This window comes from Nicotiana tabacum, chromosome 1, assembly GCF_000715075.1.
Source record: "Nicotiana tabacum cultivar K326 chromosome 1, ASM71507v2, whole genome shotgun sequence".
Classification (NCBI taxonomy): domain Eukaryota; kingdom Viridiplantae; phylum Streptophyta; class Magnoliopsida; order Solanales; family Solanaceae; genus Nicotiana; species Nicotiana tabacum.
In genome coordinates this window covers 66,477,442-66,549,530 of record NC_134080.1, presented here as the reverse complement: position 1 = coordinate 66,549,530, position 72,089 = coordinate 66,477,442, and the positions used below count along the sequence as shown (strand labels likewise).

The following is a 72,089-nucleotide window of genomic DNA, read 5'->3' as shown; positions in this document are numbered from 1 at the left end:
TAAGAAAACAACACAAAAAGAAAAAACATGAACTGATCGAGTTTACGAACTTGTTGGTTATATTGATTCTTCTATTTTGTTTTCTTAATCACACGGATGGATTAGCCCTCCTTGGTTTGGATTATCTTAGATTATGCAATAAGAAAAGGAAAAGAGGAATTTGCACAACTTTTTCCCCTTACATAACTAATCACTACACTTTTTTATACTATTGAATGTAAATAGGTATTTATTCAGTAAAAGTGTTGGCCTTAATTGGCCCAAAGATACTCTTAACATAGTGCGATATTGTCTGTTTTGAACCAAATCTGCACAGTTTTCTTCAAAAACCACACTCCATTAAGATTTCCTACATTTTATAGTCTTACACTATATGCAACTTTCCAACCTTTTCTTCCCTTAACCAGAGGTCTCGGGTTCGAGCCCTGGGTATGATAAATCCTTCATAGGGAGCGCTTCCCCCCGAATGGGGTCCTACGTAGTGCGAATTCGGATATAGTCGGGCTCCAATGTGGGTACCGGACATCAGGTAGGAAACCACTTTCCAGCCTTTTCAATTTTCAATGGAAGACTTTGTTCGCACGTTCAATATAAAATCTATAAAGTTACATGCATGTTTTGCGAACATTTTCCTTTCAATCCCGAATGAAGTGTCCATGAAATTTTTTTCACTTTTTTTTTCAAAATTTTTTCACTTTTTTTGAAATTATTGTTTGGCCATAAAATTTTCACTTTTCATTTGAAGATGAATTTTAGAATTCTTCAAAAATTTGAAAAACTCCAAAAAACTGTTTTTTCAAATTTTTTACTCAGATCAATCACAAAAATTCAAGAACAGTCCAAAATTATATTCATATCCAAACACAACTCTAAGAGCCCGTTTGGACATAAGAATTTTTTCACTTTTTGTTTTGAAAAAAATTCACTTTTTTTGAAATCAATGTTTGACCATAAAATTTTAAATTTTCACTTGAAGATAAATTTTGAAATTTTTCGAAAATTTAAAAAAATTTCAAAAAGTTGTTTTTCAAAATTTTCACCCAGATCAATTACAAAACTTCAAAAATAATCCAAAATTATATTCATGTCCAAACACAACTCTAATTTTCAAATACCATTTTCATTTGAAAAAAATATTTACTTTTTTTAGAATTTTACAATTCTTGTGTCCAAACGCCTACTAATTTTCAACTATCATTTTCACTTAGAAAATAAATTCACCTTTTCTCGGAATTTTACAATTGTTATGTCCAAACGTCCAAATCATGTAAGGTACGTAGAAAGAACGTTGAGGATAAAAGTTATAATTTCCATAATGACAGGATACTTTTCAATTAATGTGCATCCTTTGAATAAATGTTGTCAGTTGTAAACCAATGAATATACGTATGTTTGTGTTCTGGAATTTCGTGTGTCAGATACGGTTTGAATTAGTCCTCATAATAAAGTAATTGGCGACGCACCATCCGAAGGGGCTATGACCTTGTACATATATTTCAGACGCTAACGATAATAAGGGACAGCCTAGATATTAGCTGAATCAAGGGGCACTATGATTCAGCTAGCACAACTGACTACAACTAATTATGGAGAGTTCCCCTCCTCCGCCCATTTAGGGTCATATTATTGAAGTCAACCTAGGCAATAGACCTAGAGCATGGATGGGCTTAAAAGCTGGTCCCTTTTAACTGATGGAGGTATTTGGCAACCAAAAAAATAAGCCAAAATCAAAAAGTTGGGTAAACCTAACTTTTTTGAAATTGGCTTAAAAGTCATATTGCTTTGACCAAGAATATTACTTTCTTGTCCATTCTAAGTTTTCCTAATATCCAAATTACCCTCGGTCAAATAAAAATCTAAAACTTTGTATTTCTCTATCTTCTTTGCACTTTAGAAGACTGCAGTCCACCTTCTTTCCTCTTCCTCTCCGTTTCGTCTTTATTTTTCTGCATTTTTGGTAAGTGTTTCATCTTCATTTTTCTGCATTTTTGGTAAGTACTGTTCATGCTAAAATCCACTCTAAATCTTAAAGTTAACTCAAAAAACAAAGAGAAAGCTTTGGAAAAGAAAGAGCAAGATCTGTAAATTTTAAAAGAGATAAGCAAAAAGAAGAAAAAAAAAACATAGCAAATCCTTTGAACTTGACAACAACGTTGTCACTAGCTGCTGCTAGATTCTCTAAAGAATTTGAGTTATTTAGGTTTTGAGGTTGGCCACCAATCTAGCCTAAACATGAATAAAAATTATCTAAAATAATCAATTAAATTAAAATATAAATTATTTTTTATTTGAATTAACTCATAATTAAGGTTATTTTTGTCTTTTAACCGAAAAAGTACTTGTTAGCACTTGTTTACCAAACACTTCAACAACTTCTTTTAAGTTTCAGCACTTTTATCTAAACATATAACTACTTATTTATAAAATAAGTCTAAGCACTTATAAAATGCTTTTAAGCATTTAACTTAAAAATTATTTTTTTTAAGTCAATCCAAATGGGCTCCTAACAACATGACCAAAATAGTGGAGATGATCAGTTTTGTTTGGAAGGTTGGTGTGCGAAAGTAAATAGGAGTAAAGGTAATTACCTTTTCTATTTAGGAAGTTAACTTACATACACCAGCATTATAAATAAATTTCTCATACTGTTAGATTACTCAAAAGATAAAAAGTGAGATTTATAATTTATTTACCTGCAATTTACTACAACATAAAAAGTGACCTGATAATAAGGAGTACAATTTTTTAAAGTTAAAGTAGTTTTATTTTTGAATCTTTGTGAATACAATTTTGTTCGTTTTCTTGATTCTTTCTCTAGATTATTCTCCGTAATTCGGGGCTGGATCAATGTATTTATGAAACATAGGATGATGCGGGCCTTCTTGAATGTATTTGGTCTTCGTGAAAGTAGCTAGAGTATTGTGTGAATATTCTTCTTGAAAGTATTTGATTATCAAGAAGTATCCAAACGCATTTTGAGTTGATCCTGAGAAATAACGTCTCTTATCACTTCGAGAAAAACAATATTTTATGTTTTGGTCTTATAGTGAATCACGAGAGTTATGAAACTTTCGTGGTAAAGGGAAGGAAGTTATAAGTAGAGATGTTTGTTTGACTATAACATTTTCAATCTCTACCAAACAGGAAAGAAAGAAGGAATATTTAGGTGTTTATTTACTTTCCTTTTTGGCTGCACCAAACAACCAAATATGAAGAATAAATAATACTTGCCTTATGGTAAAAATCAGCTAACCAGCTACTTCCCTTATCTAAGCACCTAACAGTTACTCCATTTAATAATGATCCATACTCCTATAATTAATTTAAATTTCGTGATTATATTGTTGCTTTTGGTACGTTATCTAAGTTGATGACTTTATAAACTATAAAGAGGTTCATGCATGAACAATCAATGATTTCCTCGGAATGGGAAATAATTAAAATGTGTATATATAGCTTAGCTTAATTGAGATATAATGATGTATGTTTGCCTAAGAGGAGACGTTCATGAACGAGGATGAAGTCAAGAAGTTGTAATTATTGGGACATAGAGTGTGGATTTAACCCCTTTCATTGAGATATTACCCAAATGAATTTATTAGCATCCTCGAAAGGAAAAAAATATTCAAATTCCTTTCGAAGAGATTTGTTTGTCATTGTCTCTTTACTAATGATAGTACTAGTAGTATATTAAAATTACCATAACTAGTGACGTACACCTTCCATACCAACTATTAGTCTCTCTTTTTGTATTTGAAACAAGTAATTAACATGGTAGCGATAGGGTAGGTGGTTAAGCCCCAAGGCTAGCTAGAACGATAAAAATATTTCTGTGCACGGGATGTTTACACTAAACAGTGAATATAAAATTAAAATGCACACATTTATCACTTAATTATACATAAATAATATCACTTGTAATTTTGATCTAGGTGCTAAGGTTAAATTATGAACACGGAATACGGATAAATTTTTACAAGTCTAAAACTTATTATTTAAGCAGTAGATTAGGAAAAGAATTCGCTGAAAATCTCTCCCGATATCAATTGTATTGTAAATTATATTCATGAAAGGCTGAGAAACAAGAGCTAACTCCAAGGAGCAGAAGATAAGAAAATTGATAGTCATGGTAAAAACACGACCTATTTAAACTTTGTTTAATTTAATAGTAAATGAAATAAAAACAAATACAGAAAAAATATATCTTGGACAAGGAAAAGTTCGATCACATGAACCATCTTTGTGTCTCTCAAAAACCAAGGGGAAATTTTATTTTGTGTCTCATACAACTGACATTAGTTATATGAGGCTCCTTTTTGTCTTACAGTTTTGTGGATCCAGATTTCTGTGGACCCAGAAGTGTAAGATTGGGGTCCATAGATTTGTGAGACAAAAAAGAGTCTCACACAACTAATATCAGTTGTATGAGACACAAAATAAAACTTCTTCCAGACGAAACATTCTCCTACATCTCTTTTAAACTCACGCATGTTTTACTATATTCAAATGAGTAGGTGAGAGATCAACTCACAATTTTGTCACACTCCTTTTCTACTCCCGAGAGAATAAGATGTGTTAAGGATTGTGAGTTAAAGGGTTTTTCCAATTAATGACAATTTTGAAATAGGGATTATTTTATTGTTCAGAGTCGCCACTTGGAATTGGTTTTCGGTGTTCCAAGTCACCTTTTATTTAAATCCCTAGTCAAAGGAAAGTTGACTTTATTTTTATCAGTCCGCGAAAATAAAGTTCGGGTAAGGAATTCTGTTGACCGGAGAGAAGGTGCAAGGCATTCTCCGAGTCTCGTGGTTCTAGTACGGTCGCTTTATTGACTTAAAATTTGGCTTGAATTAATTTGGACAAATTGATATTTATATGCTTTATATATTTTTACATTGCCGCTTTTATATCCAGATTATTAGGTAAATTAAAGAAAATTTTGAATAATAAGATGTCATAACCACACTACGCAAGCGAATGCATGATCGAGATGAATTTTATTAATTCAGTCATAACGGCGCTACGCAAGCGAATCCGCAGTCATGACAAAGAATTATTAGCACGTTATTACTTTTGAAAAATCACTACAATTGTGCTTTTGAGGAAAAATTAGCTTTTGGAAATTTATTAAATATCGCTACCGCGCTACGCAAGCGAATCCGCGATTTTTAACAAAGGATTAACTAAATTAAAATTAACTAAAACTAATAGGTGTGGTATGAGATTATTAAATTAAATTATTGAATGTTACACGCTATGCAAGCGAATCCGTGAATGAAAAAGTTAACGCGCCTATTAGTTGCTTAGGTCTTAAATTAATTGTTAAGGTGATTAAGTAACCAGGTCACTTTAATTTAAGGGAAATAACTGATTTTATTAACATTGCTCATACTAGTTCTCCTATATTATTTTTTAATTTTTTTTTACCATCTTTATCTTTAACTTGAGAGACGGTATATTTTTTTTTATCTTTAACTTGAGAGATGATATATATATTTTTTAACATGATTGGAAGAAACATCACTAAATAAACACCCCCAGTAGACCTTATTTGAGAATATAGTAAGTACACATGACAATATTTAAGCTATGCAACCAAATTGTCAACGCTGGCATTTTAAGGTTGGCCGAGCATACCAAATTATCGGTTTGATGGTTCCGATATCTTTTAATTTTTAACTTTGCTTGAATCCGAGATATTATTCCAGCAATGGCCCCTTTACATACTACTAACTATGTCATTTAGGATTGATTATATTATTTTCCTTAAGATTTAAAGTGAGAATTAGACTAAAGAAAAAAAACTAATAAAATCATCTTGAAGCCCACAAACATTTAGAAACACACTAGGACTTTTACCACGTATTTATACAAATTTTATATCAACATTTAATGGAATCTATAATTTGCACAAAAAGCTTTCATATACAGTAAAAAGGAAAAGGTTAATTCTCACGCTTAGAACTTTTAACATGAATTTCTACATTGGAGGAGAAACATTTTTTATCAAATGGAAAATAGCACTTTAAGCTATAAAACATTTAGATTAAAATAAATTATTACCTTGAATTTGAAACAGAGTTATACAAACTTCTAAACAAGTTTTCTGTTTCATTCTTTTTTTTCCTAATGCAAGTCTTTAACAATCTTTATAAAGTGAAAAGTAAAACACTTTTACATGCTTACTAACTATGAACAAACATTCTTAAACAGTCCAACAGTTGAGCATATTCAAAACATCACAATTTCAATTCAAAGATTTGCATTACAAAGCTTGAAAATTACCTTATGTTGCTGCATAATATAGAAAAGACAGCAGTGCAAAACTCGGATAAATCCTTAACCAAACGCAGCAAATGACAACAAATAGCAGCACGACCAGCAACAAATTCAACACCAGAAGTGAACTCAAAAGTTAATCCAGAGAATCAACTATGTGTTTTAGACCAAAACAAACAAAGGAAACCAAGACTCTTGATATTTTCCTTGCCTAAAACCTATTGTAAATGCTGAAAACTTAGTAAAATGCTCTCTAATTCTTTTTTTTTAAAGTAAAAGAAAAGACCCTCTCTTTATAGGAGAGGGAAGACCTTGAATTATTATTACCAATCTGTCCTTTGGACAGATTTTCCACCAAAAATATGTCCAAACTATTCAAAGGACGGATTTTTTGGTAAAAAATCTGTCCAAAGGACAAACATTTACCAACTATGAACAATGTTTGGAGTATTGTACTCCAAATAGTCCACAAACAGTAAAAAGTAAACCAAACATGTACCTTACTTTATCATTTACCTTTTACTACCCTTCAGCTCTATTCCTTTATATCACTCTACACTGATTTAGCATTCACAAAAGCAGAAAGTTCAAAAATAAACTTTAACAATTAATTTCACTCTAATACAGAAATTAAACTAGAAGCATCAATTAAACTAAGCCCGACTAAATGCTAACTAAGCACTAAAATCAGAAATAACATTGCACTAAATAATAACACGAAACAAAACCTAAATTAACTAGATGCTAAGTTAATCATAAGCAAAACAGAACAAAAAGGGGCAGAGATTGGGATTTCAGTTATAGTCCGGATATTGAAATTTCAGTTAACATCCAGAGACATCACTCAATTACAACACACGACGACTAAACTAAAACCAATGAGAAGGGACAGAACTTAACGATTAAGGCCAAAAAGAAATGATGTATTAGACAATAAGAACATTAAAACTAACCAGCTTAAACAAGGACAAAATCAGAAACTAAATTAAATTAGACAATCACTAACAAACCTGGAACTATACTAAAATCCTACAAACAATCATAAAGAAAAAAAAACAATGACGAGAAAAATGATTAGGATTTTTACCATTTTATAATCTAAGTGACCGAAACAGTGGTGGGATGCCAACTTGATAACAATGTGAACTTCGAGCGCAATTTTCTAATTGGTGAATCGTAACCATGATTTTCGGCGAGCCAGCAATCAGTCACGATATCAGCAACGAGAAACTCGTGCTTTGAGTCAACGAGATAGGGGAAGACAGAGGCGTGGTGGTGAGGCAGTGGTGGTGGACGACAGCTAGGGTTGCCGGAATTCCGATCGCTAGAATTTCGGGTTAAGACCAACGCCAAATGGTAGCCCTTGCCGAGATCTATCTATGTATGTAAAAATTAAGTGGAGAAAAGGGCTCAATATTTTCGAATTTATGAAAAATGTTGCGGCTAGGGTTTCAGATTTTCTTAGATTTATGGAGATTGGTGGAGTTTTGGAAGATATGAGGCTTGGATCCATATAGAGAAAGAAGAGTAGAAGAAGACGATGTTGGATGGAGGGCGTTTGGCTGCCGGAGGACGGCGGCGCCGCCATGGTGAAGGGCGACGGCGACAGAGAGTGGGGAGAGAAGAAAGGGGGCTAAGGTTTTGGGTTGGGTGTGTAAATGAGGGCCAAAAACCTGATTTTACGTTTTTTATATTTTGGTTAAGGATAAATTTGGACCATTATATTAAGATGAAATGAATGGCCATGATGGATTTTGATTCACTTAACTAAAACGACGTAGTTTTGTCTTGAAAGTATGTCGTTTTAAATTTTCCCATAACATCCCCCTTGTCTTGCACTCTTGGCCACATTTCTCTTTCAAATTTGGCCCAATTTCTTCCTTAATGCTATTTATTAAACTAAATTTACACAAAACAAATAAATTAATTAAATAACTTATTCAAATGATCAATTAACTAGGTTAATTCACCATTTGAATAGTTAGTTAATTCCTAAAATGCACAAATAAAAGAGAACTATTTTTTGATATTTTTATGATAGAAAATATGCAAATAAAGACATAAAAATTAAGAAAAATAATTAAAATAACAAAACACTAATGACTTTAGGATGTGTTAAAATAGTGCAAAAATTAGGTGTTCACAGCTGCCCCTCTTTGCTTGAAAACATGAAGAGTTTTCGTGCAAAGAAAAGTGAATGTCATAGCTAATTTTTCTCACATATTACTCCAATGGAAGCAATATTTTTTGAAAAAAGTGACCGAACCTTGCTTCTGAGGTTGCCTACATATCCTTGGCTATAAAGGAATCAGGTCTGTGTAGATCTGGAAAATTTTTGGTAGCTGGGACTACCAGACACTGAAGTTAAGACTGTTGCTGTTGTTGCTGTTACTGTTACTTGCTGCTTACATCAAAAGGAAAAGAGAAAGAACTATATATGTCTGCAAACTAAAAGTACAAAGTTCCTATCTATGTGTCTTCTGGATCCAAATCTTGATTCTTGACCTGCTCGTTTCTGTTGACCTTAGATTGGATATTGATTCTCTTTGAAGAAAAGATTATGACTCAATCTCGATTGCTTGCTTTCTGGATCAGAATTTGAGAAGATGAATCTTAAGGAGCTGGGTTGCTGACACATTATTAAATCTAACTCCGACTATCTTGTGATCGAAAGACTTCTTTCTTCTGATGAGAAACTGAAACTGCAAGCTTTAATCGTCACTTGTGCTATACGGCAGAGCCTGCAAAGCTATCAAAGACGAACAAAACGAACAAAATTTTTCTGTCACAGTCTGGCACTAGGAAAATATTGTGAGTTATTAGAGAAAGGTATAAACTATTTAATTTACTGAAATAAAGAAAAGACAGTAATATAACCTAGCTATGTGAGGGTAGCACCCTGTGTTACCAAAGGCAGTGGAATTATAACACAATATCCTATATTACTGAAAGGAAACGTAACCAGGGGTAGGCACCTTGTACTACTAGGAAGGAATGTAATTATGGGTTGGTATCCTTGTATTATTGATAAAGTGTTGAATCCCCCTAGGTGAGAAGGTTCTACCTGAGTTAAACTACGTAAAACAACCTGAGCGAAGAGTACTTCCACCCGAAACTATGAGCTGGATCCCCCTAGGTGAAACAGTTCTACTTGATTTAAGCTATATTAAACAACCTTTGCAAAGATCACTTCTACTCGGAACTATGAGCTAGATCCCTCTAGGCAAAATAGTTCTACCTGAGTTAAGTTGCATAAAACAACCCGAGCGAAGAGTACTTCTACTCGGAAATATAAGCTGGATCTCCCTAGGCGAAAGGATTCTACCTGAGTTAAGTTGCCTAAAACACCCTGAGCGAAGAGTACTTCTACCCGGAACTATGATCTAGATCCCCCTAGGCGAAACAGTTCAACCTGAGTTAAGCTATATTAAACAACCTGAGCAAAGAGTACTTCTACTAGGAACCATGAGCTGGATCCTCCTAGGCAAAATGGTTCTACCTGGGTTAAGCTACGTAAAACAACCTGAGCGAAGTGTACTTCTACCCGGAACTATGAGCTGGATCCCCCTAGGCGAAATGGTTCTACCTGAGTTAAGCTACGTAAAATATCCTGAGCGAAGAGTACTTCTACTCGGAACTATGAGCTGGATCCCCCCAGGCGAAACGATTCTACCTGAGTTAAGCTACGTAAAACAACCTGAGCGAAGAGTACTTCTACTCGGAACTATGAGATGGATCCCTCTAGGCGAAATAGTTCTACCTGAGTTAAGCTACGTAAAACACCCTGAGCGAAGAGTACTTCTACTCGGAACTATGAGCTGGATCCCCCTAGACGAAACGGTTCTACCTGAGTTAAGCTACGTAAAATATCCTGAGCGAAGAGGACTTCTACTCGGAACTATGAGCTGGATCCCCCTAGGCGAAACGATTCTACCTGAGTTAAGCTACGTAAAACAACCTGAGCGAAGAGTACTTCTACTCGGAACTATGAGCTGGATCCCCCTAGGCGAAACGGTTCTACCTGAGTTAAGCTATGTAAGACACCCTGAGCGAAGAGTACTTCTACCCGGAACTATGAGCAGGATCCCCTAGGCGAAACGGTTCTATCTGAGTTAAGCTGCGTAAAACACCCTGAGCGAAGAGTAGTTCTACCCGAAAATATGAGTTGGATCCCCCTAGGCGAAAGGTTCTACCTGAGTTAAGCTACGAAAATGGGAGGTGTGAACAATAGTGATGCATGCTGAAAATAAAAGAAAATGGAGATTTTAAGGAGCTTACGTTTGGTGACATTCGTTCTTTTAGAATCGCCATTCTGCAGGGCTTTGTTCCTGCTTCAAACAAAGAAACTTTGTGAGTTTTCAAAGTGGTTGGTTTATGGCCTTGATGCCCTGAGTAGTATGATTCACGACTATTGCTGTCGAAGAACCGATTTGTCATCGTGGTACCGAGATGCTCGGCTGCTCTGTACCATTTTCTAGAGACCTTGGCTTTCCAATGTTGCCCCCAATTGTTTCATACCCAGATGTCCGTGGTACCACTACCCTTGTCTCTAAGGCAACACAATTCTTCTTTAAAATCAAACCCAGTTGTCTTGCACCCAGTATCAGTTTGTGTCCATAGTGCTTATCAACATTTCTCATGAAGCAGGTCCTGCTCATGCGACTTTTCAATTTCTTTGAAACACTTTGTTCGCCTTAATGAATGAGATCACAGATGGATTCATGCCTTCGTCAATGCCATATATGCCCTAAATTGTGCTCGATATTACGGGGAAATTGTAGCTAGTTTTGCAGCCATTTCTTTGCTTCACTTTTGATGCAGGATTAGACTGAAAGGGACTCAAAGAAAAACTATGGGTAAAAACAGAATAATAATTGAAAGTGAAAAAAAAAGATATGTGCTTAAACAAAAAGATGTCCCTTTCGGGGAAAGGAATATGGAGACTTATATGGAGGTATGTGCCGACTTTAATAAATCATGACATGCATTTTGGACTGGACGCCTGATCCGTCTAAGATGTCTAATTTCAAAATCCGCCGCAAACGTTCAACTTGAATTTCTCTTGGTTGTGCTCATACCGGAGAATCAAAGACCCTTATTCGGCTAATAGTGCCTTTTGTAGGTTTTTGCTAACTAAACCCTCTCATTTCTCTACTAACCGTCGCCTTATGGTGCCCATCTAGGTTTTCACCAATAAGACTCTCATTTCTCTGCTCACTGTCGCCTTATAGTGCCCGTACGAGTTTTCACTGATAAGACTTCTCATTTCTTTTTTTTTCTTTTTTTTGACTAAGATACTGCATAAGGGAGGTTACCCAGCACCTTTGGCATGAGGACTTCAAACATTCTCGAAAAACATCGATCAGAAGTTCTTGAAAGGTAAAAGGGCAAAATGAACCTTGAATTGAATTACAAATTTTGGAACCGTTTTTACAGAAAAACCGTGAAATAAAACAAACTTCTGCCCCAGTTTTGGAGTATTGGGAATATTGATTTTTTTAATGGGACCGAACTCAGGGTAAGGCTGCCTACATATCCTTTCGGAATCAGGTCGGATGTAGTTCAATGACTTAGAGATTTGTTATTTGACTTTTTTTTACAAGTACATAGGTTCCAAAAGGTGAGAAACAAGGAAGACAAATACGGCTCAAAAAGATTAATAGAAGGGTGACACCTATTTGGAATAGCAAGCAAATGATAGCCTTCGTCACTTCAATCTGAGGAAATTAATGCGTGAAAATTCTATAGTGGGTATATATCAAACATAATATCTTTTGACTGCATCTGCGTTAATAGTCATGTCTGGTACCCATCCTTCTTCATATACCAAGTGCATGGCCCCTTTTGGTAACACTTTTTTGATGATGTAGGGTCCTTGCCAATTCGGGGCGAACTTTCCTTTAGCTTCTACCTGGTGCGGAAGGATGCATTTCAAAACTAGCTAGCCTACCTCAAACTGCCTTGGGCGCACTTTCTTATTGTAAGCGCGTGCCATTCTTTGCAGGTATAACTGGCCAAAACACACTGCTGCTAGACGTTTTTCATCGATCAACATCAGTTGTTCTAATCGGGTTTTGACCCACTCAATGTCTTCAATCTCTGATTCCACAATAATTCAGAGAGATGGAATTTCGACTTCAACGGGTATTACAACTTCAATTCCATATACAATCAGATACGGAGTTGCACCAACAGATGTGTGAACAGTCATGCGGTATCCCAACAGAGCAAAAGACAACTTTTCATGCCATTGCCTGGAACCTTGTATCATCTTCCTAAGAATCTTCTTGATGTTCTTGTTTGCCGCTTCAACGGCTCCATTAGCTTTTGGCCGGTAAGGGGTAGAATGGCGATACATGATTTTAAATTGTTTGCATACCACCTTCATCAAATGACTATTTAGATTGGCTGCATTGTCAGTGATAATGGTCTTTGGGATACCAAAGCGACAGATGATGTTGGTTTGAACAAAGTCTACCACTGCTTTCTTGGTGACTGCTTTGAAAGTGACGACCTCCACCCACTTGGTGAAGTAATCAATTGCAACCAAAATGAATCTATGCCCATTTGAAGCCTTTGGCTTTATCGGCCCAATTACATCCATTCCCAAGCAACGAAAGGCCAAGGAGAGGACATGGATGCAACTCCGAAGGAGGCGAGTGAATTAGGTCACCATGAATCTGGCATTGGTGACACTTGCGAACAAAACTGAAGCAATTTTGCTCCATAGTAAGCCAATAATACCCTGCCCGCAGAATCTTCTTCGCCAAAACATATCCATTCATGTAAGGTCCGCATACCCCCGGATGCACTTCACTCATGATCTGCTCTACTTTTGTAGCATCTATGTATCTCAACAAATTTAAATCTCGGGTCCTCTTGTACATAATTTCCCTATTCAGAAAGAAACCACTGGCGAGCCGCCTTATAGTTCTTTTTTGATCTCCTTTAGCATGCTCTGGATATTCTATTATTTTTAGGAATCGTTTTATGTCATGATACCATGGTTCACCATTTGGTTCTGTCTCAATTGTATTGCAGTAACCGTGTTGATTCCGAACTTGGATTTCTAGTGGATCAATATGAGTGTTGCCTAGATAAGGGAGCATCGAGGCTAAAGTAGCCAAGGCATCAGCTAGCTCGTTGTGAAACCTGGGAATGTACCTGAAATCGATGGATTTGAATCCTTTGCTCAGTCTTGCACATATTGTCTGTACGGAATAAACTTGATGTCACGAGTCTCCCATTCGCCTTGGGCTTGCCGGATAAGCAAGTCAGAATCTCCCATAACCAATAGTTCATGCACATCCAGATCGATGGCCATTTTCAAACCCATGATACAAGCTTCGTATTCTGCCGTATTATTGGTACAGAAAAACCAAAGTCGGGCCATTGTAGGGTAATGATGTCCAATAGGTGAGATGAGGATTGCCCCGATCCCAACTCCTTTGATATTGACAGCCCCATCAAAATATATTTTCCATACAGGGTGATCGTCTGGAACCACTTTCTCTATTGAGTTGACCTCTTCGTCTAGGAAGTATGTGCTAAGTGGCATATACTGATCATCAACTGGATTCTCTACCAAATGATCTTCCAAAGCCTGTGCTTTCATTGCGGTGTGAGTGACATAGACGATATCGAACTCTGTGAGCAGGATTTGCCATTTTGCGAGCCTGCCAGTGGGCATTGGCTTTTGGAATATGTACTTCAAATGATCCATTCTAGATATGAGGTAAGTAGTGTAGGCCAAAAGATAATGTCTCAGCTTCTGGGCGACCCAAGTCAAGGCACAACATGTCCTTTCTAGAAGGATGTACTTAACCTCATAACTGGTGAACTTCTTGCTCAAATAATAGATTGCTTGTTCCTTTTTGCCTGTTGCATCATGTTGCCTCAGAATGCATCCAAAGGAATTATCCATCACCGATAGATACAAAAATAAAGGCCTACCAGGTTCAGGTGGGACCAGTACAGGGGGTTTTGACAGATAATCTTTGATCCTGTCAAAAGCTTTTTGGCAATCGTCCGTCCACTTGATAGCGACATCCTTTTTCAGCAACTTAAAAATGGGCTCGCACGTGGTTGTGAACTGAGCAATGAACCTACTGATGTAGTTCAACCTACCGAGCAAACTCATGACTTCCTTTTTATTCTTCGGGGGTGGCATATCTCGAATGGACTTTATCTTAGATGGATCCAATTCGATGCCTCTCCGGCTGACTATAGAACTGAGGAGTTTCCCAGATGGAACACCAAATGCACACTTGGCTGGATTAAGCTTAAGGTCATACCTTCGAAGCCATTCGAAGAACTTTTTCAAATCACACACATGATCAGCCTGTGTCTTTGATTTTATGATGACATCATCGACATATACTCCAATCTCTTTGTGCATCATGACGTGAAAAATGGTGGTCATGGCCCTCATGTAAGTTGCCCCTGCATTCTTTAAACTGAATGGCATGACCCTGTAATAATAAGTACCCCTTGGAGTGGTGAAAGCGGTCTTTTCTGCATCATCCTCATCCATTAGAATTTGGTGGTACCGAGCATAACAATCCACGAACGATTGTATCTCATGATTTGCACAATTATCTACAAGAATGTGGATATTTGGTAAAGGAAAATTATCCTTTGGACTTTCTTTGTTCAGGTCTCTGTAGTCAACACAGACTCTGGTCTTTCCATCCTTCTTTGGCCTAGGCACAACATTCGCCACCCAGGTGGTGTATCGGACAGCTCTGACCACATTGGCGCTCAGTTGCTTTATTATTTCCTCTTTGATTTTGTCACTCACGTCTGTTTTAAATTTTCGTTGCTTTTGTTGGACTGGTGGAAAATCAGGATACGTAGGAAGCTTATGAACTACTAGATCAACACTTAAACCCGGCATATCATCGTAAGACCAAGCAAACACATCTCTGTATTCAAATAAAAGTTGAATCTTGCATCTCTGGTTTTTTGTTCAGTATGAATGCTTATCTTCGTTTCTCTAACTTCGTCATGACTTCCGATATTAATCGGCTCAGTTTCATTAAGATTAGGCTTAGGCTTGTTTTCAAATTGTTCCAACTCTCTTTTTATTTCCTCAACAACCTCATCTTCATCATATTCAACCTCTTGTTGCATTATTTCGATATTAGACAGCTTTTTAAGATTTGGGCGTGAATTTTGCATGCATGTCATGTTATTAAAGCCCGCATTAACAAAACTGAAATGGAAATAAAATGACAAGAATTAGGAAAAAGAAAAGAAATGAAACTTAATAGGAAACTGAACTGCATTTCATTGAATTCGAAAGGATAGAAGGATTAACATCAAAACATAACAATCATATTGAAATGTTTGGATTACAACCCTGAAAGTAACCCAAAATACAAAAACAAAATAAAGAAACTGCAAAAGCAAACTACCAAGACTCCTTCCTTGTGGGGAGAGGAGTTGCTTCCCATTGGTGAGCATGGTGTCTGGGTCAATTAGTTGCATATCGGCACGACTAGTGCCTTCACCGACCTAGATCATATTCACTTCAGAAAATATTTGGCTGAGACCATGACAAATTTCATCAATGTTTGCATGCGCCAAGGAATTTTGACCCTCTTGGAGTCGTGGCTTGACAAAAGTGTAGAAAATGTAAGGGATAGGTTGTTGCAAGACCCATCCATGCTTTTTGCGGTGCTTGGCTTTGTTTTTGTCTGCTTGTGTTGGCCTGAAGCCTAAGCCAAAAGTGCCCTGGTTACTGAATGGAGAAATAGGCTCCGCAATTCCTTGCAATGATGCCCCCAAGCCTTTTCCTGGCTCATAACCTTGTCTCAACATAACTGCAGCCACCATTACAGATGTGGCAGAAAGATGAGGATGCAGAATGGACTTTCCTTCCTCAACATGGTCCACAACAACCACTTCAAAAGCCTTATAGACAATGGACTCACACCCTTCCTTGGCCTCAATACAGGGGATTAACGGGTCTTTATAAATGGAAGACTCATCTTCCCCGTGAACAATAATTTCTTGCCTGTCATGTTTGAATTTGAGCATCTGATGCAAGGTGGATGGCACAGCTCGGGCCGTATGGATCCATGGCCTTCCAAGAAGAAAATTATAAGAAGTGGCTATGTCCACTACTTGGAAAACAATCTCAAAGTCAACCGGCCTAATCGTCATGGTAAGGTTGATCTCCCTAATGGTATCTCTTGCTGAGCCATCAAAGGCCCGGATGCGAACATTGTTGGGTCGGATTCTATCTATATTGATCTTCATGCTTTGCAAGGTAGAGAGAGGGCATACATCTACACTTGAGCCTCCATCAACTATGACTCGCTTTACATAATGCCCCTCACATTTGACCATCAAGTTCAAAGCCCTATTGTGCCCGACTCCCTCCTCGGGAAGTTCATCATCAATAAAGGAGATTCTGTTCACCTCAAAAAATCTGTTGGCCATCTTCTCTAACTGATTCACTGTGGTCTTCTCTGAGATATGTGCCTCGTTCAGGACCTTGATTAGAACACGGGCATGCTCTTTGGAATGTATGATCAGAGATAGTAGAGAGATTTGGGCAGGAGTCTTTCTTAGTTGGTCAATGATTGAGTAATCCTGAACTTTCATCTTTTTCAAAAACTCTTCCGCCTCTACTTCAGTGACTGGTTTCTTTATTGGCAATTGGCCTTCTCTGATTTGCTTGGCCTTCCTCAGCTCTTCTGGAGAGTAACACCTCCCCGATCGAGTCAAACCTCCAGTTTCCCCCACTTCCTCTATGATTTCCTTGCCTTTTTAGGTCATCACGGTTTTGTTGTAGTTCTAAGGAGTGGTTTTTGTGTTGGTCACAGGGGGTTGCACGGCAGGTTTGATTATGATCGGCTCTGTTATACCTTTTGTACCTCTCTGCTTCTGCCTTGTGACGGGGTGGCCTCCAAGTACATATAACCTTGGGCTTGGAACACTGGAGTAAACTTCCAACCTCGAGATTTTCGGAACAAATAAAGTTGCCTTATTTGAGCTCTAGGCGCCTTTCACAATCAATGGCACATCTCGGCTGGGACTTACTTCCAGTCCTGTTCCTTCTTGAATTGCACCCACTGTCATTTCTGCTCGACCGATCAGCTTGTATTCTTGATCTCGGCCAATCATTCCCACAAAATGAACATCATTGTGTGTTGGCAACGGGTTGCTTGTCACATTAGGAGGGTCCTCGCCATTCGTTACTACAATCAATTTTTCAGAAATAAGCCTCTCTACTGCTCTTTTCAGAGTCCAACAGTCATCAGTGTTATGCCCCGGGGCACCTGAATGATATTCACATCTAGCATTCGCTTGAAATCCATGTGAATCAGGATGCATATGGTAGTGAGCAATGGGTCCAATCACGCCCATTTGCTTCAGTTTCTGGAATAGACTCGAGTATGATTCGGCCAATGGAATGAATTTTTCTGCTAGCCTCTGCTCTCGACCATAATCCTGCCTAGGATGAGCATTGTAGGGTGCCCGAAAACTTTGCTACTGAGGTCGGGGGGGGGGCCTTGGAGCTGGTGCCCGTACCTGCTGATTGGGAGGCCGAGCATATGATTGAGCATTGAACATTGTATATTGTGGTGGGCCCACAGAGTATTGAGGAATTGGTGGGGGGGTAATAATGTTGAGAGTAGCTGGATTGCCCCTGCTGAACTTGCACATAAGGGTACGATGCCCCTTTTTGAACTTCCCTAGATCCCGAAGTCATCATGGACCCTTCATCTCTCTTCTTTCTATTTGCCAAACCCCCCGACCCATTTTGGATAGCTTGGGTTGTGGCTTTGAGAGCAACTTGACTAACAATTCTACCAGATTTTCGACCATTTCCCTTATTTTGATTGCTTCTGCAAAAGGTCTACCCATCGTAGACATCATATTCTGAAAGTAATCAGTCTCTTGAGCCTCCAGAAAACAGTGATCAACTCGTGGTTATCCATGGGTAGCTTAACTCTAGCCGCTTGCTCCCTCCACTTGATGGCATACTCCCTAAACTTTCGATCGGCTTTTTCTTCATATTGGACAAGTAATTACGATCCGCCGCAATATCAATGCTGTACTAAAATTGTTTGACGAAGTCTTGGGACATGTCATCCCAAACATGCCAGTGAGAGATATCTTGGTCAACGAACCATTCGGAAGCTACCCCCACAAGGCTTTCTCCAAAATAAGCCATCAGTAACTCTTCTTTTCCTCCTGCATCCCTCAACTGGTTACAGTACCTTTTCAAGTGGGCGATAGGGTTGCCGTGTCCATCATATTTCTCAAATTTTGGGGTCTTGAACCCTCGTGGCAAATGGATGTGAGGGAACATGCATAGATCACTGAATGAAACACTTTTATGACCACCTAGTCCCTGTATATTCTTTATATTCTGTTCAAGACTTTTCATTTTCCTGGCCATCTCATCTGGCTCAACTGTCATGGCAAGCTTTTCATTTTCCACTGGTTACTCGTACTGAGGAGTCTGATTGTATAGAGCCGAGACCCCGAAAGCCATATTTGGAGGGTAGTAATGGCCATCATAAGCATGAGATGGTGGCTCATTTTTTGGCCTCGTTACAGGAGGTAGTGGCGGGATTGTATATACCGATGCGCCAGACACGACGAGAGGGGTGTTCCTGACTGGTGCGACTGGAGGTCGCATGTTAGAGGTACCGGGGGCAGCGTGGAGGTTGTAGTTTGGCACATACCTTGGTGGTAGAATGTGATCGCTCGTTGCATGGAGCGGTGTTTGAGTAGCCCGGGGTATGGTGGAAGTTCCCTCTGAAGGACCCTAGGGTGGAGATCGACCGGAAACCCAAGCTTGGTATCAGTATCTCTAACATGCTTTTGGAAGGCTTCATGTTTCATTCCGGCTTATCAACTTGTTGCTTATTGACACTGTTATTTCCTTCTCTCTTTTTTCCATTTTTTTCACTTCGCCTTATTTTGATCCCTTGCTTTAAAAAATATTTGATCGAACCTTTTGTGGGTTGCCTACGTATCATGTCGCCGCATGAATCAGATCATTACGTAGTTCAGGTACATGACAATGTTTTTTACAAAACAAACATCTTTTTGGTTCATTTTAAACATAAATCTTTTTCATTGATTTTCAATGTAATTTTTTTTATACAAGACTCAAAAAGCAAGAGTTACATAAAGATAAACAAGACCAAACCTGACTTAAACAAACTTTTTAGGATAAAAGGTAAAACAACAAGACTCAAAACACCAAAAGACTCTTACAGACTCAAAAACAACAAAAACATAATGAAAAAGGACTAATAACTAAAAGAAGACTTTGATCTCTACAGCAGAATCCACCAGCATCACCGTAATTAAGGCTCTTGTTCCTGCAGCTGACTGCCAACATTGCGGTATATCCTCTCCAAGTCTGTAGATATATGACGAGCAATGTTCAATGATACTTCTGCGAACCGCTCGGGCGTCATCCCCTAGCAACTTCTGCATGCTCTTGAGGTGTATGTGGCTACCTCGAGGATCTTTCCCTTAATGTATTCCTGAGCCATATGCAACTCTTGATTTTGCTGACCACAGGTCTTAGCTAGATCCAGCACATCACGCTCACGGTCCAAGGCCATATCTTTCTGGCGCCGAACTTCTAGCGACTCCGCTTCTAACTGATTGATCACCTTTTAGTAGTGGTGTCTTTCTATTTCAAATTCCGCGATCTGGCTCTCCTTGCTTGACTCAACTCCCCCTATTTGATCCCTCAGACCTTGGATTAATGGAGCAAAACCTCTACGCTCATGATCACGGACTACCCTGAACTGGGCTTCTTTCTCTTTTTGTTGCTGAGCGGTTGTGACTATGTTCTTCTTTCAAATTTAGGCTTTGAGTGCTTGTTTCTCTCGTGCCCACTAAGCCTTTTGTCGCTCAAAATCAGCTTGTTGTATGTCCATGGCTGTCTCCAAAATGCCCTTATATTCTTGTAAAGTGTCAATACGAGATTGGAACTCTTGTGCCACTTCCCTTCTGGTTTCTCTAACTCTGACCTCGATCTCCTCCTCCCAATCAACTGCATTCCGTATGGATCTTTTTGTCCTTTGCTCGGGGATAGCCTGGCTGTGAAACCACTTAAGGTATGCGAGGCTTACCTCCCCACATTCACGATCAGCTACCATCTCGTCTAAATTAGAAAATCGACTACCAAACCAAACCTTTTGTGCATATGACTCCCTTGGAGGTTCCTCTCCCTTGAATTCCCACACGAACGGGCGCATGTCCTCAATCAAGGACCTCTTCTGCTCTCTCCCTAGCTGGCGCATGACGCGTAGTGTTGGAAACCTCTAAAACCCATAAGTATGAAGAACGGGCAATACGTCGACATATGCATGACCCTAGGAGAAGGGAACCAATAATAGTTCCAAGTGATTCTATCAGAATTCAATGAACTAAGTAATTTCCGCCAGACCCTCACCCCCTCTGAAAGGTTACAACTTGCGGCCCTGTCTGGGTGACATCCAATGTAATTCAGCCAGTTTTAATTGAAATCTACTATTATTGGATGATGATAAAGGTGCTCTATGAACCACATCTGCAACAGAATGTTGCATCTCTCGAAGTAATCTTCACCCTCTTGACAGCGGGTTAAAGCTCGAAAACTTATCTCCCAAAATCATGGGAAGAATGGGATGATCCTCACTACTTTGCAAATACGAGACTACCGCAACCAATCGAATTCTGATGCTCCCACCACGCTCTGGAAAGACCATGATCCCTAGAAATGATATCATGAACGCAAAGATTCTCAACTCCCTCCAAGCGTCGTAACTCAACTGGTTGATGAATTCTATGCCTGAGAAATTTTCAAACCCTTTCTCGTCCCCAAATCTGTCATAGAGATATTCCAACGGAACCCAACCTTCGTTTAAGCAAACCACTGAAATTCGACGGAGGCATAATTTCTTTAAAAAGTTGTTCACACCAACTTTTCTCGGAGCAGCAGGCTTTTCCCCATGAAGGTCTCTCCCCAATCCGGTGAACCTACCTAATTCTTTCAATGTGGGCGTCATTTCACAATCTTTGAACCTGAAGACATTGTTCGCGGGGTCCCAAAAACCCACTAGAGCCTCGATTAAATCTCTGTTAGGCTTAATTCTCATGATGTTTGTGAGGAACTTGAGGTTCTTAAATACTCGATTCTGTTCCCATGTAGCAAAACTAGCCCACCAATTACAGAGACTACTCGGGGTCTTATCTCTGATCAAGAACATAAGAGGTGTCTCATCCCTTACCCCTTTCTTACTGCTTCTTTGTGGAGAACTCATGGTGATCCTAAGAATAAGATAAAAAGGGTTAGGACTTACCTAAACTATATGCAAGTTATGATCATTCATTATTTTATTTTTGGCCAATTTAGGACTCGATCTATTTTTTATTTTATTTTTATTACAATATATATTTTTGAAATTACCGGAAACAAAACTTGAGATGATAAAAGCGGGAAAATGGCTATTATTACAAAGCAACCTTTTGATACTTCCATAGAAGGCATAAAGGATGTCTCGGCAAAAACAGCCAAAAACAGGAACAAAATGATAAAAATAAACAAAATAATAAATAAAAAACTATTTTTACAAAAATGACCCTTTGCTACCCCGAGAGGGGTTCAAAGGCTGTCTCAGCAAATATAACCTAACAAAACTGGATAAAAATGGCTACTTTTGCGAAAACAGCCTTTCGGTACTCTCGAAAAGGTTTAAAGCTGCTTTGACAAAAATGGCCAGACATAAGGGCAAAATGGTAAAAGGTCAATAAATATGGATAAAGTAACTATTTTTACAAAAACGACCCTTCAGCACTTCCTAGGAAAATTTTAAGGCTCTCTTGGCAAAACAGCCGGAACATGAGGGCAAGACAGTAAAAAGGTGACCAAAATAGGCTCTCTTTTTTTCGAAAATTTTATGCTCCCTTTTTTTTTTTGAAAAGTGTGGGCTGAACCCGATGGAGGTTGCCTACGTATCTCATATCCGGTGAGAATCAAACCCGCGTAGTTCGATAAAACTGGGTACTTTCCCCTTTTTTTAATGGAAGTTAATCTTTACAACCCACACCAGACTACTACAAAATCTTTTTTTTTTAAAAGGTTTATTTGCACTAAACTAGGAGCATTATTTCTCTTTTTTTTAATTACACTAATTTTTTTTAAAGCCGGTCAACAATGCAAGTAAGCCTTCCAAATGATGTATCAAGTAGCACATAAGTGAACATGATGGTCTCAAGGAGGATACCTATTTTATACGGACCCGTACCATGTGCCGAGTTTTGCTAAGTCAAATGCACGTGATGCACATAAAGCGAACCTATTAGGGATATCTGGTATGAGGTTTGTTCTTCTAGGTTTAAATCCTAGTGGAGAAGGTGTCTAGACTGGCTTACTCGAGCGGACAACTCGAGCCGAGGAGGGTTAGTGTACCGGTAGCATTGTTTTTCGGCTTAACTGGTGGTGCTCCCCGCCTAAAATATGTGTGACTAAAATCCTTCACCACCGGGTGACAAGCACCTCGGCTATCTCAAAGAAAGCGGGCTATGTCAAGCAAATGCCCAATTTTTAATTTCAAGAAGACTCAGAGGGGGGTGCGTGAGAAGACAGTTTATATGTACAATTCAACAATATCGAAGTAGTAAAAAGCAAACAGGTAGCACATTAGGCACAAATGAATCATAATATATACAAAATTAATAAAGCCAAATAAAAGTCAACATGTACAAGCTCGAATTCTGGTAAGTCCCTAGAAGAATCGCTAGAGCTGTCACACCCCTTTTCTACCCCCGAGAGAATAAGATATGTGTTAAGGATTGTGGGTTAAAGGGTTTTTCCAATTAAAGTGACAATTTTGAAATAGGGATTATTTTATTGTTCAGAGTCGCCACTTGGAATTGGTTTACGGTGTTCCAAGTCACCTTTTATTTAAATCCCTAGTCAAAGGAAAGTTGACTCTATTTTTATTGGTCCGCGAAAATAAAGTTCGGGTAAGGAATTCTGTTGACCGGGGAGAAGGTGCAAGGCATTCCCCGAGTCCCGTGGTTCTAGCACGGTCACTTTATTGACTTACAATTTGGCTTGAATTAATTTTGGACAAATTGATATTTATATGCTTTATATATTTTTACATTGCCGCTTTTATATCCAGATTATTATGTAAATTAAAGAAAATTTTAAATAATAAGATGTCATAACCACACTACGCAAGCGAATGCGTGATCGAGACGAATTTTATTAATTTAGTCATAACGGCGCTACGCAAGTGAATCCGCAGTCATGACAAAGAATTATTAGCACGTTATTACTTTTGAAAAATCACTACAATTGTGCTTTTGAGGAAAAATTAGCTTTTGGAAATTTATTAAATATCGCTACCGTGCTACGCAAGCGAATCCGCGATTTTTAATAAAGGATTAACTAAATTAAAATTAACTAAAACTAATAGGTATGGTATGAAATTATTAAATTAAATTATTGAATGTTAAATATCACGCTACACAAGTGGAATTTTTGACATGAATTTCTACATTGGAGGAGAAACATTTTTTATCAAATGGAAAATAGCACTTTAAGCTATAAAGCATTTAGATTAAAATAAATTATTACCTTGAATTTGAAACAGAGTTATACAAACTTCTTAACAAGTTTACTGTTTCATTCTTTTTTTTCCTAATGCAAGTCTTTAACAATCTTTATGAAGTGAAAAGTAAAACACTTTTACCTGCTTACTAACTATGAACAAACAATCTTAAACAGTCCAACAGTTGAGCATATTCAAAACATCACAATTTCCATTCAAAGATTTGCATTACAAAGCTTGAAAGTTACCTTATGTTGCTGCATAATATAGAAAAGACAGCAGTGCAAAACTCGGATAAATCCTTAACCAAACGCAGCAAATGACAACAAATAGCAGCACGACCAGCAACAAATTCAACACCAGAAGTGAACTCAAAAGTTAATCCAGAGAATCAGCTATGTGTTTTAGACCAAAACAAACAAAGGAAACCAAGACTCTTGATGTTTTCCTTGCCTAAAACCTATTGTAAATGCTGAAAACTTAGTAAAATGCTCTCTAATTCTTTTTTTTTAAAGTAAAAGAAAAGACCCTCTCTTTATAGGAGAGGGAAGACCTTGAATTATTATTACCAATCTGTCCTTTGGACAAATTTTCCACCAAAAATATGTCCAAACTATTCAAAGGACGGATTTTTTGGTAAAAAATCTGTCCAAAGGACAAACTTTTACCAACTATGAACAATGTTTGGAGTATTGTACTCCAAATAGTCCACAAACAGTAAAAAGTAAACCAAACATGTACCCTACTTTATCATTTACCTTTTACTACCCTTCAGCTCTATTCCTTTATATCACTCTACACTGATTTAGCAATCACAAAAGCAGAAAGTTCAAAAATAAACTTTAACAATTAATTCCACTCTAATGCAGAAATTAAACTAGAAGCATCAATTAAACTAAGCCCGACTAAATGCTAACTAAGCACTAAAATCAGAAATAACATTGCACTAAATAATAACACGAAACAAAACCTAAATTAACTAGATGCTAAGTTAATCATAAGCAAAACAGAACAAAAAGGGGCAGAGATTGGGATTTCAGTTATAGTCCGGATATTGAAATTTCAGTTAACATCCAGAGACATCACTCAATTACAACACACGACGACTAAACTAAAACCAATGAGAAGGGACAGAACTTAACGATTAAGGCCAAAAAGAAATGATGTACTAGACAATGAGAACATTAAAACTAACCAACTTAAACAAGGACAAAATCAGAAACTAAATTAAATTAGATAATCACTAACAAACCTGGAACTATACTAAAATCCTACAAACAATCATAAAGAAAAAAAACAATGGCGAGGAAAATGATTAGGATTTTTACCATTTTACAATCTAAGTGACCGAAACAGTGGTGGGATGCCAACTTGATAATAATGTGAACTCTATCTATGTATGTAAAAATTAAGTGGAGAAAAGGGCTCAATATTTTCGAATTTATGAAAAAAGTTGCGGCTAGGGTTTCAAATTTTCTTAGATTTATGGAGATTGATGGAGTTTTGGAGGATATGAGGCTTGGATCCATGTAGAGAAAGAAAAGGAGAAGAGGACGTTGTTGGATGGAGGGCGTTTGGCCGCCGGAGGACGGTGGCGCCGCCATGGTGAAAGGCGGCGGCGACAGAGAGTGGGGAGAGAAGAAAGGGGGCTAAGGTTTTGGGTTGGGTGTGTAAATGAGGGCCAAAAATCTGATTTTAGGCTTTTTATATTTTGGTTAAGGATAAATTTGGACCATTAGATTAAGATGAAATGAATGGCCATGATGAATTTTGATTCACTTAACTAAAACGACGTAATTTTGTCTTGAAATTACGTCGTTTTAAATTTTCCCATGACAGCCCCTTGTCTTGCACTCTTGGCCATATTTCTCTTTCAAATTTGGCCCAGTTTCTTCCTTAATGCTATTTATTAAACTAAATTTACACAAAACAAATAAATTAATTAAATAACTTATTCAAATGATCAATTAACTAGGTTAATTCACCAATTGAATAGTTAGTTAATTCCTTAAATGCACAAATAAAAGAGAACTATTTTTTGATATTTTTTATGATAGAAAATATGCAAATAAAGACATAAAAATTAAGAAAAATAGTTAAAATAACAAAACACTAATGACTTTGGGATATGTCAAAATAGTGCAAAAATTAAGTGTTCACAAATTTTTAATATTGTGTGCAAAAAGTGCTTTAAAGATGTTAATGAGATTACACAAATACGCATACAGGTACTCAGTTATACTATATGACATATTGGCTCTTTCCAATATTATTTTACCTTCACTAAATATTTAGTCGTATTTGTTTTTCAAGAAGGAGGAGGTGAACTAAAACTATTATTCAGCCCTAGTCTAAGGTAAAAAATACTGACCGGTGATTTTGTTTTTTCCGAAAACAAATTAAACATATGAACAGAAAATTAGGATTTGAAAGATATATTGCAAGGATCAAGATCAATAAAAGAATATGGGGAAGTGCAAAAAAAAAAAGAAGAATATGGGGAAGTGCAAAAAAAAAGGTTTAGAAATAATGTGAATATAAGGTATAGAAAGGAAAATGAATTGATAAAAATGATACACTAAAAAGGTTATCCAAATCTTGCATCTTCATGCATGAACGTCATGATTTGATCCTTAGAACAGAAAAAGAAGTAAGTACACTTACTGCATGTGATTTGTTGTTTCTGACCCTTCATGTGGTTGGTTAGTTTTATTACTTTATTGGCAAAATACATACGCTCCTCTCTATACGTTGTTTGAAAAATTTGGTTGCACACTGTAACTTTACGGATATTTATTTGCCCCTATTCTTGTTTGAAGTGAAAAAAAATACTACTCCCTCAAATGCTGACTTGACCAAAAAAAAAAAAATGTCTAAACAAATAAAGGCGCATAAAATTTTAAAAAGACATGGATCCGCGTGGAGAGTTGCTATCCAATAAAACATAAAGCTGCCGCCCCTACCCCCCCCCCCCACCTTCCTTCTATTTCTTCCCCATGTCCATGTTTGTTGACTTTAGTGATTAATTAGTGTATAAAAATATATGTCAGGAAAATGAAAAATCGTGAATAAACAAAAAGAACGAAAAGGAATAACAAATTAAAATTTAATAATTTTCGATGTGGCGCGTGTGTAATGCGCTTCACATTGTGAGATTGATATTATCTCTGATGGTATTTATTTCACTTCAAACAAGAATAGGAGAGTAAATAAATGCTAGTAAAGTTTCAGTGTGTAATCAAATTTTCCGAACAAGGTTATGGGGAAACACATGTATTTTGCCTTATTTTATTAGGTAAGGAAAAACATACCATGACATGGAATTATAATAATCTGTTACCTATTCCTTGCTTTTATGCATGTGACAAGTCACATGAGTAATCAAGGAGAAGTAGTCAGTCTCAGATATGCAAAAAAGAAGTCAATCAAATAAAGAGGGTTGTCCAACAAAATTCATTTGGATTAATTGAAAGAATAAAATAAGAATCTTGTCTTTTTGTTTTATGTAATGTTCGTTTACTACCAGTGATATTTTTATTTTTTTCCTCAATTCTCATTGAGCTATTTCTTTTTTCTGCTTAGTTACTACCTCTTATAACTGCATGTAAACATTAATAGATTGTAAGATATAGAAATCTCACTTTTCATCTCTGAGAATGCTAATTTGGATGATACTTCTGTTTAAAAAAATAAATTTTGGCTATAGGTACTGGTCTACTGGATGTACTTTAGCGGTAATTTTTTTATTTGTAGAAGTTTAACACTGAACAAGCAGGAAAAAGAACTTCTCCATCTAAGTACATGAGAAAGGAAAAATGAAAAAAAAAAAATCATAAAAATGAAATGAGCAGTTTGCACAAATAGAATATAATGTTGGGAAACTTACACAAATGTCCCAATAAGTCTCAACTTACCGGCCTCTAACCATTAGTCATAGACTTACCAAAACTAGCAAAGTACATATAAAAATTGAAAAACCAAATAAGTAAGGTTCTTTCTCTCAAAGAATCACATGCAAAAATCACCTTCCATATTTTAAAGTGTGATTAACAACATTAGATGCAAGACGGAAAGGAAATCTCATGGATAAGGTAGCAAATAAGGTGATGAAATAAAAACATACAATATTCCAAAAATCTAAGCAAAACAGGAACTTTTTCAATGGGTATAGTTGAAATTCATTGAAAACAAATATGTAAGTCAATATACAACATTTGAGGAAGATTGGAGGTGATTTGGGTTGGTTTTGTATCAAAATTCGTAATTAAATCGAGTTTAAATAATTCTTCTGTGACACGTGTATCAAATATGTATCACGCATGTATCTCACACACAGGTATACATGGATATACATGTGATACCCAATTGATACAAATATGATACACAAATGATACACATATCATTTGTTTCATGTTCAGTTTTTACTTCGAATTTTCAATTCAAATCATCTCGAAACTTCACCAAATCATCCCAAAACTGATATTCAAGCTCCTTAAGATGTACCCAATCTATTCTAATAATACCCATTCAAAAGGAAGCAAAAAGTAAACATTGTTTTTGCCACAAATAGCTAATTGGCTAATACTAGTGATATTTGACTAATATTAGTAATATTTTATGAATTTGCCAATTTTTGTAATGAGCTGCTTATAAATGGACATAGCTGGTAGATCCCTATAAAGTTGTATGAGTAAATAGCTCATAGAACACAAAATGTTCATTGTAAACCAACAAAGGCCCTATAAGGGCAAAAGGACCTTGATAATTCGATGTGTATGGACTTTAGAATAACAGAAGTTATTTTCCTTCAAAAATATTTTCCTTAAAAATAATTTCTGGTGTGGTTGATAAGTAGAAAATATTTTCTGATAAAAAATATATATTAAAGATCAATAATAATTTTAACAAATCAGAGGGTTGATGAAATTTTTGAATATTAAATATGAGTAATAATGTTTAGATGTTAATTAGCGCAAGTAATAAAAAACTAAGCATTAAAAGAATTACTAAGAAAACGACTCTTTTTCATAAGGGAGGAAAGTCATTTATTTTCCCCATTTGATGGAAAATATTTTTAGCTCATTAGAGAAAGTATCCAATCTCCATGAAGCTAGCGGGTTTGGATTGTAGCAACCTTATGAGCCAGCCCATTTTGACAACTCTAGTACTTACCAGAATTATGATACTTTGGAATTTTTTTTAGTTACAAAAATTCTTCACATGTATTAACTTTCATTACTTCACTTGTACAGGCAGTAGCTTCATCAATTTTCTTTTCTTTTCTTCTTTTTTCCATCTTTACCTGGCATTACAGAAATACCAGCAAATTATACCTTTTTAAATGACTAGTGATTTGTCAATAAAACTTCAAGAGATGAGGGGTGTTGGAGCTGGGAGGAAAAGGGGTCACATTTTCTTTCTATGGCACATTGTTGCATCTAGTCTCATAGATACAGACTGTTTTTTTCCTGTAACAAAACTTTCTCATGTTCTGTTTATATTTTCTTCTTTTTTCCCTTCTCCTACATTCTGTATTTTTCCTTATACACTTCATAAGATGGTATGAGAGCGCCTTAGATATATACACTTCACAACAACAAAGAAATACAATTTAACACATCAAGAGAAGAGCTTCACGATTACGGCCAAGCAGACTCAATGCAGTTGCAGCTATGTGATTTCCGGTCAACCCTGCAACAGCAAGCTGCTCCGTTGGTGATGCTTGCTCGATGTAGTTGTCAGGCAAAGTGATTGGCCGCCACTAAGAACAGAAAGAAGTTTAAGCTTTAATCTCAGACCATATAGTAACATATGAAATAACATTTAGAGATGATATAGAGGAAAACATGGAGTTTGAGAATAAACTCAAAGTAAAAGATGTTCATTTAGATTCAGTAATGTGGAATGAGTGAGCTTGGAAAGGAAGGGGGTGGGGGGAAGGACATATTTAATCTTAGCATTCCACGAAATATTAGTAACTCACGAGTCAGAAGAGTTGCCGGAAAACAGATCATACTTCCATTGTTGAAATGTTTCTATCAAAGAAAATTTGTAGCTATCATATAAGAAATTGATTCAGAGACGATATAAAATCTACCTTAATTCCTGCATCAAGCTGCCCATCAAGTGAGATGAACTGTGCAACATGTGAAGCAAATCCTCCTATAGAGCCTTCCTCGACTGTAACTAGAAAGGAATGGTTTTTGCACAAGTGTCTAAGTAGCTTTATGTCAAGGGGCTTGCAGAACCTTGCATCAGCGACAGTCACTTCAACACCAAGCTTCGAAAGAAGAGATTGAGCTCTAAGACAATTTTGTACCATGGAACCATAGCCAAGTAAAGCAATATCTTTACCCTCTGCAAGTATTCTCCCTTTGCCAACCTGCTCCTCGATCACCAAATAAGAAGTGTATAAATGCAATATTCAAGCAAGGTGGACTAAATCTCTAACTAATTAAATTCAAATACGAAGGGCTATTTTGATTGTTTTATGTAGACTGATCATGTTATCCAAACAAGTGATTGTCGGATAAACTACTTAAATATGTCACATAACTTAGAGTAATACCTGCTCTAAACTATTTTGTTATGGACGAGTCAGAACTTTTCTAGATGTCTTTGACGAAATATTACCTCAATGGGAATTCCACTACCCGAGGAATGGTCTGTCACTGAAAGGGCACCGCGAGGGTAGCGGAAGCAAACTGGCCGGTCATCAATAAGGGCAGCAGTTGCAACCATATGAGAAAGCTCAATTTCATCAGAAGGAGCCATCACAATCATGTTTGGCAAACAGGACATAAATGCTATATCAAATGCCCCACATTGTGTAGGACCATCAGATCCTACTAATCCAGCACTTGTAATAATAAAACGCACAGGAACCTTCTGCCGATCTACATCATGGATGACCTAAGGATGCCAGTAAAACATGAAGAAAACTTTAGAAAATTATAGTTTATCTTAACACTCTGGTCCTCAAATTGAAAACATTCCTTCGGTACAACATATAAAAGAGTCGTCAATTAATTGTGCCCGGACAAAATTGAAGTTGGAAGCTATCAAAATGTAGACAAGTAAAGACCAGAATTAATTTTACCAGATACCAGCTGGCTGATTCATCGCAGGAGGTGGAAATCTTAATTTAATTACATGTTATTCACTGTATATTGAAAAACAAGCTCAATATTACCAAATATCAGTAGACCAATTTAATTGCAAACATTGGAAATCTTAACTTATTTGCATGTTAATACGGTGTTGTTTATCGATAAACAAGCTTAAATGTAATGACCCGGTCGGTCGTTATTGAGTATTTTAGCCTCGTTCCCCTATTTATTAACTCCTCTATGTTATATTGTGGTTATGTGACTTGCCAGGATGGTTGGTTTAGTTTCGGGTGAGTTTTGGAGTGGTTGGGACTAAAAGTTGGAAGCTTAAGTTGAAAGATTTGACCGGAGTTTGACTTTTGTGTAGACGGCTCCGGAATGGAGTTTTGATGGTTCCGATAGCTTCGTATGGTGATTTTGGACTTAGATGTATGTCCGGAAGTTGATTTGAAGGTTCGTAGGTCGTTTTGGCCTGAATTGGTGAAAGTTGAAAAGTTAAAGGTTTGGAAGGTAGAGAAGTTTGACTGAGAGTTGACTTTATTGATGTCGGGTACGGATTTCGGCTTCGGAAGCTGGAATAGGTCCGTTGTGTCATTTATGACTTGTGTGCAAAATTTGAAGTCATTTGGAGTTGGTTTGGTATGTTTCGGCATTAGTTTTAGAAGTTGGAAGTTAGTTCATTAGGCTTGAATAGATGTGCGATTCGTGGTTTTGGTGTTGTTTGATGTGATTTGAGGCTTCGACCGAATTCGTATCGTGTTTTAGGACTTGTTGGTATGTTCAAAGGGGGTCCCGAGGGCCCCGGGTGTGTTTCGGATTGGGTTTAGACCATTTGTTCATGTATTGAGATTGTTGGTTTTCTGTGCTTATGGTTTCCTTCACTGTGTTCGCCAAGGTTCAGCCGCGATCGCGTAGGGTCCTTGTTGGCAGATGGTAATTGCTCTTCACGATTGCATAAATGAGGACGCGTTCGCGGAAGGTTGGAATGTTGTGCACTGCAAACGCGGGTAATGTATCGCGATCGCGTAGAAGGAGGGGAGATTGTGCTGAGGCACGCATTGTTCATCGCGTTCGCGTGGAGTAGTCCGCGATCGCGAAGCCTTGGGATGTTCTGCCATCGCGATCGCGTAGAGTAATCACTGGGTAGCAGATATTTAATTGCAAATCGAGGTTAGAATACCATAGAGCTCGGTTTTGAGCGATTTTGGAAGGGATTTTCAAGGAGTTGATCGGGATAAGTGTTTTTGACTCGGATTTGATTATTATACATGAATCCATCATTGTTTTTATTATTTAATTAGTGTTTTGAGGTGGAAAAATTTAGGAAATTTTGTGAAAACTTCCTAAGTTGTAATTTGAGGATTTAAAGGTCGATTTGAGGCCGGAATTGAATAATTTTAGTATGGTTGGACTCGTTATTTAATGGGTGTTCGGATTTTGTAAGATTGGTCGGTTCCGAGATGCGAGCCAGGGATTGACTTTTTGATTTTTTTTAAAGATTGCAACTTTATTATCCGGAATAGTTTCCTATGGTTTGTATTTATGGTATAAAGTTATTTTGGCTAGATTCGAGCCGTTCGGAGTTGGATAGTCGCAGAAAAGGCTTACTAGTGGTTGAGTTAGCTTGTTTTAGGTAAGTATCGTGCCTAACTTTGTTGGGAGGAACTATCCCTTAGGATTTGGGTTGATTGTGCTATTTATGATATGTGAAAGCCGTGTACGCAAGGTGACGAGTGGGTACACGGGCTATATGTGGTATTTGACCAGTTTAGGCTATTTGGACTCTTTAGCCTTTAATTGAATTGTCATAGCATGTTACAATTTCCATCATTAGTCTACCCTCACATGCCTTATTTGACATTGTTAACTCTTGTTCCACCTTTTACTTGTTATTTGCTCTTATATGCTTTAGTTGAAGTTATTGTTTTCCTTTTTGCCTATTACTTCTTTAATTGTTGAATTGTTTACTCGAACTTGTTGTTTTCATGGAATAACTTCTTGTTGAGTTATTGGTGTTGAAGTTGTAAAAAGCCGTGATCACATTGAGGCAAAGTTGTTAATTGTTGAAATACCATTCTTGTTGAGCTATTCACTCTCAGTTTGCTATTGTTGAGACTCTTGTACACAATGTGGTTGAGCCATGGACTATTTGTTGTGGAAACATTGGTATTGTTGATTCTTTTCTTTTTTTGATTTGCACCGGGTGTCCGAATCTCTAAGAGCCCCGACTAATCCCGAGGGTGCACAGGTCCTCGACAAGGAGTTTCCCGCAAGTACACCATGGTTAATTCAGGTTTTACCCAGTCCGATGGCCCTCAGAAATTGTTTGCACCCAGTGGGTTTCGAAGTTGAGACCTTGAAAGGGAGCAAACCCCAAGGCTCAAGTCAATTGCCACCAGGCCAACCCCTGAGGGTTTGGTATTGTTGATTCTTTTGGCAAGTTGTGGCATATGGGCACTTGTGGTGCGAGTTGTGATTATATTATAATATTAATGCGCATGCGGCAGTATAAGAATAGGGGTTAATGTGCATGCGGCTGCATAAAGTGGGATTTATGTGCATGTTGCTAGTAAGGGAATTACTTGAAGCCACGCGGCGACATAAAGTGGGCTAAAGTGCATGTAGGTATTTCGGGAAAACTGTTTTCAAAACTATCTAAATGTAAGGCTCACGCGGCGGTATAAGGAAAGATTGTGATCGTGATTGTGAAATGAGATTACGAGGCGGTAACTCGGCTGTGATTCTTGTTGTTATCTCTCATTTACCTCACTTGTATTTGTCCGCATTGTTTTCTTGATGTTCTTACTATGTGTTTCTTCCTTATTGCATTTCTTGCTTTAAATTCAATTGTAGTCTATCTTGTTGTATTTCTTTATTGCCTCATTTTTCTTGTGTCCATTCTTAGACTGTATTATACTAGTTCAACTTCTTTTTCTTATCCTAGTAGGTGTTTTGACCTGGCTCCGTCACTACTCTACCGAGGTTAGGCTTGATACTTACTGGGTACTGTTATGGTGTACTCATACTACGCTTCTACACATCTTTTTGTGCAGATCCAGGTACCTCATATCAGGCTAGGAATCAGTCATTTGGCTATTTATCTCGGAGACTTCAAGGTATACCTGTCCGGCATTCGCAGGCCTCAGAGTCACCCTCTGTCCTTGTTTTTCTATTGCATACTCTTTATTTAGACAATGATGTATTAGGGATGTTTCAATATGTTCACGTAGAGCTTATGACTCAGTCTCACTAAATTTTGGGAGTTATTGCCAACAGTATTTGTTAAAGTTCTTTATGATAGCTAGTTGGTTTAAATTGATGTTCTATTATTATTTCCTCTATTTCTCCATGCATGTTAGGCTTACCTAGTCTTAGAGACTAGGTGCTATCACGATATCCTTCGGTGGAAAATTTAGATCGTGACATTAAAATACATTCCTATCTTAGAAGACATTTGATTTTTATCTGCAAAAAGAAGTGCCAGCCAAATCAAAATGCAGAACAATGTCATAAAACCAACATTAACGATAAAAAAGAAGAACCAACATATAAAGAAAAAGTGGGAGGGGGAAGGGAAAACAAACAAGCATTTGATGAAGTTAAATACAACATTGTTAAGCAGTTAGTCATGTATAGTGTCCCACATCGGGAAGTGAATACCTATTATTATGTAATCACGGTATATAAATATGACATTGTACAACACTTTATAGAATGAATAAGATTTTTCTCCCATGCTTTATCACATGGTATCAGAGCAATCACAAGAGATTTATCGCTGTGCATAAATTCCAGCGACTCCGGGAAGAGAAATCAATCAACTGGAAGTCTTTTTCCGGCAAACACAAGTTTGCCGCAAGTAAAAAGCCATTATTCGTCAGTATTGTGCAAAAATTCTCAGCGACCAACCCATAAAAAATTCTCCGGCGAAGCTCCGACGCCCACGGGCCGGCGCGTGAGGCAGTTTCCTGCCAAAATTTGGGAAAACTTCTTTAGGACAGTGTCTTCTCCTTGCAAATCCGAGCATACCCATCCAATTTAAATCAAATTCCGACCGCTTTTATATTTTTTCCGGCGTGAACAATAATTTCCCGAAAATTTCTACTTTTTCAGCGTAACATTATAATAGCACTCGTATCAGAAGCCTTTAACTCACAATCCGTTGGATCCAATTCATTGAATCCAATCCAAATGATTTCTTTACCGGATTATATTGAGTTCCTTCAGTACAAAGCATGTAAACATACATCTTCAGAGATAGCTTCCGTTGTTCGAACAGATAGTAGCGTGACTTGTGTCTCCCAATCTTCAACCTCTGAGTCTTGGGTCATTGATTCAGGTGCATCTGATCATAATTCTGGTAACAAATCTCTTTTCACTACTATTTCATATTCTCAATATCTTCCAACAGTCACAATGGCCAACGGATCTCAAACTGTGGCAACTGGAATAGGTCAAGCAAGTCTATTTCCTTCCTTACCTTTAGATTCAGTTCTTTATGTTCCCGGTAGTCCTTTCAATCTCATAGCCGCTAGTCGTTAGCCAAATCACTTAAATGCTCTGTTTTATTTCTTGATGGCCTTGTTTTTATAAGGAATGCAATACAGGGCGAATCATTGGTACCGGGCGTGAATCAGATGGACTCTATTACCTTATCCTTGCAAAATCACATGGACTCACATCTTGTCTTCCTTCAACAACTTGTCCTGTTACCGATTCACCAAATTTATTACATAAACGGTTGGGACATCCCAACTTGTCAAAACTTCAGAAAATGGCACTTGGTTATCTCACTTGTCCACTCTAGAGTGTGAGTCATGTCAGCTCGGTAAGCATACTCGCTCCCATTTCCCTCGACGTCTTGATAACCGAGCAGAGTCACCTTTTACTTTAGTCCATTCAGATGTTTGAGGTCCTAGTCGGGTCAGTTCTACCTTGGGATTCCGCTACTTTGTCAGTTTCATTGATGATTATTCCAGGTGCACTTGGATATTTTTGATGAAATCGATCTGAGTTGTTTTTTATTTTCCACGCCGAAATTCAAAATCAATTTGGGGTTTCCATCCGCACATTTCATAGTGATAATGCCCTAGAGTATTTGTCTTCCCCATTTCAGCAGTTTATGATCTCCCATGGGATTATTCATCAAACATCTTGTTCATACACATCTCAACAAAATGAGGTAGCTGAAAGAAAAGAATAGACATCTTATTGGAACTGCTCGTACCCTACTCATACAATCTCATGTTCCATTGCGTTTTTGGGGGATGCAGTTCTTACATCTTGCTATCTTATTAATCGTATGCCATCTTCAGCTATCCAGAATCAAGTTCCATTCTCTGTCCTGTTTCCCCACTTACCTTTGTTCTCTCTTCCACCCCGTGTCTTTGGAAGCACATGTTTTGTTCATAACCTTACTCCAGGAAAAGATAAGTTAGCTCTTTGTGCTCTTAAGTGCGTATTTTGGGTTACTCAAGAACACAAAAGGGGTATCGATGCTATTCTCCTAACCTCCAGTGGTACCTTATGTCCTCTGATGTTACCTTCTTTGAAACCTAATCATATTTCACAGGTCCGGGTAATCACTTAGATATTTCTGAGGTGCTACCAGTTTCATCTTTTGGAGATTCAGTCACTATCTCCCATTCATCTTCCTCTACAACTCCAGCTCCACTACCAACAGCTCCAGTTGCAGTTCCACCACCTATAGCTCCACCTAACAGCTCCAGTTGCAGCTCCACCACCTATAGCTCCACTCTAGTTCCACCACCTAGTCCAGTTCAACCTTCTACAGCTCCACCACTCTTGACTTATCATCGTCGTCCACATCCAGCATCAGGACCGGGTGATTCACGCTCCGCATCAGATTCTGCACCTACTACGGACTTGTCTCCTCTTAGTCAACCAATTGCACTCCGCAAAGGTGTACGATCAACACTTAATCCTAATCCCCACTATGTCGGTTTAAGTTATCATCGCCTGTCATCACCTCATTCTGCTTTTATATCATTTTTGTCCACTGTTTCTATCCCTAAGTCTAGAGGTGAGGCACTATCTCATCAAGGATGGCGACAGGCTATGATTGACAAATGTCTGCTTTACATGCGAGTAGCACTTGAGAGCTTGTTCCTCTTCCTTCAGGTAAGTCTACCGTTGGTTGTCGTTGGGTTTAAGCAGTCAAAGTCGGTCCGGATGGCCAAGTTGATCGGCTTAAGGCTCATCTTGTTGCAAAAGGATACACTCACATTTTTGGGCTTAATTATAGTGACACTTCCTCTCCCGTGGCTAAAGTAGCATCTGTTCGTCTCTTTTTGTCCATGGCTGTTGTACGTCATTGACCTCTTTATCAGTTAGACATTAAGAATGCTTTTCTCCACGGTGATCTTGAGGAAGAAGTTTATATGGAGCAACCACCTGGTTTTGTTGCTCAGGGGGAGGGGGAGTGTAGTGGTCTTGTATGCCGGTTGGGCAGGTCACTATATGGTTTGAAACAGTCCCCTCGAGCTTGGTTTGGTAAGTTCAGCACAATTATTTAGGAGTTCGGCATGACTCGTAGTGAAGCTGATCACTCCGTGTTTTATCGGCATTGTGCTCCTAATCTGTGTATTTATCTGGTAGTTTATGTTGATGATATTGTTATTACCAGTGTTTTGGAGGGCGAGAAGCGGAAAAAAGCGAGAAGCGTGAAGCAAAGCACGCGTTTTTTTCATGTGAAGCACCCCCGCGCGCGCTTAAAAATAACATATTAAGCAAATGTTTCAATTCTTAAATTAAGAAGTAAATAATAGATACTAAAACTAGATAGTCAATAATCCTCAAAAGTCATAACATATTAAGCAAATGCAAAACCAAATCACAAAAGGAATTGTTAAAACATGGCATGACAGTGAACAGCAGAAAACAGAGCAGTGAACAGTGCAGAATAGTGAACATCAGAAAAATAAAGCAGAAGCATAGTGAACAAATGAAATTTAAAAAACAAACAAAGCCCTCGCTTTTAATAGAAAACAGCGCAGAACAAAGAACTGAAAAAAATTAGAAAAGAAGAAGAGAAAGAGAAGAAGAAAAAAGAGGAGAGGAGTCGAACAGTGAACAGTAGAAATTTTAAAAAAAAGATAGAGTAGAACCCTAAAAAAACGAGGTAGGATAGAAAAGAAGAACTGAAAAAAATAGAAAGGAAGAAGAGAAAGAGAAAAAGAGAAAAGATGCGAGGAGTCGAACAGTAGCAGAGGAAATCAGAAGAGGAAAAGAAGAGAAGAAAGAGAAGAAGGAGAAGAAGAGAAACTTACCTGAGAGAAGACAAGAACTCAAGGCTTGCAGCAGTTGAGAGAAGAAAAGAGTCGTCGCAGCAGAGAAGCAGATGTGTTTGGAAGAAATGTCGTAAGTGTATTTGCAATTTTTTTTTAAAAAAACCCTAGGCAGCCATTGGATCTCGCTTAAGCGAGCTTTCTCACTTTTTTCCATTGCCTCGCTTCTCGCTTTTTTGCCTGAAGCGTGCGTTTTTTTACAGATGATGCGCTTCAGGGCAGAAAAGTGTATACTCCTCGCCTCGCCTCGCTTCTACGCTTTAGGCGAGAAGCGCTCGCTTTTAATAACACTAGTTATTACTGGCAATGATCAGGGTGGTATTACTAATATAAAGCAGCATCTCTTTCAGCACTTCCAGACTAAGGATTTGGGCAGATTAAAGTATTTTCTAGGTATTGAGATAGTTCAGTCTAGCTCAAGTATTGTTATTTCATAGCGGAAGTATGCCTTAGACATTCTTGAGGAAACTGGAAAAATAGGCTGCAGACCTGTTGACACTCCTATGGATCCGAATGCTAAGCTTCTGCTTGGACAGGGAGCCTCTTAGAGATCCTACGAGATATAGGAGGTTGGTTGGCAAATTGAATTACCTCTCAGGGACTAGACCTGACATTCTTTTCCGGTGAGTGTTATAAGTCAGTTTATGGATTCTTCCTGTAATAGTCACTGGGATGCAGTTGTTCGCATTCTTTGGTATATAAAGTCAGCTCCAGGCAAAGGATTACTATTCGAGGCTCGAGGCCACGAGCAGATTGTTGGGTACACAGATGCTGATTGGACAGGATCACCTTCTGATAGACGTTCTACGTCTGGATATTGTGTTCTAGTAGGAGGTAATTTGGTCTATTGGAAGAGCAAGAAACAGAATGTAGTTGCTCGATCTAGCGCCGAAGCTAAATATCGGGCCATGGCTATGGCAACGTGTGAGCTAGTTTGGGTCAAGCAGTTGCTCAAGGAGTTGAAGTTTGGAGAAATCAACAAGATGGAACTGGTGTGTGATAATCAAGCTACTCTTCATATTGCGTCAAATCTAGTGTCCCATGAGAGGACTAAACACATTGAGATCGACTGTCACTTTGTCAGAGAAAAGATACTCTCAGGAGATATTGTTACAAAGTTTGTGAAGTCGAATGATCAGCTAGCAGATATTTTCACTAAGTCTCTTACTGGTTCTCGTATTAGTTAACAAGCTCGACACATTTGATTGATATGCACCAGCTTGATGGAGAGTGTTAAGTAGTTAGTCATGTATAGTGTCCCACATCGGGAAGTAGATACCTATTATTATGTAATTACTGTATATAAATATGGCATTGTACAACACTTTAGAGAATGAATAAGATTTTTCTCCCGTGTTTTCTCACAAACATCAATGACACAAGTTATTGACCAAAAAATTCATCAACACATTGATCATTTAACATTGATCAGAATTACTTCAACAAATTGGTCCTTCTACTTTGTGCCCAACTGACATTCTCAAAGTTATTAAACCACTTCTTTCTTCATTTCTTCAATAGAAGTCCGATTACGATGCTTGTGAGAGAGAGCATCTACTTTCATAAGTTTGAACCAAGTTAGACATTTTGTTGTCCATATTTTTTGTTTTCTTCTTTGTTTTTTCCTCTGGATAAGCACCACTCTACCTTTTCTTTTGAGTAAGACAAATTAAGCACCACTGTACCTGCATTCTATTTTTCTAATCGTATATTCTTCTTCCTTCAAACAATTATTTGACCTAAAACAACATATGGGAATTCCAAGCAAGTACAAGATTTCAGACTCACTGGCGAGGCTGATAAAATAAAGCGACCTTCCACTGTTATAACAATGAAGTTACTCTCGGGATGTACTTCAAATACTAAGGAACATGATCTATTAAAGTCAAAGATGCTAGACAAAAATAACATAATAGATCTGATAGAGAAAAGGAAAACTAAACCACTCCTATTTTTATATTTTCAGGACTTTTTTTTATAACCGTTGTATCTGCCAGCTTGCACGCACCTCAACTAATTTCACATGGTATTTGCTGCCTCTCACCAGCACAAATACCTCGTAATTCTGTCCACCAAGGCTTGGACAGATGGGAAGAAATCACCTAGTGTTTTTGCCTCCGTTGGGATTTGAACCTGAGACCTTATGCTTCTCAACCCACTTCATTGACCAAACACCCTTGGGTGCTAAATGTCCAGGACTTTGGTTGCGTTTGTTTGAGTTTTTGGTAAACTTGCAACCACAACAACATTTGCAGAAGCACCTTAGATTATATTCAATTGCTCATTTCTTGATTTCCAATTGAATTCCTAAGTCAGATAAACAGATGGACCGAAAGAGAAATAGAAGGGAAAATGCAACTACCATTTCTTTTGCCTTTTTAAGGCTCATCGTATGAACCTTAATGCAACCACCATTATGAAATCTAAGTACTGCTTATAGTAAAGAAATGTTAACTCTTCCCAGAAGAGGGCATAAACAACCCCTTCAGTATGATATATGGTACTTCTAGATACATGTTTGAGTGAAACCTTTTCCTATGGACTATCTTGTTAGTAGCACTTATTTAATACTCCTCTTTCTCTTTTAATAATAGGAAGCGTTAAGTAACATACAAAAATTAAATCACAACGTCTATGACTATGACACAATCCTAAACTTACAATTCAATGAGTTTAATCTGCTGAACAAATTCTAGAACCAACTCTTTAGTGTGTTTGGGGTATCCATTGATCCTTTACTAGCTACAGCTAAAAAGTGCAGATCCAAATGAAAGTGATCGGTGGTTGTTGATGCATAAGACCCTTCCTCTTATTTCATGGGAGGCAGGAACGGAACCAGGTCATTTATTAAGACATTTGCGCTAGCTGCCTTGTGTATTTTCTCATCCTTTCTGAGTGTGCTAGTTCTTTTTTTTTCTTTCTCTGTGTGTGTGTGTGTGAGAGAGAGAGAGAGAGAGACCTGGTCATAGGCTCTTTGCAGAAAAGCTGAAGGAATAATGCAGAATGGCTTCAGCCCTCCACGTGCCAATCCAGCTGAAAATGTCACAGCATGTTGTTCGGCCATTCCAACATCAAAGAACTTCTCTGCAAAGACATTCTTCAGCAAGTGAAATGATGGCTCCATTCCCATGCCTGCATGAACAGCTACAATATCTTTGTGTCTCTCAGCCTCTGATATCAAGGCCTCTACAAAGCAATCACTATATGTACGAGTACCACAACGTATAGTATCTGAGCTAGATCCATCTGCTTTGACCATAAAAAAGTGAACCATTAGTAGCATTTATAGTAATAACACACAGATGTTATCATCCACCGAGTTTCAAATGGTGCACCACTAGCCCACAGGGATTTCTTGCTTATCAAAAATAAAAAATAACACATAGCTGCTATTCAGAATAAGTTTGCTTCTACATTTTCAACATTTCCCAAAGTTCCTTCTGAAAGCTATCTTCCCGGCCAGAAACAAATTGCAACGAATCCTTTTTTTTTTTGTTTTTATTTTTGGTGATAACAATAGTATCCGAGCCAGCTTGTGTGCCACCTCGATTATTCCACCAGGTACCTGCTACCTCCTACCATCACGGATAAAGGGTAGTTCTGCCCACCAAGGTTTGGCCAGATGGAAAGAACTCACTAAGTGTTTGTTTTTTTGTCTCTGCTGAGATTTGAACCCTAGTCTCAAAGGTTTGCACCCACTTCATTGACTACTAGGAGACCCTTGGGTGCTAGATTACAACAAATCATTTACGCCCAAATTTTGATTTTTCTATGAACTTCGTTCAGGAAAAATTTATTGGAGCCTTGGAGGCCAAGGTAACGCAGCTAGTAGCCACAGCCATTAAGTGTTATATCATCCCCTCACAGTACTTGCATACACTTTCAAATAAATGGAAAGGCAGAGATTCAAATTACTTTTGAAAGGAAAAAGGTCGGCTTGAGATGTGGAATAGGGTGAGATCTTACGTGACCTTTACTAGAAATCTACTTTGAAATTGATCTAAACATTGAAGAGAATCAGGATTTTATTCAACCATTATTTGGAACAACTATTGATCCAAATTAATTTTAAAAAGCTAGACGGAAAGATGTCTTTCAAATTATATAGTATTAAAATAATGTAATACAATATAATTGATGAATATGATATTTGTATAAGCATCTAACGCCATAAAGAGTGAAATATGCATATTGAACTTCCTTTTAAGAGCACACCCAACTCTGGATTGAGCTTGCTCCGAGTCCCCTTGAAGCAACCTCAGTCTAAAGCTAAGCTCCTCTTGGATCCATTTCCAACTATGGACGAGATTGTATCAATTTTGCTACCACTATATCTGCATTAGTGTGAAAGAAAGGAAAAGGGATAGGAGATCAGGATTAGACCTTCCATTATTTTATTTGTGACGGCATTCATTTGATTATCTCCTACTTTTAGCTCTTCCTTGGTTATAACATGAACTAAAACAGGACCCATTGAATCCAAAGATGCCACTTCATTCAGAACACATACTAGGTCTTCAATGTTGTGTCCATCAACAGGACCAATATAGTAAAGGCCAAGCTCTTCAAAGAGGGTTGATCCTGGCGGGCCAATCATACCACGTGCATACTCATCAATCTTGGCTGCCCATTCATGCATGCCTTTCCCAAATTTCTTAGTTAATCCCTGTAAAAGCAGCGGATATCAAGATTATGATAATACTAGAAATAAACCACATACCACTATAACTTTATCCGAGATAATAAAAATTAATCACTATCTACAACCAGTATAGTAACATATGTCCAACAGACTCTTCCACACGTATCTATCTGCTACGAGCGTAACCACATGGTTACGTCCAGTTTTGCTGCTAAGTTTTAGTGTATTTTCGAAACATCCGCATGAAATACACACACCTTTCACCGTTTGACATGGATGCGTAAAAACAAATGAAGAGTCCATGTAAAATTGCAATAAACAGAACTATAAGGACAACATGTTAACCACCAACAAAATTTTCTCAATGAAGTAACATTAATTATGTTTCAATATCGACAATCAAGAAAAAAAAATTATGTTTCAATATCATCTCATTAATATACTGCACATAAATAGCTGGCACAAGTGCCCAAAATACCACCAGACACTTGCTGAAAGGCCTTTCACAACATGACCTTGAAGACAATTTATGTGCAAAAACAAACTCAAAACCAATTACCATTTCTGAGGCTTTTTGATAAGTGAGAGAAAATTCCTTAATTTACAGTGAAAAAAAAGGGAAAAATGAAAAATGAAAAATGAAGAGAATATTCCTGATAAATCGGTAAGTCAATATTCTACCATAAACTCTCAGATTCACTGGCAAAGAGCTGCAAGATTGACCTCAGTGAAGTGTAGAACTACTAAAACAAAGCAGAGGTGGACATCGAAGAAATATTCTGTAGATTTTGTGGGTTCAACAGATGTATAACTTGTCGGCCTGAACCTAAAAACCTTAACTGCAAGCTACAGTAAGTTTATCTGCTCTCTTCATGAAAATTAAGTTCGAGGAAGAAAGCAGAATATAAAGCTTTTGCATGTTCTTATTTTTTGATTTCTTCTTTGTGGTGCTTGAGAAAGGCATAATACTTGTGCAACATGTATAGCAAATTAGGATTTTGCATTTGGACCAAGTTTTTTTCTATTTAATGTGGGTAGGGGTATTTTGTTACTTATGTAAATATAACAGGGATATACCTTAGCAAGTTCCCTAAACCTACGGAACAATTTACTTGACTGAAGTTTGCTCAGAGTACTAGACAAAGCATTAATAGGTGTCTTAGAAGCCTCCTCAAGCTTTGGGTGTAAAGAATGCTGACTATCATTTAATATCACAATCATATTTGAGTCCAAATAGCCCGCATTGCTCATTGCCTCATAAACTTGGCCAGCCATAGTTGTTTCATTGTTGATCACTGCCACTATACGATCATGCTTCCCCTTAAAATCGCGGGCAACAGCCATTCCTGTTCAAGGTGACAGGAATATTACATGATTAATGAATATTAGACAAATCAAAGCTGGACAACAACAACAATTACTACAACGCCTCACAAACAAGTTGGGGTCGGCTATATGAATCCCCACTTCTTTCTTCAAGCTCAACTCATATCATCGTCATATCAAAATAAAATAGAAGTGGAAGTGAAAAATAAGTTAAGTAAAGTAGTAGTACTACTAATAATAATAATATCAGAAATTCTCTAACAAGTTTAAAAACTATTCCCAACTTGTACATATCACCTATATGGATCTTTTTCTGAATCAAAACTGGACAACTTTTTGAATTTTTGATGGATTTAGGCGGGCAACTTTTATGCAGTAATTTGTAACAAGAATTAAATTTTAAAACAAGAACTTCTTATAGTAACCTTCAGTGGTCAGGAATTTCCAAAAAATAATTGAAGAAGCAAAAGAAAGATATTCTTAGCTGAGAAAGGGAAAAGTAGAAGCATGGACACTACCAAGTCCAGCAGATATGCTATTGCACCCATGCCCTGCTGTGAAGGGGTCAAATTCGCTCTCAAAATCTGGTGGTGACACAGGATGGCCATCTCCAAGTGTTTGCATCATTTGCCTCCTTCCAGTGAGAAGTTTATGCGCATATGTCTGTCCAAAATGTCAAATTACAAACTTTTTTACCATGAGAAAACTTTCTCAAATTGGAACCTAAACAATGCTTTATGCAGGTTGAAATATAGGGATTTGCACTGCGAGGATTAGTAATACATGGATGGTAATGCAGCTTTTATTAGGCGTTTGGTTCTTTGTACTAAAAATGGGATTAAATAGGTGCTGATGATGGGCTTGAGGAAAAGACAAAGAGTAATTTTGTCCTTTTGTGTTTAATCCATGTATTACTATCCCATGCTATGTTAGGTGTAAAATAATAAATCAGTTACAACAACAACCACCCAGTAAAATCCCACAGGTGGGGTCTGGAGAGGGTAGAGTGTACGCCGACTTTACCTCTACCCTGAGGGAGTAAAGAGGTTGTTTCCAGTAGACCCTTTGCTCAAGAAGACGATAAGAAAGTAATAAACCAGTTGGTGTTTTAAATTTTACCAAGATTAACTATGCAAGATTCAGAATACAAACCAAATGCTGGATAAAGCAATACCAAATTTTATACCATGATTATTTCATATTTCATCTTATATATGAGTCCTAAGTGTTGGAGTTGCATAACTTCCTAGCTTCACATGTTATTTTAGAAATTGCAGATACTATAATTAAAAATGTTATCAAACTAAGTTCAATCCTCATAATACTATAGACCTGAAACCCTAATCAATAAAGGTTCTCCACCATTAATATTCAACAGAAAGAGGGGGTGTTTGGGGGTTATAACAATTATGATCTACCATTTCTGGTATATTACCAAGTGGATCTTACTTGTTCAGCTACATCCCACAATATTTTGTCCACAGGAGCATGAAATACATGGTGAATAGCAACAGTCAGCTCTACCACAGCGAGACTGGATCTGGAAGGTTTTTGAGCTTTTGCAATGATAAAGGATAATTCTGATCGAACTTCATTAGCTAGTTGTTTCAGTTCCTGCATCAAGTTGGTTGTAGTCAGCCAATATGGCTTCTTGACTTTCAAGGCTCAGATGAGGACAATTTGTAATAATTTGACCTGAGTTGATAAATTCTTAAGGTTCATGGGACTTTCAATTGCATCAAGAATCGCTGTTGTCTCATTTTCATCAGAGAAATCACTGTCATATGGTAAAGAATGTACTTCAGCAACATGATCCTGCAATAAGAAGAGTTGAAGACGACACAACAGTTACTCAAAAGCTTTTGGTATATGCACAAGCAATGACGTTGAATATTTAACTGCATATGCATGGTCAGATGAGTGTTCTATTGTGTTACATCAGTGTTAGAGTCTTTGAGACGCGGATGGATTCTAATTGAGTCCTAGAAAACGCAATACATGAAATGTAGAATAAAATACCTCTCCAAGAGTTATATTAAATAGGGGCAACAAGTGTGGGATGGCACGCTATATGTTTTTCTCTTTTTTGAAAACTGTTCTCAATACTGATATAGTAAAAGCATGCCACCGAACAAGATTCTATGCTCGGATTCCTGACTACTCTCACCAACCACTTTAGTCTATACTGACATCCAACCACGGTATCCGTTGCTTCATTAGACAAAGTATTCATCCTCATTCTTATTGGCGGGCGGTCTACCAGCTCCTAACAGTTAGCCGCATTTATTATAGTAGCCTCATAATGCTTACTTCAAAAGTGTTCTCATAAGTAACTACTATGTAAATATGCTACGCAAAGAAGGATAACCCTCATGAATCACAGGACAAGGTACATTTAGCCTGAGGCTAGGGCCAACAACTAGAAATATAGGTAGAACAAGAACATGTAGATGCATTCGCATTCCAAGACCAAATTCTGATCAAGAACACCAACTTGTTACACCACCATTTTCTATCAAATGCTAAATGATACTCCTATTTATAATAAAATAGAGATCCCAATAAAAACAGCAACATGATCGCAACTGTTACCTCATGGATAATGTGTATCAAATGCTTACCTAACTAGAACTACATCACAACTTACCTGGCCTAAAAATCCACTATGATCCCTTCTTCCTCACAAGCAACACTCTTGTTAAGCTGAACCTCAGAGCAAAAAGCTAACAGAACTAAGAAAATTCTATATATATTACAGAAGGATTTTCCTAGTCAACTAATTCAACAATTTCCAAACTAACTAAAAGTACATGAACAGAATAACTCAACACCACATCTCAAATGATAAAAAGGGAAATAAAAAAGTACCTTTGAGTGAAGACTCAATCTTGAATATCCAATTCTGGAAAGAAAATTCACAGAATCCGTTTCAGGGGAAAGTGCCTTTGAATTTCCATGGAAATGAGGGGAGATACCAAATGGGTACTGAGCAGTAACAGTTACCATGAAGAAAAAAACAATCCAATTCGGCAAAACACTGAGAAAAGTGAAGAGTAATTCAACGGTTGGAGTATAAATTTATGCAAAACTTGGAAGATACGGACGAGGATTGTTAAAGAAGGAGGAGTCTTGGAGTGTGAGATTCACAGGCAGCTAAAAATCAACCGGAAAATGGCGCAAAATAGGACAAGCAGAGTGAGCATTTCTTGAAATCTTGTGATGGTGAAGGATAAGCATATGGGTCGAAGTATCGCCTTTGTTTACTATGTATTTTATTGGGATTTTTACAGCTTCTTTAATTTTTTGAGAAATAAAGGGTTTAGTTATGTGGTTTTATTGTTACAAAACAAAGATAATGATTATTTCATTAAGTTAGAGTGATTATGAATTGAGCGACCAACAAGTTTATAATAAAACTAAGAGGCTTCCAAATAAAAAAGAATGACATAATTTGTAGACTTTTTTTTTTGTTAAATGGGGGAGGTTCTTCTAGCATATATTAAATATCACATGTTGGGTGTAAACAGTAGCAGTGTTTACCGGGGTATACGAGATCCCCGTGTTAGGAGCGATTGTAATACTATTACAATCCACAGTTCTTGCGATGTCTGTCCAAAAAATATAAATAGCAAACACAGGAGAAACTATTGTTACATTTAGTCTATCAAAAAAATTCTTCTTGGTGCCCTTCTAGCTGTGCTTCACCACCACGTCTCCTAGCCTTTGGATGATTGACCTGCATTCAAAGATAATTGAGTCAAAAACATGATTTCCATTGTTGAACATTCTTATTACCTCGGAAGAGTCTGTGTTAATTTCCAGGGTCGTTAACTATCTTTTTTCAGTAATCTGTAATTCTTTCATCACCTCGAGGAGTTATGCTTGTATGTTAGTAGTGTGTTGCATGCTCCCCACGAAACCCAGCACTCAATTACCACTTGCGTCTTTGAAAATTCCTCCCACTCTTCCTTTACCGAATTCCCAACTGCAGTCCCATCAGTGTTAAGATTTTTTTGAGTTTTAATCCAAGTCAAAGAAATATTTCGCTCAAGGAGTTATAAAAAAAGCATAATCTTCACCGGACCTTCGAACCGTTTTTCAGCCATGCCATGCTTCCATTCATTTTAAATTTCAACGCTTTAAATAACACATTAGTAGAAGAATATTTTTACCATTCCATACAAACTCGTTTCTCGTGAATACTCTAAATTATGATGTTTATGAGACTTTATATATGTCGTCCACGTTTATAAATGTGATTTTAGATTCTTAATGCTATTCATATCCCGTGTTGCACGGAAAATATTAAATATAATATTTTATAAAAAAATATTACTTAAAAAATACGATACACATAAAGAAGTATGTAAATGATATTATTTTATGAATAGTCAATGCATTGACTATCTATACATTCAAGTATATCCAAATTCTACTATTCTTTTTTGAATTACAATTTTATTATTTAAGAAAGAAATTAAAAAAAATTAGGATAAAGTTGGCATTTAAAATATTTATCATCCTTTTGTTTTCTTCATGAAAGTTTGGGAGAGGGTGATGGAGATGAGGGTGCAATGTAGTGTTACTATTTTCGAGAACTAGTTCGGATTTACGCCGGGACAGTCTACTACAGAAGCCATTCACCTTGTGAGGAGATTGATGGAGCAGTATAGGGAGAGGAAGAAGGACTTGCATTTTGTATTCATCGACATAGAGAAGACATATGATAAAGTCCTGTGAGAGGTCCTATGGAGATGTATAGAGGCTAGCGGTGTCCCGGTGGCGTACATTAGGACGATTAAGGACATGTACGAGGGAGCAAAGACTCGGGTGAGGATTGCGGAAGGAGACTCGGATCATTTTCCATTGGAGATGGGGTTACACCAAGGATCGACTCTTAACCTGGTTTTGTTTGCCTTAGCATTAGATATGCTGAGGCGTAACATACAAGGGGAAGTGATATGGTGTATGCTATTTGCTAATGACATAATTTTGATTGACGAGACGCGAGGCGGAATTAATGCTATGTTGGAAGTTTGGAGACAAATTCTAGAGTCTAAAGGTTTCAAGTTGAGTAGGTCAAAAACTGAATACTTGGAGTATGCATGAAGAAGAAGTGGAAGTGAGGATTGGTACTCAGGTCATCCCCAAGAGAGATAGTTTCAAGTATCTTGGGTATATTATTCAAGGCAATGGGGAGATTGATATGGGTATTACTCATCGTATTGGAGCGGGGTGGATGAGATGGAGGCTTGCCTCGGGGGTTTTGTATAATAAGAATGTGCTACCTGGACTTAAGGGCAAGTTCTATAGAATGGTGGTTAGATCGACTATGTAGTATGAAGCTGAGTGTTGGTAAGTAGCAAAATGAAAATGTTGAGATGGATGTGTAGGCATACCAGGAAAGAAGGATTAGGAATGAAGTTATTAGGGACAAGGTAGGAGTAGCATCTTGGAGGACAAGTTGTGGGAATCGAGGCTGAGATGATTCGGGCATGTGAAGAGGAGAGACATAGATGCTCCGGTGAGGAGGTGTGAGAGGTTGTCCATGGGGAGTCTGAAGAAGGGAAGGGGTAGGCCAAAGAAGTATTGAAAAGAGGTAATTAGACAGGACTAGGGCTGACAAGTGGGTTGGTCCAGGGCCGAGACCGGCCCAGGACCGGGGCCCATTGTCACGACCCAAAATCTAACCATGTCGTGATGGCGCCTATCGTGATACTAGGCCAGCCACTTATTTCCAAACACTCCATTTTTTCAAATAAGTCCTTAAGGAAAATCATAATTTAAGCATAAATTCAGTAAGATAAAAGTATAAATCAAAATCTAGCGGAAAGAAACATAATCTCGACATCGAGTGTCACTAAGTCATAACCCAAAGACTACTACAATTGTTCGAAATAACATGACTAACACGGTCTAAGAATATACAAATAAATAAACTAAAGGAAGATAGGAAAGGAGAAGGCGGAACTGCGGTCGCCAAACAGCTACCTCGCAATCTCCTCAAAAGGCCTCCAACTAGCAAGATCATCAACCGCTACCGTGCCCCGAGATACCCGGATTTGCACACAGGAGTGCAGGGGATAACGTGAGTACATCAACTCAGTAAGTAACAAGTCCAAACTATGGACTAACGGTAGTGACGAACCAAACCTCAACAGGCTGCAACAAATAATTGTACGAAAAAATGGACATGCTTATAGTTCATGTAGTTTCTCAGCAGCAATTTAAACACAGTATGACTGATATAGAGTATAAAGCTCATGAAAAACTCTAAGTGCCAATGCACATATAGCATGCTCAATGTTACCTATATTACTTCCTCTCATAGCTGTTCAACCACTCGGTATTGTATACGGCCCACTCGGCCCAGGGAAGATCTATCCTAGAACATATACACATCATAGACTATAAGTTACCTAGTACCGAGGAACAGGCCAATCCAGCCTCATGAAGAAGATCCATCTCCACACCAATACTTCGGACAAGATCTATGTCCAGGGAAGATCCATCCCTCAATGTCATCAACTGCGCTCACTGGGGTGTAAAGACTCCGGAGGGGCTTCTCTGAGCCCAAGCGCTATATCAATGCCAACGAAGGCATGATCCATATCTTGCTGCAGCATGCAGCCCGATCCATACTGTCAATCAATATCAGGCTCTCGGCCTCACTTAGTCAATACTCTCCAGTCTCACACACATGGGATAAGATGTCATGATACAATCTCGAACAATGATATGATATGTCAAATAGCAATATTCGAGACTGAGGCATGATATAATATGCATGAACAGGACTGAGTATAGAATATACATGAAACTAATGACATGACAGCAAGAAACGACCCCTCGGGTCTCAACAGTATTGGCGTGAAGCCTTAACATGTTATTTAGCATGATTTGCAGTTCATTGACTTAATCACATAGATACATCACAGATATCAGCAAGAAAGAGTCACTAAGCGGTACTCTGGAATGACCCAGGCCGCATTTCTCACGGTGCACGCCCGTCACTTAGCATTTGTGTCACCTCAATAGTAATCATAGAACACATAGCTCGGGGTTTCGAACCCCCAGAACCAAGTTTGGAAGTGTTACTTACCTCAAGCCAAGCCAAACTCTAGCCCGCGACGCCTTTTCCTCTCGATTCGACCTCCAAATGCCCTGAATCTAACCAAAATCAGTATATAACCATCAAAATATGCTAAGGGAATAAAGCCCACTCGAACATAATCAAATTACATCAAAATAAAGAAATTGGCCAAAACCTGACCCCCTGGGCCCATGTCTCGGATTTCGATAAATTTCACAAAACTGGAATCCTTACACTCTCACGAGTTCATTCATACCAAAAATACCAAAATCCGACCATAAATAACCCCTCAAATCCATAATTTTAGGTCTCCAATTTTTCAAGCCCTAACCCCCAATTTGCTACTGATTTTCCCATAGATGTCGAGCTCACAATGTTAAAAATCATCATAAAAACACGTTTGGGAACCAAAGACCTTACCTCTACGAGACCCTCTTGAATTCTCCCTTGAATTTGCTCTCCAAAGCTTCTTCCCATTTGAAATGTGATGGAAAATAACCCAAATTCGAGAAGGGTGGAATATATATGTTCTGGCCCAGCAAAACCGCATCTGCGGTCCAATTATCGCACCTGCGGTCCCAAGTGCGCATCTGCGGATTCCACTTATCCGCCCAGTCACCGCACCTACGCTAAGAATCCTGCATCTGCACAATCGCAGGTGTGCCCAAAACCCCTCATTTGCGGCAGCCATCCCCTCTCTTGGCCGCATATGCGACTCCATTTCTGCTTCTGCGGTCCCCAAGCCGCAGGTGCGGTTATGATAGGAACTTTAGCACTTCAGCTGCTAATTCCAACTCAAAACCTCCCGTCAACCATCCAAAATCACCCCGAGGCCCCCGGGACCTCAACCAAAGGTACGAGTAAGTCATATACCACCTTCCAAACTTATACCAATCTTCGAAACACCTAAAACAATATCGAAATATCAAATTAACCACGGATTCAAGCCTAAGAACTCTAAAAACTTCTGAATTTCGCTTTTGATTAAAAGCCTATCAAACCTTGTCCGAATGACCTAAAATTTTGCACACACATCAAAAATGACACAAACAGATCTACTCCAACTTCCGGAATCCCATTCCGACCCCTATATCAAAATATCACCTATCAATAGGAAAACACCAAAATTCCAATTTTGCCAATTCAAGCCTAAATCTACTCCGGACCTCCAAAACACATTCCGATTACGGTCCTAAGTCCCAAATCACCTCCCGAAGCTATCCGAACCATCAGAATTCACATCTGAGCCCTTTTTCACATAAGTCAACATCCGGTTGACTTTTCCAACCTAAGCTTACTCAAAACAGACTAAGTGTCTCATTCCTTTCCAAAACCTCTCCGAACCAATCAACCCGATAACACATAATATAACTGAAAAAGACAATAAGAAGCAGAAATGGGGGAAACAGAGCGGTAACTCATGAAACGACCGGTCGGGTCGTTACATCCTCCCCTTCTTAAACAAATGTTCGTCCTCGAACGGGTCAAGAAACATACCTGAAGTCTCAAATAGGTGAAGATATCTGCTCCGCATCTCCCGCTCGGTCTCCCAGGTAGCCTCCTCCATGGGCCGACCTCTCCACTGCACTTTCACTGAAGCTATATCCTTTGACCTCAACTTTCGAACTTGTTGCTCTAAAATAGCCACTGGCTCTACATCATAAGTCAAATCACCATCCAACTGAACCGTGCTAAAATCCAAAACATGAGATGGATCGCCAATATACTTCCGGAGTATAGAAATATGAAATACCGGATGCACACTCGATAAGCTGGGTGGCAAAGCAAGCTCATAAGCCACCTCCCCAATCCTCTAAAGCACCTCAAAAGGCCTAATGAACCGAGGACTCAATTTACCCTTCCTTACAAATCTCATAACACCCTTCATGGGTGAAACCTTCAATAGAACCTTCTCCCCAACCATGTAAGACACATCACAGACCTTCCTGTCAGCATAATCTTCTGTCTCAACTGTGTTGTACGAGGCCGCTCCTGAATCACCTTCACCTTGTCCAAAGCATCCTTCACTAAGTCTATACCCAAAAGCCTAGCCTCACCCGTCTCAAACCAACAAACTGGAAATCTACACTGTCTCCCATACAAAGCCTCATATGGAGCCATCTAAATACTCGACTAGTAACTGTTGTTGTAAGTAAACTCTGCGAGCAGTAGAAACTGATCCCATGACCCTCTAAAATCAATGACACAAGCACGCAACTTGTCCTCCAATACCTGAATAGTCCGCTCGGACTGTCCGTCCGTCTGAGGTGAAAAGTTGTGCTCAACTCAACCTGAGTACCCAACTCTCTCTACACAGCTCTCCAAAACTGCAAAGTAAATTGAGTACCTCTATCTGAAATGATAGAAACTGGGATACCATGCAACCGAACAACCTTTCGGATATAGATCTCTGCCAACCGCTCTGAAAAATAGGTAGTACACACAGGAATGAAGTGTGCGGACTTGGTAAGCCGATCCACAATCACCCAAATAGCATCAAACTTCTTCAAAGTCCGTGGGAGTCCTACTACAAAGTCCATCTATATTGGGCACACAAATCCGGCCCTATATCCCAATACCCCATCATTAACAATAGTCACATCTCTGGCATCGTCGTGCTGAACTCTGTCCTTAAGGACAAGCAAATGAGAATCAACATACCGGCGCTCTCTGATGCGATCAAATAAGGAAGACCGAGAAATCACACAAGCTAAGACCCAACTGGGCTCCGAAATATCCAACCTCATGAACCGATTGGCCAAGGCCTGAACATCAACTGCGAGAGGTCTCTCCCCAACAGGAATATACGCCAAACTCCCCATACTCGCCGCCTTCCTACTCAAGGCATCGGCCACCACATTGGCCTTTCCCGGATGGTACAAAATAGTGATATCATAGTCCTTTAGCAGCTCCAACCATCTCTGCCGCCTCAAATTGAGATCCTTCTACTTGAACAAGTGTTGGAAGCTATGATGATCAGTAAACACCTCACAAAACACACCATATAGATAATGTCTCCAAATCTTCAACGCATGAACAATGGCAACCAACTCCAAATCATGAACGGGGTAGTTCTTCTCATGGGGCTTCAACTGACGAGAAGCATATGCAATCACTCTACCCTCCTGCATCAAAACACATCCAATACCAACTCTCAAAGTATCACAATATATTGTATAAGATCCTGAAATTGATGGCAAAACTAACACTGGAGCCGTGGTCAAGGCAGTCTTGAGCTTCTGAAAGCTTTCCTCACACTCATCCGACCACCTGAATAGAGCACCCTTTTGAGTCAACTTGGTCAAGGGCAATACTATTGATGAAAATCCCTACACAAACCAACGGTAATAACCCGTCAAACCAAGAAAGCTACGAATCTCCGTGGCTGAGGACAGTTTGGGCCAACTCTGAACCTCCTATATCTTCTTCGGATCAACCTGAATACCCTCACTGGACGCCACGTGCCCCAAGAAAGCTACTGAACTGAGCCAAAACTCACATTTGGAGAACTTTGCATAAAGCTTCTCCTCCCTCAATCTATACAACACAACTCTCAAATGCTCCGCGTGCTCCTCCTGACTACGCAAATATACCAGAATATCATCAATAAAAACAATCATGAACGAGTCGAGATAGGGCCGAAACACGCTATTCATCAAATGCATGAATGCTGATGGGGAATTGGTCAGCCCAAAAGACATCACAAGGAACTCATAATGACCATACCAGGTCCTAAAAGCTGTCTTAAGAATATCCAAGTCCCTGATCTTCAGTTGGTAATACCTTAAATGAAGATCAATCTTGGAGAACACTCTCGCTCCCTGAAGCTGGTCAAACAAATCATCAATGCGAGGCAGAGGATACTTGTTCTTAATTGTTACTATGTTCAACTACCTATAATCAATGCACATCCTCATAGTGCCATCCTTCTTCTTCAAAAATAGAACCGGCGCACCCCACGACGAAACACTAGGCCGAATAAACCTCTTATCAAGGAGCTCCTGAAGCTACTCCTTCAACTCCTTCAGCTCCGCTGGTGCGATATGATACAGTGGAATAGAAATGGGCTGAGTGCCCGACACCAGGTCAATACCAAAATTAATATCCCTGTCCGGTGGCATGCCCGGCAGGTCTGCAGGAAACACATCGGGAAAATCCCTCACAACTGGAACAAATCAATACTAGGAGTCTCTACACTGACATCCCTTACAAATGCTAGGTATGAAAGACAACCCTTCCCGACCATCCGTTGGGATTTCAAAAATGAAATCACCCTACTGGGAACATAATCAGTCGAACCTTGCCACTCAATCCGTGGCAATCCCGGCATAGCCAACGTCACTATCTTAGCATGACAGTCCAAAATAGCACAACACGGAGATAACCAATCCATGGCTAGTATAACATCAAAATCAACCTTACTAAGCAACAAGAGGTCCACTCGGGTATCCAGACCCCCAATAGTTACTACACATGAACAATATACACGATCCACAACAATAGTATCGCCTACTGGAGTAGATACATGAACAAATGAAACTAGAGACTCACGGGGCGTATCCAAATAATGGGAAAAATATGACGACACATAAGAAAAGGTAGAAACGTGATCAAATAATATAGAGGCATCTCTGTAGTAGACTGAGATAATACTTGTAATCATAGCATCTGAAGCAATAGCATCTGGTATGGCTGGGAGGGCGTAGAAATGGGCCTGACCACCACCTGATCGACCTCTCTCTCTAGGGCGATCCCTAGCTGACTGACTTCCACCCCGAGCTGACTGAGCGGGTGGGGAAATAACTAGTGTTGAAGCCGAAGGCTGACTTCTCTGCTGGGATGGACCTCCCATAAGATGGGGACAGAACCTCTTGATATGATCCAAAATCTCCACACTCAAAGCAACCCCTCGCAGCAAGTGGTGGCGGAGACTGAAGGGAGCCTCCCGCACCAGGATGCCCACTAGAAGAACCAGGCATAGATGAGGCCTGAATTGATGGTGCCTGAGTCGAACTCTAAGTTAGAAGGGCACTGAGAGACGAGTGACCCTGATATGAACTGTGAGAACAATGGCCAGATGACCCACCACGGTGACCTAAACGGGCTGGCTGAGCATGTCCGAATGAACGGCCTCTGTCGTGCTGAAACTGTCCTCCCGAAGAAGAAACCCCAAAACTACTAGACCCCCGAGGCCTCTTGGCCTCCCTCTCCTCTCGCTCCTGGGCGAAAAACTGACTCAATCTCTCTAGCAATGTCAACCACCTCCTCATAAGAAGCGCCAGATACTCTTTCTCTGGTCAGAAAATTCCGTAGCTGATAGTTGAGGCCATCAAGGAACCTCCTGATCGTCGCCCTGTCTGTGGGAACTATACAAATAGCATGACGGGCCAACTCGGAGAACCTCATCTCATACTGCATCACAGACATGCCCTCCTAACGCAGCTGCTCGAACTCCCTACGCAGCTCCTCCCTACGGGAATGCGGTACATACTTCTCTAGGAAGAGAATGGAGAACTGATGCCAGGTAAGGGGCGGTGAACTGATCACGGCCAACTCTAGTCCTAAAAAGGATAAGTGGTTGCTGCAAATATAATCCGGTCTAAAAGTCTGGAGTGGAATCTCATAAAGAACTAAGGCTTAGCTATATCTATTTAATATCACTAAGAAGACAAGTTTGAACAATTTTCTAAATTATAAAGATTGAGATTTATATTTCTAACTAATTAATTAGCAAATACTACAAAGCGGTAAAATTATCAACTACCGAGACAAAGGGTTGGAGACTAAATTCAGGAGGTCTAGAGTTATGATTTTTTCAATTGTCGGAATCCTTCTAGTTATGTTCCCTACAATTCTGCCAATGCATTATCTACTGATCGTGAGCACTTTAGGTGCCGTAATTCTCTCTCGAGCAATTACAATAATTTACTAGATATATTCTCTCGAACTATGCTAGTTGGCTTTATCTAACCGCTCATTATGACCATGTCAAGACTTTGTTATTTCTAAACCTGCCTTTAAACCCGCTGTATTGATTTCTCACATACATTAAGAGTGACGTTGTTCAACAACCACCTAAATATATATCCTTTTTCAAGAAACACATAATAAATAGGCACAGTCAATCGATGGCCATTCAATCAACAACAATAAATATGTAATTGAACAAGTAGAGAAATCCAACTACTTAATTATATAAAAAAACATAACAAGAATTTATCCTACAAAGGTTCCATCAAAATCCTAGACAACAAATTAGCTATTCATAATAATATATAAAACTACAATACTAAAAGTCATAACCAACAATGAAAAAATAGGAAGAGGAAGGAAAAAACTCGTAGAAGAATTCCCCGCCTTGCTCCTATTGTGTCTCTGCCTCCTTAGGTCGAATCTGTATCAAAAATCTGTCCTCCCTCCTTAAAATACTATTTTTCCATGTATATATACCACGTAGGGTGGACCATACAATTATACCTTCTCCTACGCAAAAAAGGACAATTTTTTAAGTCTGGATGCTCGCGGTCACAGTTCGAGCGCAGTATTTTCCCAATGCACTGCCTCAGTCCGCGTCCAGGGCGATCGCGGTTTCGACCGCGTTTTTCACCCTGTTCCGTTTGGAATTTGAAAAAACGTAAAACATAAAAGTTGTAGCCCTTTGAGTAACTTTCTAACTATATATTATATAGCCCAAATGGAGTTTTGAGCAAAGAGTTATGTCTATTGTACTAGACAGTGCGCAATATGCCTACTCGAATCTTCGTTTGTTCTTAACTATCAAATTTGACCCCTGAATACGATCCCGGCTTAATTCCTTGAGCTTTTACTCAGACTTCAAAGCTCCAGATCACTTGAATTCATTTCATCACATCTATGTAGCTCGGAATCACTCCTACAAGGCATAAAACATACAATTAGTGCAAGACACTAGCGATTAAAGCTTAAACTCAATTAAAGTGCAGTAAATTTGAGTGTAATAAGCGACTAAAATACATAATTATAGCCTATCATCAACACCCCAAACTTAAACCATTGCTTGTCCACGAGCAATCAAACTACACTTTATATAGACACGACCTTTTTTAACAATTTTCCTAACTCATCACACCGGGAGTATTTAAAATATACTAAGCACAAAAGCGTAATATCTTCACCTCAAGATTTGACTCACAAGTACTACACATTATTCACAACTCACCCATTTACTCTAACATAGAGGTCACTGACATTACCTCTCCTTCATGAATCAAGTGCCCTCATACAACAAAAGAGAGTAGTTCCACACAATAAAATTTAAGAACACTTAGGAACTCAAGATAGAAAGAATTCACTCACTCTCAGAAATAACATTTATATACCACAAAAAATACACCATAGGCTTGCCCGTAGTGTACTACTCTACTAATCGAGCTCATTCAGTCTAGGATCAAGTAGGACTTTATTTGGTTTTAATGTAGGCTGCGGGGCGAGTAGGATACATTTAGATATAAGAGTGACTACACCTCCCTAATCACTTTAATACATATACTTTAACATTCAAACCCCATACTTATGTCAAACCAAACTCCACCTTCACCTTAATGTATATTATCCCATACTTCTTTAAGCACAATTACATTAAGAATCACCACTTATCAATGAATACTTTTTTTTTCACAGCAATACAACTATTTTTTTTTCAATTCAAGTGGCTCATACTTGTTCAAAACAGTGCACCTTTCTCCTTATTTCATTAGTTCCACTCAAAAGCCAAACCAGTCACCCCACACTTTAACTTTTACACAGTTTATAAACAATTCAATTGCTCATGAGAGGTTACACTGGTTCAATTGGTTAATTCAAACAAATGGGTAAGGCTTGTAATGTGGTTGCAAGATATATATTTGATATGGTATTTTGAGTGGAACATTTTTTGTAAAAAAAATAGTTTGAAAAATATGATTTTATATAATTATTAGTATTACTACTTTCGTATATGTCTTAAATTATATACATAATATGATAAAAGTTTATGAGATTATTTTTATTGTAAGATATGAATTATTTTTTTCACAAACAAAGAAGGTTATCTTTTTACCATTTTAAGAATTAAGTGTATGAAATTTTTTATTCTTTATATGAGATTAGAAAAATAGAAGTTGAGAAAATATATGTATTTTTACATGGATATTTAAATGAAATAATAATAATATATGTATTAATTTTATCACATGATCATTATAGTAAGGTATATAAAGTGTATAAAAAATAAGTAGAATTTAAGTAATTTAAGATAATTCTTAATTATGCGGGTAATTTGTTAATTAACGTGTATCGGGATATTACCTAGTTAAATAATTGATTATGGGATAAAATTAAATCCCAAAAAAAGAAAATGTGGCAGCATTCTATCACTTATAAAGTGACTCTTAAAATCTTGCAAAAAAGGTCACATTTTGGAGGAATTCAAGTGTATTAGTCATCCACCAAGTAGGCCAAACCCACAAAAAGGTTTCCTACAATTAATAAAAATGCTTCCTCCTTAATAAAAAAGGAAAAAAAAAATGAAGAATGGAAGGGAATATCTTATGGAGAGAGGCTGACCGTGAGCTTCCATATTACTCCAATTAGTTTGCTTCATATTTCCCTCATTTGATTCTTTTTCACTAGCTCAATTGAAAATCTTGAAATGAAAGTTTGGATTTGGGTAAAATCAATTCAGAGGAGTTACAGTAATGGGGTATTTGAATTCAGTATTATCATCATCTTCTAATCAAGTTCATGCTGGTGATGCGCCTATTAGTGGTGGTGGTCTAAGGTGATTCCCCTCCTTATTGATTTATGTACTGCTATATTTTGTTTTTGGTAAACTAACGATTTTTATGCTAGTTTTTGATAAAGTGGTGATTTTTATGCATTTCTTTTTATAAAGTAATGATTTTTATTAATTAGATTGGGATAATATGCATATAAAGATAGAGGATGGTCATACAGAAAGGTGGTTCTGTGAAAATAGAACCTAACTATTTATTTACTTGTGTTAAATTCTTTATGTATGTTAATTCGATTGTCAAGAAAATTATGTGGGCTGCTTTTTATTAGGTCTTTTCTAAAATTCTGTTTATAATTCCTTCTTTTCAATATTTGTCACAATCCGGATTTTTCCACCTTCGGGAGCCGTAATAGCGCCTATTAATGTGACCTAGGCAAACCAATTATTGAACAAATTACCTTTATCTATTTTTGTACCCTTTTAGCAATTATAAAGCAATAATATGTAAACAACGGAAATTTTAAAATAAGCGGAAGGTAACACTAAAATATCTGAAATCTGTATCTATTACAACTGCTTAAGCCTTTATCACCCAAAACCTGGTGTCACAGTACCACAGACGGTCTAAAATTCACTACATACAAAGTCTGAATAAAGTAAGTGATACACTGTTTCTGAAACAGAAGATGAAACAGGAAATAAAAGATATAGGAGACGCCAGGGCCTGCGGACGCCTGCAGGTCTACCTTGGATCTCCGCGTGGACTGAAGGTAGCCTCCAAACTACGATCCAAGAGCTGCTCCGGGATCTGCACATAATTCAGAGTGTAGTATCAGCACAATCGACCCCATGTGCTGGTAGTGTCTAGCCTAACCTCGGCGAAGTAGTGACGAGGCTAGGACCAGACTACCAAATAACCTGTGCAATTCAAATGTATACAGCGGAAAAGAAATACAGAAATAAACAGTCAAGTATGGGAGGGGAAACATGCTGCGAGGGAGATATCAATTTCCGAATAGAAAGACAACAAGTAAATGAAAGAAGCAATATATCTCGGATATCAACAAAAGAACTAGAAATCAATAAATGCACGGCATCACCCTTCGTTCTTTTACTCTCTTTCCTCACCATATAATCAATATAATCGGCACGGAATGGTACATCGTGTGGCACGGTATCACCCTTTGTGCTTTACACTCTTTCCTCACAAATCATACACGATATCACCCTTCATGCTTTACACTCTTTTCTCACAAAAACAATGCACGACATCACCCTTCATGCTTTAACTCTCTTCCTCACCCAAACAACAACCGCAAACATTAGGACAAGGAAAATAAATGAAATTGCAATAGTAATCCCGGCAAGGGAGCAATAATTCAACAACAAGTCCCGGCAAGGGACAACATCAAACAACAACTAAATCCCGGCAAGAGAGATAACAAATGAAGCAACAATAGCCCGACAAGGGGGCAACATAATGATCTCTTCTCTTTCTCACTTTTACTTCACAATTCACTTCACAACTCGAGCCAATGCTCTAAAGGTTCAATTATCACTTATACTTTCACAATTCACTTCACCACTCGGGCCAATGCTCCTAAATGTTCATAGGTCACAATTACTTCCACAAACTTTACACAACAAATATAAATCTTCACCAAGGCATGAATAATACAATGAAGTCATGATAATCACAATATAAGACTCATGGGCAGCTAGACACCAACGTATAGATACTCGTCACCATGCCTATACGCCGTACTCCACAATTACTACATGGCAAATAGGACTTGACTCCTAATCCCTCAAGTTAAGGTTAGACCAAACACTTACCTCGATGCCACGAACACAATTCACGTTTCAATTATAGCTTTACCCCTTGGTTCCACCACCAATCCGCTCGTATCTAGTCACAAGTTACTTAATTACATCAATAGACGCTAAATGAATCAATTCGAATGCATGAAAATGAATTTTCCAAAGTTTTACCCAAAAAGTCAAAATCACCCCGGGCCCACATGGTCAAAACCCGAGGTTCGAACCAAAACCCGATTATCCATTTCCCCACGAACCCCAAATATATAATTTATTTTGAAATCAGACCTCAAATCGAGGTCCAAATCCCTAATTTTTGAAAAACCTAGGTTCTACCCAAAACACCCAATTTCCCCCATGAAAATCATTGATTTTGAGTTGAAATCATGTTAAAAGATATTAATTATTAAAGGAAAAGAGTTAAAATCAACTTACAATCGCTTTGGAAGTAGAGTTATTCTTGAAAAATCGCCCTAGGGAGGTGGTGTTTTGAAAAGATGTGAAAATGAGTTAAAAATTCGTCTAAGTATAAAAGTTGCAAGTTGCAGATGTGGGAAACGACCTCTGCTAAGTTGGGAATTGCGAAATAGGGCTCGCGTTTGCGAACCCTTCAGGAAATTTGGACTTCTGCATTTGCGATAAATCAGCCTTCCAGCCATCATCGCATTTGCGAGAGGCTGTTCGCAAATGCAAAATCGCATTTGCGAGGATGAAGTCGCATTTGCGACTAAGGCTGCCAGTCCACTTCTTTCGCATTTGTGAGCTAGGCTTCACATTTGCGAAACCTGCAGACCTGATACACCAGTTGAGAAATCTGCAATTTTTCTAAGCCCAAAATACACCCCATGGCCTATCCAAAACTCACCCGAGCCCTCGGGGCTCCAAACCAAACATACACAACCTCAAAACATCCTACAGACTTATTCGCGTAGTCAAATCACCAAAATAACATCATGAACATCGAATTAAACCTCAAAATCAATGAAATTTCTCAATACTTCTTTAAACATCAAATTTTGCATTTAAGGTCCGAATCATGTCAAATGGACTCCGTTTCTTACCAAACTTTACCAACAACACATATAAATCATATTGAACCTGTACCGGGCTCCGGAACCAAAATATGGGCCCGATACTATCAAGTTTTAATCAAAGTTCATTTCCAAACCTCATAAATAATTTTAGAAAATAATTTTCTTTAAAAATTTATTTCTCGAGCTTGGGACCTTGGAATTCGATTTCGGGCATACGCCCAAGTCCCATATTTTCTTACGGACCCTCCGGGACCGTCAAATCACGTGTCCGGGTCCATTTATCCAAAATGTTGATCGAAGTCAAATTAATGCATTTTATAGTCAAAATTTATCATTTTTCACAGATTTTCACATTTAGGCTTTCCAGCTACGCGCTCAAACTGCGCACACAAATCAAAGTATTGCTAAAAGAGGCTTTTAAGGCCTCAGAGTGCAGAATTTTATTTTAAAATAATTGATGACCCTAATCACATTCTCCACCCTTAAAACAACCGTTCGTCCTCAAACGGACAGAAGAAGGAAGTACTTGAGTTGGGAAAAAGATGGGGATAACGGCTCCGCATATCGGACTCAGATTCCCACGTCAATGCCTCAACGGGCTGACCTCTCCACTGAACACGAACATAAGGAAAACTCTTCAATCTCAACTGACGAACCTGCTGGTCTAGAATAGCTACCGGCTCCTCCTCATAAGACAAGTCCTTTTCCAACTGGACAATGCTGAAATCTAACACATGGGATATATCGCCGTGATATTTTCGAAGCATGGATACATGAAATACTGGATGCACAACTGATAAGCTCGGCGGTAACGCAAGTCTATAAGCCACTTCTCCCACTCGATCAAGAATCTCAAACGGGCCAATGAACCTAGGGCTAAGCTTGCCCTTCTTCCTAAATCTCATCACGCCCTTCATAGGCGGCACTCGAAGCAATACCCGTTCACCGACCATGAATGCCAAATCACGAACCTTGCAGTCGACATAACTCTTTTGCCTGGACTGAGCTGTACGAAGCCTATTGAATGATCCTAACCTTGTACAAGGCATCCTGAACCAGATCCTTACCCAATAACTAAGCCTCTCCCGGCTTAAACCATCCAACCGGAGACCGACACCGCCTACCATATAAAGCCTTATACGAAGCCATCCGAATACTCGACTGGTATCTGTTATTGTAGGCAAAGTCTATTAAAGGCAAAAACTAATCCCACAAGCCTCCAAAGTCAATGATACAAGCTCGGAGCATATCCTCCAAAATCTGAATTGTCCACTCGGACTGCATGTCCGTATGAGGATGAAACGCTGTGCTCAACTCAACCCGTGTGCCCAATCCTCGCTGAACTGCTCTCTAGAAATGGGAGGTAAACTGCGTACCTCGATTCGAAATGATAGACTCGGGCACATCATGAATAGACTTTAATAGACTTTGCCTACACTGCATCAAACTTCCTTTAAGTTCGTGGGAGTCCAACAACGAAGCCCATAGTGATATGCTCCCACTTTCACTCAGGAATCTCAATCTTCTGGAACAAACCACTAGGCCTCTGATGCTCGTACTTAACGTGCTGACAATTCAAACACCGAGCCACATATGCAACGATATCCTTCTTTATTCTCCGCCACCAATAATGCTGCCGCAGATCCTGATACATCTTCGCGGCGCCCAGATTAATAATGTACCGGGAGCTATGGGCCTCCTCTAAAATAAACTCTCGAAGCCCATCCACATTAGGCACACAAACTCGACCCTACAATCTCAAAACTCCATCATCACCTAAGGTAACCTGCTTGGCACCTCCATGATGCACCGTGTCTCTAAGGACACATAAATGGGGATTATCATACTGCCGATCACGGATACACTCCAATAAAGAAGAACGAGCGACTATGCAAGCTAACACACGACTGGACTCAGAAACATCCAACCTCACGAGCTGATTGGCCAAAGACTGAACATCCAAAGTAGCAGTCTCTCACCGACCGGAATATAAGCAAGATTGCCCATATTGGCTGACTTCCTACTCAAAGCATCGGCCACCACATTGGCCTTTCCCGGATGATATAAGATGGTGATATTATAGTCTTTCAACAACTCCAACCACTTTCTCTGCCTCAACTTCAACTCCTTTTGCTTGAACAAATACTGCAGACTCTTGTGATTCGTGAACACCTCACATGCCACGCCATATAGATAATGCCTCCAAATCTTCAACGCGTGAACAATGGCTGCCAACTCCAAATCATGAACCGGATAGTTCTCATGAATCTTCAACTGTCATGAAGCATAGGCAATGACCTTGCCATCCTACATTAACACTATACCAAGTCCAATACGAGATGCATCACAATAAACTGTATAAGGCCCTGAACCTTTGGGCAAAACCAACACCGGTGCCGTAGTCAGAGCTGTCTTGAGCTTCTGAAAGCTCACCTCACACTTATCCGACCATCTAAACTAGGCACCCTTCTGGGTCAACCTGGTCATCGGGGCTGCGATGGATGAAAACCCTCCACGAACCGACGATAGTAGCCTGCCAACCCCAAGAAACTCCGAATCTCTGTAGCTGATGCTAGTCTAGGCCAATCCTTGACTGCCTCAATCTTCTTCGGATCAACCTGAATACCCTCTACCGATACAACATGACCCAGGAATGCAATTGAACTCTACAAAAACTCACACTTTGAGAACTTAGCATATAATTGACTATCCCTCAAGGTCTGAAGAACCACTCTAAGATACTGCTCGTGCTCCTCCCGGTTGCGGGAATAGATCAAAATATCATCAATGAAGACTATCACGAATGAATCCAAATAACGCCTGAATACCCGGTTCATCAAATCCATAAAAGCTGTCGGGGCATTTGTCAACCCGAATGACATCACCAAGAACTCATAATGCCCGTACTGAGTGCGGAAAGCTGTCTTAGGGACATCAGATGCCCTAATCCTCAACTGATGGTAGCCAGATCTCAAGTCAATCTTCGAGAATACCTTGGCACCCTGAAACTGATCAAATAAATCATCAATCCTCGGCAATGGATACTTATTCTTGATCGTAACCTTGTTCAACTACAGGTAATCAATAAACATTCTCATCGATCCGTCCTTCTACTTAACAAACAACACCGGCGCAACCCAAGGCGAAACACTCGGCATAATAAAACCCTTCTCAAGCAAGTCTTGCAACTGCTCCTTCAACTCTTTCAACTCAGGCGGGGCCATACGATACAGCGGGATAGAAATGGGCTGAGTGCCCGGAGCCAAATTAATGCAAAAGTCAATATCCCTGTCGGGTGGCATACCCGATAGGTCTAAAGGGAATACCTCAGGAAACTCACGAACAACGGGCACAAAATCAATAGAAGGAACCTCAGCACTTGAATCACGAACATATGCCAAATAGGCCAAACACCCCTTCTCGACCATACGCCGAGCCTTCACATAAGAGATAACACTACAACTAGAATGACCAAGAGTTCCTCTCCACTATAAACGAGGTAAAACTGGTAAGGCTAAGGTCACAGTCTTGGCATGACAATCCAAGATAGAGTGGTAAGGTGATAAGCAATCCATCCTCAATATGACATCAAAATCAACCATATCCAGAAGAAGCAAATCTACACGAGTCTCAAGACCCCCAATCACAACTATACATGAATGATGGACTCGTCTACCACAATAGAATCACTCACCGGTGTAGACACATAAATAGGAGCACTCAAAGAATTACTAGGCATGACTAGATACGGTGCAAAATAAGATGACACATACGAGTATGTAGACCCTGGATCAAATAACAGTGAAGCATCTTTATCACAAACCAGAACTATACCTGTGATAACTGTATCGAAAGCCTCAACCTCGGGCCTAGATGGAAGAGCATAACATCGGGGCTGGGCCCCACCACCCTAAACTACATCTCTGGGACAACCTGCTGCTGGCTGGCCTCCATCTCTAGTGGCCTGAGCTCTACCTCTAATACCTCTACCTCTACCTCTAGCACCTCTACCCCTACCTCTAGCTGGCTGGGCAGGCTGTGGAACACATAGTGCCTGAACCATGGCACAAGAACCCTGATGCTAAGGGATACTCAGTGCTCGAGGGCAAAACCTAGCAATGTGACCCATATCTCCACAAGTGTAACAAGCCCTCGACTGCTAAGATTGCTGACCCTGATGACCTGATTGACCACCCCGAAAACTCTGAAGCAGCGGTGCACTAATAGGAGCAGGTGGTGCACTGTAGGACTGCTGATCAGAATACTGCATCTGAGGGCCATGACCACCTGAAGCACCGTGAGAAACCTAAAGTGCTGACTGTAAAGGCCTTAGATGATGGCCTCTACCATACGAATCCCTACCTCCAGACGAGGTACCACTGAATCGGCCTGAATGACGGGACCTCTTGTCCGACCCATGACCACCTCCATGTGACAGAACAATCTCCACTCTCTTGGCCACATTGGCTGCCTCCTAGAAGGAAATCTCACTCATGGTCTCCCTAGCCATCTGAAGACGAGTCGGCTGAATAAGTCCATTAATGAACCTCCTCACCCTCTCTCTCTCTCGGTGGGAAGTATGATAAGAGCATGACGAGCCCAGTCGATGAATCTGGTCTCATATTGGGTAACAGTCATAGAACCCTGCTAGAGACGCTCAAACTGCTCCGATAGGCCTCTCTCTAAGTGATGGGGAGAAACTTCTCCTTAAATAGCTGAGTAAACTGCTCCCAAGTCAAAGCTGGCGATCCGGCTGGTCTAGCCGAACAGTAATCCCTCCACCAAATCTTGGCGGATCCAGACAAGCGAAAAGTAGCAAAATCAACCCCATGGGTCTCAACTATCCCCATGTTCCTGAGAACCTCATGACAACTATCTAGATAATCCTAGGGATCCTCAGAAGATGCACCGCTGAAAGTAGTAGTGAAGAGCTTGGTGAACCCGTCCAACCTCCACAAAGCATCAGCAGACATAGCTGCTCCATCACCGGTCTGAGCTACCACACTCGGTTGAACTGCTCCAACTAGCTGAACCGCTGGAGTCTGAAACTGGGGAGCTACCTGCTCCGAGTGCAAGTAGTAGGAGTCTGGGCTCCTCCTCTAGCCTGAGAGATGGCTGGTGCTACAAGAAGCAAACCTGCCCGGGTGACACTCTCCATAAGGCTCACTAGATGGACTAGAACATCCTGGAGTATTAGGGTATCAATTAACCCCTCTAGGACCTGATCTGGGCCCACCAGAACTGTGTGGGCCGGGACCTTATTAGCAAAGTCAACCTGAGGCTCTGCCGCTAGTGCTGCTGCTCTGGGCTGAGCTCTGCCCCTACCTCAGCCTCTAGCACGGTCTCGCTCTCGCCCTCTGCCCCTCGTGGGAGCTGCTACTGGGGGATCGGGCTGCTGGTCAGTGGAAAAGGAAGCGCGTGTTCTCGCCATCTACGAAAGAACATAATAGAAATTCAATTAGCATTGTGAAACCAAACCGCACGATAGGAAAGAACAAATGTGAAGTTTTTCCTAACTCTGTAGCCTCTGGGGGATAAATACAGATGTCTCCGTACCGATCCTAAGACTCTACTAAGCTTGTCTGTGAACCGTGAGACCCATGTAACCTAGAGCTCTGATACCAACTTGTCACGACCCGGATTTTCCCACCCTCGGGAGTCGTGATGGTGCCTACTAATGTGAGCTAGGCAAGCCAATTATTGAACAGATTACCTTTATCCATTTTTGTACCCTTTTAGCAATTATAAATCAATAATGTGTAAACAGCAAAAATTTTAAAATAAGCGGAAGTTAACAATAAAATATCTGAAATTTGTATCTATTACAACTGCTTAAGCCTTAATCACCCAAAACCTGGTGTCATAGTACCACCTACAGTCTAAGATTCACTATATACAAAGTCTGAATAAAGTAAGCGATATACTGTTTTTGAAACAGAAAATGAAACATGAAATAAAAGATAGAGGAGAAGTCAGGGCCTGCGGACGCCTGCAGGTCTATCTTGGATCTCCGCGTGGACTGAAGGTAGCCTTCAAACTACGGTCTAAGAGCTGCTCCAGGATCTGCACATAGTGCATAGTGTAGTATCAGCACAATCGACCCAATGTGCTGGTAAGTGTCTGGCCTAACCTCGGCGAAGTAGTGATGGGGCTAGGACCAGACTACCAAATAACCAGTGCAATTCTAATATATACAGCAGAAAAGAAATACAGAAATAAACAGTTAAGTATGGGAGGGGGAGCATGCTGCGGGGGAGATATCAATTTTCGAATAGAAAGACAACAGGTAAATGAAAGAAGCAATATATCTCGGATATCAACAAAAGAACCAGAAATCAATAAATGCACGGCATCACCCTTCGTGCTTTTACTCTCGTCCTCACCAAAGCAACCAAGTAATGAAAATGTGCACGGTATCACCCTTCGTGCTTTTACTCTCTTTGCACACCATATAATTAATATAATCGACACGAAATGGTACGCGTGTAGCACAGTATCACCCTTCGTGCTTTATACTCTTTACTCACAAATCATACACGGCATCACCCTTCGTGCTTTACACTCTTTCCTCACAAAAACAATGCACGACATCACCCTTCGTGCTTTAATTCTCTTCCTCACCCAAATAACAATCGCAAACATTAGGGCAAGGAAAATAATTGAAATTGCAATAGTAATCCCGGCAAGGGAGCAATAATTCAACAACAAGTCCTGGCAAGGGACAACATCAAACAACAACTAAATCCCGGCAAGAGAGATAACAAATGAAGCAACGATAGCCCGGCAAGGGGGGCAACATAATGATCTCTTCTCTTTCTCACTTTTACTCGACAATTCACTTCACAACTCGAGCCAATGCTCTAAAGGTTAAATTATCACTTATACTTTCACAATTCACTTCACAACTTGAGCCAATGCTCCTCAATGTTCACAGGTCACAATTAATTCCACAAACTTTACACAACAAATAGAAATCTTCACCAAGGCATGAATAATACAATGAAGTCATGATAATTACAATATAAGGCTCACGGGCATGCTAGACACCAACGTATAGATACTCATCACCATGCCTATACGTCGTACTCCACAATTACCACATAGCAAATAGGGCCCGACTCCTAATCCCTCAAGCTAAGGTTAGACCAAACACTTATCTCGATGTCACAAACACAATTCACGTTTCAATTATTGCTTTACCCCTTGGTTCCACCACCACTTCGCTCGTATCTAGTCACAAGTTACTTAATTACATCAATAAACGCTAAATGAATCAATTCAAATGCATGAAAATGAATTTCCCAAAGTTTTACCCAAAAAGTCAAAAATCGCCCCCGGGCCCACATGGTCAAAACCCGAGGTTCGAACCAAAACCCAATTACCCATTCCCACACGAACCCAAATATATAATTTGTTTTGAAATCGAACCTCAAATCGAGGTCCAAATCCCCAATTTTAAAAAACCCAGGTTCTACCCAAAACACCCAATTTCCTCCATGAAAATTATTGATTTTGAGTTGAAATCATGTTAAAAGATGTTAATGATTGAAGGAAATGAGTTAAAATCAACTTACAATCACTTTGGAAGAAGAGTTGTTCTTGAAAAATCACCTTAGGGAGTTTGTGTTTTGAAAAGATGTGAAAATGGGTTAAAAATTCATCTAAGTATAAAAGTTGCAGGTTGCAGATGTGGGAAATGCGAACTGGGTTTGCAATTGCGAATCCCTACCTCTGCTGAGTTGGGAATTGCAAAACAGGGCTCGCATTTGCGAACCCTTTAGGAAATTTGGACTTTTGCATTTGCGAAACAAATGTCGCATTTGCGATACATCAGTCTTCCAGCCATCATCGCATTTGCGAGAGGCTGTTCGCAAATGCGAAATCGCATTTGCAAGGATGAAGTCGCATTTGCGACTCAGGCTGCCAGTCCACTTCTTTCGCATTTGCGAGCTCGTATTTGTGAGCAGACCTGATACACTAGCCGAGAAATCTGCAATTTTTTTAAGATCAAAATACACCCCGTGACCTATCCAAAACTCACCCAAGCCCTTGGGGCTCCAAACCAAACATACACACAACCTCAGAAACATCATATGGACTTATTCGTGTAGTTAAATCACCAAAATAACATTATAAACATCGAATTAAACCTCAAAATCAATGAAATTTCTCAAAACTTCTTTAAATATCAAAATTTGCATTTATGGTCCGAATCACGTCAAATGGACTCCGTTTCTTACAAAACTTTACCGACAACACATATAGATTATATTGAACCTGTACCAGGCGTCGGAACCAAAATACGGGCCCGATACTATCAAATTTTAATCAAAGTTCATTTCCAAACCTCATAAATAATTTCAGAAAATAATTTTCTTTAAAAATTCATTTCTCGGTCTTGGGACCTTGGAATTCGATTCCGGGCATATGCCCAAGTCCCATATTTTTCTACGGACCCTTCGGGACTGTCAAATTACGGGTCCGAGTCCGTTTACCCAAAATGTTGACCGAAGTCAAATTAATGCATTTTATAGTCAAAATTTATCATTTTTCACAGATTTTCACATTTAGGCTTTCCAGCTTTGCGTTTGAACTGTGCACAAAAATCGAGGTGATGCTAAAAGAGGTTATTAAGGCCTTGGAATGCAGAATTTTATTTTAAAACAAGTGATGACCTAAAAGGTCATCACATCCTCACATTTGTTAGAATCTTTTTTCTCATATGATGGAGCTTAGTTTATAAAATTGCTTCCTTGGGTGTTGAGTAACTGCGCCTCGTGTTGAGGATGCTTGTTTTAGCTGTCTTAATCAGAGGAATTTTCCATTAGGTTGAAATTGGTTCTCTACTTGTGGCTTCACTATTAAGATTGGAGTTTGAAAGGTGACTTAGTTATTGGAGTACTACATATGAAATAACTTCTCTAGGAATTTTTAGGAACATAAAGGAAAGGTGTATCAAGAATATCATACGAATTTTTTCCCTACTCCAGGTATGGTAAGGCTATCGCTTCTTTCTTTTGTCATGATCCATACAATACGAACGAAACGTGCAAATGCACAAATTCATTGAATGACTCTATTCATAGAAGTATTAGAGATATCTGTGTTCTTGAATGACTATGTTCATAAAAGTATTAGAGATAT

At 38.9% G+C, this 72,089-nt stretch overlaps 1 protein-coding gene across 1 annotated transcript; it reads right to left on the bottom strand.

Annotated features, from left to right (window-relative positions):
• Positions 1 to 29,255: 29,255 nt before the first annotated feature.
• On the bottom strand, positions 29,256 to 47,842 carry LOC107814766 (putative 1-deoxy-D-xylulose-5-phosphate synthase, chloroplastic). Its single transcript, XM_016640225.2, has 10 exons — positions 47,117 to 47,842; positions 45,944 to 46,063; positions 45,698 to 45,862; positions 44,767 to 44,911; positions 44,000 to 44,268; positions 42,664 to 42,946; positions 41,240 to 41,526; positions 30,498 to 30,776; positions 29,962 to 30,246; positions 29,256 to 29,625 (listed from the first exon to the last, which is right to left on the bottom strand). The coding sequence occupies exons 1-10, from the start codon at positions 47,252 to 47,254 to the stop codon at positions 29,476 to 29,478; spliced, it is 2,121 nt and encodes a 706-aa protein (XP_016495711.1). The 5' UTR covers positions 47,255 to 47,842; the 3' UTR covers positions 29,256 to 29,475.
• Between the last annotated feature and the right edge of the window lie 24,247 nt (positions 47,843 to 72,089).

Excerpts from the sequence above, each read along its gene's own strand:
- LOC107814766 (XM_016640225.2), bottom strand. The coding sequence starts at position 47,254 with ATGGTAACTGTTACTGCTCAGTACCCATTTGGTATCTCCCCTCATTTC. Across the intron at positions 44,269-44,766 it reads TAGCATATCTGCTGGACTTG|GAATGGCTGTTGCCCGCGAT; the intron begins GTAGTGTCCATG and ends CACCTTGAACAG. Across the intron at positions 30,777-41,239 it reads TGCAAAGAGCCTATGACCAG|GTCATCCATGATGTAGATCG; the intron begins GTCTCTCTCTCT and ends TGGCATCCTTAG.